General features: G+C 31.3%; 5 protein-coding genes across 6 annotated transcripts; 2 read left to right on the forward strand and 3 right to left on the reverse strand.

The window, feature by feature from the left end:
* Positions 1–11,984: 11,984 nt before the first annotated feature.
* LOC146946266 (uncharacterized) lies at positions 11,985–16,556 on the reverse strand. Of its 2 annotated transcripts, XM_085744411.1 has the most exons (6): positions 15,852–16,556; positions 14,341–14,438; positions 13,760–13,784; positions 13,503–13,623; positions 13,278–13,412; positions 11,985–12,302 (listed from the first exon to the last, which is right to left on the reverse strand). In XM_085744411.1, the coding sequence occupies exons 1-6, from the start codon at positions 16,177–16,179 to the stop codon at positions 12,098–12,100; spliced, it is 912 nt and encodes a 303-aa protein (XP_085600537.1). In that variant the 5' UTR covers positions 16,180–16,556; the 3' UTR covers positions 11,985–12,097. The 2 variants fall into 2 exon arrangements, with proteins under 2 accessions (XP_085600537.1, XP_085600536.1); XM_085744410.1 differs by having other exon boundaries at positions 13,278–13,623; positions 15,852–16,287.
* Positions 16,557–39,387: 22,831 nt separating this feature from the next.
* On the forward strand, positions 39,388–43,651 carry LOC146946267 (protein TIFY 3B-like). Its single transcript, XM_085744414.1, has 5 exons — positions 39,388–39,676; positions 42,471–42,576; positions 42,675–42,867; positions 42,988–43,045; positions 43,136–43,651. Exons 1-5 carry the CDS (start codon positions 39,552–39,554, stop codon positions 43,281–43,283), a joined length of 630 nt encoding a protein of 209 aa, XP_085600540.1. The 5' UTR covers positions 39,388–39,551; the 3' UTR covers positions 43,284–43,651.
* Positions 43,652–44,185: 534 nt separating this feature from the next.
* Positions 44,186–48,128, reverse strand: LOC146946268 (large ribosomal subunit protein uL18c-like). The gene is made up of 3 exons (XM_085744415.1): positions 47,822–48,128; positions 45,351–45,512; positions 44,186–44,481 (listed from the first exon to the last, which is right to left on the reverse strand). The coding sequence occupies exons 1-3, from the start codon at positions 47,999–48,001 to the stop codon at positions 44,332–44,334; spliced, it is 492 nt and encodes a 163-aa protein (XP_085600541.1). The 5' UTR covers positions 48,002–48,128; the 3' UTR covers positions 44,186–44,331.
* Positions 48,129–51,362: 3,234 nt separating this feature from the next.
* Positions 51,363–52,069, reverse strand: LOC146946269 (uncharacterized). The gene is made up of 2 exons (XM_085744412.1): positions 51,902–52,069; positions 51,363–51,753 (listed from the first exon to the last, which is right to left on the reverse strand). The coding sequence occupies exons 1-2, from the start codon at positions 51,996–51,998 to the stop codon at positions 51,626–51,628; spliced, it is 225 nt and encodes a 74-aa protein (XP_085600538.1). The 5' UTR covers positions 51,999–52,069; the 3' UTR covers positions 51,363–51,625.
* A 10,580-nt stretch (positions 52,070–62,649) lies between these two features.
* On the forward strand, positions 62,650–66,303 carry LOC146946270 (protein FAR1-RELATED SEQUENCE 5-like). Its single transcript, XM_085744413.1, has 3 exons — positions 62,650–62,864; positions 63,596–65,957; positions 66,050–66,303. The coding sequence occupies exon 2, from the start codon at positions 63,599–63,601 to the stop codon at positions 65,951–65,953; it is 2,355 nt and encodes a 784-aa protein (XP_085600539.1). The 5' UTR covers positions 62,650–62,864; positions 63,596–63,598; the 3' UTR covers positions 65,954–65,957; positions 66,050–66,303.
* The last annotated feature ends 5,786 nt before the right edge of the window (positions 66,304–72,089 follow it).

Consider the following 72,089-nt stretch of genomic DNA (forward strand, 5'->3'; position numbering starts at 1 on the left):
GCAGTCTATTTTAAATATCTCTTTATTATCTCAAATAATAAAATATATCTCCATAAATCATCTTTATTCTTTATATCGATGGTGTACGTATTTTTCAAAAAAAAAAAAAATCGATGGTACATATAAATTTAATTTCTTATTTTTAATCGATCTCTATTGTTAGTAAAATTAAACATGTTTTACTATAAAAAGTAACTCGCTTTTATAAACTATGTGTGCCTTGCACAGCTATAAAGATATTAATTTTGAAGTCCCGCAAACTTAGTTCAGTTGGTGAGGATAATGTATATATATGTAAGATTTGAAAGTCGAATCCGGACACCAAAAAAAAAAAATTATTAATCTTGAACGGATCGCATAGGATCTACACATTTACGACAAATATTTTCTTCAAGAGTTTTGATGTTGTCACATTTTGATGCTTAAATTTGAACTCGACGTCACAAGTTAAATTAGAAAAGACTTCTAATATTATGGATAACGTAAGTTTTCGAATAAAATCTTACACATTCATCTTATAAGAAAACATACAATTGATGTGTTAACTTAGTGGTAAGAGCTTAGTTTTGTAACCTTCAAGTATAGAACTCAGATTTCCTCAAAAACTGCTAAAATGACCATGAATAAGTTTTATCTCGATGATACATATGAATTGATTTCTTATTTAAATACATTTTTGTTAGCAAAATTTTATACGTTTTACTATAACAAGGAACATTTATGAAAAAAAGAATTATAAAAAAGGAAATTGGTTTTATAAACTATCTGTGTCTTGCACAACTATAAGGATATTAATCTTGCTTGAGCCTGTCGAGTAGAATCTACATTGCAGTAAAAAAATTCTCTTGGGTTTTGTTGTTGTTACATTTTTAATGCGTAATTTTGAACTCGATGCCACTAGTTAAACTGTAAGAGACTTTTAACCTTTCATCCAAAACATCATGGATAAAGTATTTTTTTTTAATAAAACCTCACAAAATCATCTTATAAAGAAACATACACCTGAGGTGTTAGTTTAGTGTGATACGAGTTTAAAATTGTAAACTCAAGATACATAGTTCAAATTTCCTAAAAAACGGTTTGTAAAATGACAATTATTGTCCATTCAATTATTAAAAAAATAGTTAACCATTAAGTAATTGGCCACTTTTTATATATGCAAATGTTAGTGGATAATTTGTAGGAGGTAATAATATTATTCACATGAATCAAACTTTGACATGGATAGAACTCTTTTAGTGCACAGCTCATACCACTGAGCTCATTGGTCTTTTAAAGATTAATTAGATGTCATTGAAAGATAATTGCTATCAAGAAAGTTCTTTAACATTAAAGTTTGGTATCACGTCATTGTGATATTTCAAAAATCAATTACCATGTGGCTATTATTGTTAGTGTACAAAATATTACTATCGCTGAAAATGAAAGATACAAATACAGTTAGTGATATTTCAAAATAAAATAAAATACAATTAGTGCTGATTATGTAATTATAAGTAGAGTAATGATATATGTACAATCATTTGTGACAACTTTGATGACAACTTTCATTTCCTCTTTTCTCATTGGTCCAAAACAATAGAGAGAGAAGAGAGAGAGAGAGAGAGAGAGAGAGAGAGAGAGAGAGAGAGAGAGAGAGAGAGAGAGAGAATAAGAATATAACGTGAGTATGAGAAAGAAAGTTGTAATAAAATGGTAGGACAAATACCATTTCTCTTATAAGAAACTATCTGCTTTTTAAAAACTCAATAGGGTGTTATTTTTGTTTATAAGAAACTATATATATTTTTTAAATAGTCTGGTAGCTAGACTCACACAATATAAGTGTGTGGAAGTAGGAAATCCGAAGTTTAAACTCTAATTCCTGCATGCCGATATCTATGAAGTTTATCAACCGAGTTGCACTTACAAACAAGATTTAAGAAACTAACTTTTAATAAAAATATAGTTGTACAAATGATTAATGTGTGACAATGGTGTTTAAAGGATAGAGTTGGGGTTAGGGTTGGAAGGTCTATTCATATATGAGCCATTGCCAGAATTGCTATACAAATCTATGGTGCAGATTCTTTTGAAACTCCAAAGTCAGAGGGATGTTGCTACTTCGAAATCAAATTTAAGAGGGTTGCAAGTTGAGACATGACATGTGAGTCATCATATGAAAATAGGCAAGTTTCACATCTAGTTCACGATAATCGTTGAAATTTTAATAACGATTTATGTAGGTCTTTAAATTGAAGCTCACAAACCTAGTGACCTAATTGATGTCAGATTGGTAAAGAAAATACAGTTAACAACTTCAAAAATCAATTACTTCAGTATTATTATTATTTTTTGTCAAAATGGCACCAGCAATCTTAGTAATTTTTTTAAGCAAAATGTAATAAAATTAAAATAATATGGAATACAAGATTGGGTGGCGAAGGAAGGACTTGTCTCGGTACCCAGTCAACCAAATACTAACGGATACGGATTATATATATAGAAGTTAGCATAAGGGATTTAGAAGTCCTAGCTCAACTGGTAAATGCCGAAATTGCAAGGCTAGACGACGTGACTCAGGTTTGAACCCAGGTTTAATTTCAGTGGTTTACCACTTCATCTAAAACAAAAAAAGAAGTTAGCATAAGGGTAGAATAAAAAAAAGAGTAACAACCCTACATGGATGCCCGTTCTGATAAGGAAGATGTGTGGTCTTGGACCCTCAGCCCTGATGGGCGGTATTCGGTGAAGTCTGCTTATTCTTACCTCTTAAAGGGGTTGCCGGCCGGGGGGGCGCCAGAGGGAGTTATCCTGCAGGCAGTTTCTCGGGTCTGGAAGTCGTGGGCACCGTTGAAAGTGGTGGCTTTCTCCTGGCAACTTTTGCTAGATAGGATTCCTACTAGGCTCAATTTGGTTAGGCGTGTTGTCCCGCTCCCGGAGGGGGGTGTGGGGTGTGCGTTCTGTGATGCGTCGTCGGAGTCGACGATGCATTTGTTTGTGTCGTGTCCTGTTATCCTTCCGGTGTGGTATCAGGTGGCTAGGTGGTTGGGTTGGGAGTTTGTGACCCCTGTTCGTATGGCCCAGCAGTTCCTGTCTTTTACGGGATTAGGTGGGGGGAAGAGAGTTAGGTTAGGTTTGCTTCTGGTTTGGCATGCTGTTATTTGGACCATCTGGACGTCCCGGAATGACCTAGTGTTTTCTGGTGGCACTCTTCGTGTGGAGCCTGTGGTGGATAAAGCACTCTTAGCTTGGAAGTGGTTCCTGGCTAGGTGCCCTGGTAGTTCCTGCACTTTTCATGAGTGGGAGGTGTAGCCCGTCCTTTGTTGGCATCGGTAGGGTTTTGTGGTGGTGGTTTTCCTGGGGGTGCGGGGGGGGGGGGGGGGGGGGGGGGGGGGGGGGGGGGGGGTTGGGTGGGGGTTTTCCTGCCTTATCCTTTCCGTCCTGGTTACCTGTGTTTTTTCTTTGTGCTCTTTGTTTTTTGCACGTTGTTTTTTCTATTCTTTTTGTCTTGGTGGTTAGTAGGTTGGGGGCTTGATGTGTTTTTTTTCTGGTGTTGGTTTTGTTTTTCCTTTTTTCGGCCTTCTATTGAGGTCTTTATGGTGTATCTTGTATTGTACCTTTTTCTCCCCTTTTTATCTATATATATATTTTGCCATTCAAAAAAAAAAAACAAAACCCAAAACAAACACAATTCAGTGCAATTCGACGAATCCACGTATGAGTGCCAAATCGAATTGTAAAAAAAGTAGAGGGAGTCAGTGTTTAGCAATCTTAGTAATGAGGAAGAAGGAAACTGTAAATTTATACTTCTAAACAGCAATCTACCTAACAGTGAGAACTATCTCACTATGAACTCATTTGTCAAAATCACGATTCAAATCGCAAAATCTAAGATTTTGCGACTTTACTCAAATTCATTCATCCAAATCCATTATAGAATCCAAAAACAGGCAAAATCCTAGTACAATGGCATCAAAATGGCATAAAATCATGAATTCTTTGCATAATCGCATGTTTTTACAAGATTTTGAAGGATCTAAGAACTTTTTTATGCGAGTCAATTTGACATGGTTGGTCCATTCACCCGGTTTGTACATTGACCTAGTTCCATAAATTAACTCAACAACGTTTTTTTTATTCAGTCTTTCACCGCTAGAGTGCCGCTTCACCGTACAATCCCATTCAAAATGGACCAAACCTAACTAGATTCATTCCTTCCATTTTGTCTTCAACCATCATCGTTTCCTTTGATTCCATCTTCAATCATCATCGCGAAGCTTCCTCAAGTCTTTTGTCTTCAATCATCATTGTTTGCCTTGAAACTTAAGAGCGGCTTCCTCACTTAGGATCAAGTATTTTGAGAGGCATCTATGATTTGCCTCTAAGTATTTTGTGCAGATTATTTAACATTATTATGAATACTAAAGAATATTTGACATCTAGGTTTTGAGTCATTTATTTGAGTCGTTATATGCAATTTATAACATATATTTAACATTATTTTGGTTTTTGTTGAATCTATTTTTGAGTGTGATTTTACGATTTTCAATTTTGTTATCTCATATCGATTCTATAAAAGTAGACGAGTAAATCATTGCAATTTTAAGATTTTCGATTTTGCTAGTTTCTTTCAATGTAAAATAAAATCGTAATTTTGACAACCATGTCGAAGAGCACCAATATTGGCTCTTTAGACAATTGTCATTTACCGTCCCCGTGAGTTTAGCTCAGTTGGTAGGGACATTGCATAATTTATGCAGGGATCGGGGTTCGAACCCCAGACACCCCACTTCTCCACATTTAATTGTGTGAGCTCTAACCACTAGACAACTGTCATTTACCCGTTAAAGGAAGTCGTTCTAAAACAAAGAACACAAAGGTATAGCTTAATTTTCAAGTGTCGGTGGTCACTGTGTATGTCACTCTCCTATGTGACCAAATTTAGAGTGTATTCTTTCATTGAAATTCATTCGCAGTCACCAATTAACAGTGACATCAATGTTGATCACTCACATCGTGTATCATATCATATTTTCTATCATCAGAAAATAAAATAAAAAAGAATGTTTTTTTTTAAAGAAATTATGATTTTTGTACAATCATTTTACGACAATTTTTGAACAATTTTCTTTCTCATATGCATATGACGTTGTTATCCTCTCTTTTACTTTTTCTCTCTCAATTATTTTTAACTATAAGAAGAGAGAAAAATTTCTATCATCAGAAAATAAAATAAAAAAGAATGTTTTTTTTTTAAAGAAATTATGATTTTTGTACAATCATTTTACGACAATTTTTGAACAATTTTCTTTCTCATATGCATATGACGTTGTTATCCTCTCTTTTACTTTTTCTCTCTCAATTATTTTTAACTATAAGAAGAGAGAAAAATAAGATGGTCATCAAAATTGTTATTAAATGGATGTACGAATATCATTGCTCTTTTTTTATTAACACTAGATAGGTGACCCATATGCTTGCTAGTGAGTAGTCACTTGCGAATGTTCATTGTTTTTAGACAAAAGTATCTACTATAGGGGACCTGGATTCCCTGCTGTAGCTGCAACACGCTGTTTCACGCTGTGGTAAATCTCAGCCATAAAACATTGATCTAACGGCTCAGATTTGTTCTACTAGTTTTCACACAGTTTGATCTCAACCACTTATTTATGATCGGACGGCTCACACGCCTTACAGCATCCTGCTGTTACAGCAGGAAATCTGCTTCCTACTATAGGTTGTCTTTTGCATAATTTTCGGAATCCAATCATGGAATGAGGCTTAGCTTATACGATAAAAAAAAAGACTCGTTTGATTACATTTTTTTCCTTCTCAAGAGTCTTTTTTTTTTAACAAGACAAAATGAGATTTATATTACCACTAGTTATTCATCTCGTACAAGACGTGCAAAAGAAAATCACCAAAAAAGAATACAAAGTGAAGTCACTGATGCATAAATAACAAACACCGAAGTAAGGAAACAGAAAAACAAGAAGATTACAGGCCGACACCCATGCAAGACAAAGGGTGCTGCCACCAGTCATGATAGATAAATTTTGAGGAGCTGCAACCATCTAATGAAACACTCGGTTGTTCTTTTCCTTCCAAATAATCCAGACACAAGCCAACCAGATTATCGGAAAGAACATGTAAGAGGAACGCGGTAACCCAGCCATCTGGCCAAACTGAAGAAAGTGATTCCTACTCCCAGCTAGAGCGACAAAGGATAAACGAAGCCACTGCAAATCTGCGAACAACACGCTGCCAAAAGTATCGCAGCTGAAAAGGAGGTGGTCCGTGGTCTCCAAAGAGCCGCACCCACCCACATACATGTTGTCACTGATGTGAAGAATTTGACGCCGAACTAGATTATCTTTGGTCGGAAGCCTATTGCGAAAAAGTCTCTAAGTGAATAATGAAACCTTTAGCGGAATTTGCTTATGCCAAACATCAAGAGATAAACTTTTCTCAAGAGTCTATAACTTATTTTTTAACGTATAATTTATTTAGATATGCTAATTCAATTAACTTTAATTTAAAGTTTATCATTTTTTTCTCTGTATTTTTTTTACTAGGGTGAGAACTATTAGTCGTCACATTAGTGATTGAATACATGGATGGCATAATGAAGAAAAATTGTACTTAATTGTTATTTTTGTTAGAACTATATTATTCGTAACATAAAGCTTTTTCCCGCTAAAAATTATTTTGTGAGAACTGTTATTCCTAACATAAAGCTAATTCAACACTAGATTTCATTTATTTTTTTTACAAAGTCTATGGGTCATGCTCTTTGTCATACAAACTCACATTTTGTGTTGTGATGATTTATTTTCTATAGAACCACGTGACATAGTGGCATAACAAATATCAAATTCATGCGTTGAAAGTTACAATCCCATTTTTCTATTTTTGATCCATAGGTTCATAATCACAAAGTCGTTGTGCACAGAGGTGTTAAAATCGACAAATAGAATTACACTTTTGGTTCAAAGTTTTGTCCCAATGATTTCTCATATGATTTGAAATGGTTTTTTTATTGTACATAGGTGTTGTTTGAGGTTTTTTTTACTGAAAATAATTTAGCTACAAGAATTGATATTGATCTTTAAAAAAAAAGAATTAATATTAATGTTGTACTATGATTAAAAAACATGGTTGATTAATTTTTTTTATTAAAAAAAACTTATGTATTATGATTTGTCTTGGAACCAACCCAATCTTGTTTTGATATTGTCTCGTCTTTATTGAACACAAACCACATTGAATTTAAGGTTGAGTTCGGTTCTAACAATTGTTCCGAACTAATGTTAGGTTCAGGCCACATATAACCTGATCTAAAAATAGGGGTGTTCATGGGTTGGTTCAACCCAGAAAATCCGGTCAAACCCACCCAAAAAACTCAAAAAAATGGGTTGGGTTAGGTAATTGAGTGGGTATGGTTTCTAAAAATGGAAAACCCATAAAAATAAATGAGTTTCGGGTAAAACCAGACCCAAACCCAAAAAATTCACTTACCCAATAATGTTAATGTTAATATTTTTTATATTTATTTTCATAGGGTAGAAGAAAGTTATATTTCTAAAACATACATATTGTACCCTATATATTGAAAATCAAAACATACTAGAGTTACAAATTAATATGTTGCACTTTTTGGTTATTTTGATACTAATACAATTTTATGTCATGCAACTTTAGTTTGTTGCAAGTATTTTATGATTTGATATTATATGATGCATAAAATTAGAGTAAAATAGTGAATCTTTGCATCAATGGCAACAGGTGCGTTCAAAGCATCAACATATGACAAACATTTCAGGTTCATGTATTAGAACTTGCACATCGCAGAACAGTAATAACAATGAGACCATGTGGAGAAAACCAGCTTTGGGTGAGGTTAAGTGCAACGTGGATGCGGCAATTTTTAAGGATCAAAGGTGTTACGGTATAGGAATGTGTCTAAGGGATGCTAATGGTGAGTATATAGCAGCAAAAACATCTTGGTTTCAAGGCATTCCACAACCACAAGAAGCAGAAGCATGCGGTCTAAAAGAGGCGATAATTTGGCTAAGGAATCGAGGATTAATGGCGGTGTCTATAGAACTTGATTGTAAGCAAGTTGTCGACGACATCTCCAACAAAATTGGTACCAATTCCGAATTATGAGCCATTCTAAATTATTGTAAAGCTTCACTCTCTAGTTTACCAAACTTTAAGATAAGTTTCATCCGGCGACAAGCAAACAATGTGGCCCATTTGTTAGCAAGGGCTTCATTGTCTTATGCTAGTCCCCATTATCATGATCATATGTCATCTTGTATTGAGTACGATATTATGAATGAAATGAGTTAATTTGGTTACTGTCAAAAAAAAAATTAGAGTAAAATAAGTTAAACATTTTTTTTAAGAAAATTAAAAAGTAGAGTACTATTTTAAAACAAAATTATAAGGAATTGTCATTTAATGTTAAAAAAATAGAAAAATTAGTTGTGTAACCAATTACCCAATCCAACCCAACCCAAAAATTAGTGGGTTTGCCCAAACCCATCCAATAGTATAACAATGATTATTTTACCTCACTCAAACTGAAGTACCCTTAGTTTGATTTTGGGTTTGACCAAACTTAATCCAAACTCATCCACGAACACCCTTATCTAAAAGGCTTAATTGCACTTTTGGCCCCCTATCTTTTCAAAACTTGCGGTTACAGCCCCCTAACTAATTTAAATACAAAACAGCCCCCTAAGCATTGAATCTTTGGCAGTTTTGGCCCTCAACACTGATGTGGCACCCTAAATGAGGTGCCACGTGTCATTTTTTTTAATTTTTTTTTTGCCTTGGGGGCCAAAACTGTCAAAGATTCAATACTTAGGGGACTGTTTTGTATTTAAATTAGTTAGGGGGCTGTAACCGCAAGTTTTAGAAAGATAGGGGGCCAAAAGTGCAATTAAGCCTATCTAAAAACACAAGAACTGATTTTATGAGGACTAAAAAATACATGGAAGACTTTGAAACATTATGAAGTATTTGAGGTTGTTAAGTTGGAGCTGTCTTTTTCATCCCAACGAACTAATGAAGATCATAAAAGAAAAAGAAGATGAATGTGTGTATGCATGTTTCTTTGAGACTTTGACTACAAGAGAGACAATAAAGCCGAAAGAGACTTTTTTAGATGGGACGATGCTGCCAAGACAAAAGCGCGTTTAGGATTTTGCTCTCATGTATGTAGTTGCCGGTCGTTTTACACGTCAACGTTTTTTCGAAAAGAATTTATTGAAATAATTTCAAACAATACATTTTTTTTTTTTTGTGAAATTTCAAACAATACATACCCAACTATAACTTTTCTTTCTCCTTTCAAAAAAATCTATAAGTATAATATTTCTGTAAAAAAAAACTATAACTATTCTTTCTCCTTTCAAAAAAATCTATAAGTATAATATTTCTGTAAAAAAAAACTATAACTATAATATCAACCTCTAAAAAAATATATAATATCGTCTTTTAACGAGTTTGATAATACAAATATTTTAGAAGTTACCCACTTTAAGAGTTTAGAAATTTTTGTTTTTTAGGTGATTTTGTTCAAAAAATATTTTGAAAATTTGGATTGGAGGAATAAAAATTTATTTATTAGTTCAATTTATTATTAATATAGGGGAAAAAATCGAAAGAAAAAGTAAAAATTGAACTACATTTGAAAAAAAATAGAATGGAACTAATATAATATATGATATAGAGCGCAAATATTTGTATTTTTTATTGAGAAACGATATTTCTATAACTACTCTCTCCCTCTCTCTCTCTCTCTCTCTCTCCCTCCCTCTCTCTCTCTCTCTCTCTCTCCCTCCCTCCCTCCCAAAAGAATAGAAAAAAATATGTGACTTCAAGAGCAAGAGCTTAATTAAGTGTTCCATCTTGTACCATTTGTTATAATGGTAGGTACGTGTTCAAATCCAAATGAATCATCATCATCCTAAAAAGGAAATATCAAACCGAATCAAAATAAAATCACAAATAGATAAAATAAAAAAAAACTTTTTGACACCCGATCAAAAAAACTAAAAACACATAAAACCAAATATTATTTGATGCGTTTGAATGTGGTTTTTTATAAAAACTGAACGGATTGGATTACATTTTGGATCACTTATTCAAAATCGAAACAAAGCGCATAAGTAAAATTTAATACTTGTTTATTTTTGTATTAGTGTATTATATTCCATTATCTATCATTTGTTAGTTTTTAATTTTTTTTAAAATATTACTTATCAATAGTTTTAATCTATATTTTTAATACATATGTTTGAAACATAATCAATCATTTTTATTCCGTAAAATTAATTTCTAATATTTTTTATTTTATATTTTCTATCAAACCTATTAATATTAATGTGTTTGTGTAATATTAATAGAAACAATCATGTAAAAAAATATATTAAGAGAAACAAGTACAATTGTATTTTAGATATCCAACAATCAACTGCATTTGATTGTATGAGATCCCATCAGTTTATTTTTAAGTGTTATTCAAACCACAATTGTATTTTATTTTTTATTTTTTTTTGATAACAACCACAATTGTATTTTAGATATCCAAAAATCAATCCAAATAAAATTGAATTTGATTGTATCAGATCTGATCAGTTTAAGTGTTATTTAAACTGAATCAAATCACACGTAATTTTTATTTTGAATCATTTAATGTTTTCCCTCAAAACCAATCAAACTGCCCCCTGAAGAGTATGTTCATTAATCGTATTCATGATTGCAATTGAACTTGTTCCCGGGTAATTTTTTTTTTCCTTCACATTTCCTTAAAGAAATATGTGTAGTCATGTTCATGGATACAAATCACCGACAATGTTGAATAGTCTGAGCTTTGTACTGTGGAAAAAAACGTTGAGAAAAAATGTGGAGTAATTTAGAGCCTCCAAAATTTGAAATTTTCGGTTAAAGTGACATTTTCGTTGTCTTTTTCATTAACCCTAGTTTATCTATAATTGATTTGTCAAACTTTAATTAATGAGAGTGACTAGTGTACATGATATTAACTTAAAGTTAAAACTGGAAAATAAATAAATAAGGTGGATAGATAGTTCAATTGGTTTGGATTAAAAGTTAAGTGTTCCCAAAAAAAGAATTAAAAGTTAAATGGAGTCCTATATTGACATTCAGATGAAGGAAAAAATTAATATAATAACTAATTGTTAACAATTCCCTACAAAAACAATTACTAACATTTATTATTAAAAAAAATTCTTAAAACATAAAATAAAAGTGAGTTTGAATATTTTTATTTGGAAAAAAAAATACATTTAAAAACAGAGGAAGTAGGATGTTGCAAAAAAAGATCCTGCTTGATACACATTTTTTTCCAAGGTAGGATACGTGTAACATTTCATGAATAAGGAACAAAATTATATACGTTGGTACATTAATCAAATTAATGGACGTATCTTAAAATGTGGCTACCCTGACCTCATTTGCACGTCTTCGACTAAACTCAACACGAAAATTTGCAAATTGAGAAGCAAAATTACGTTCACAAGCTAATATTACATATCCAAATTCTATAACATCCTTTCTAGGTTAGTTGAAGACGTCCACTACTTATCAAGTTAGTCTCTAAGTCAATCTATAACAGATACAACATTGAGTAAAAACGGTATCCTTAGCATCATTTTCGCTTTCTATTATGCTTTCTTCCTCTTCGCCCACCTTCTTCTCCGGCCGAAGAGATATTACTATCAGTGTGGCTTGTCTGTGAGTAGCCGGTCTCAACATTGTCAACCCTTCTTCTATTCTAAGCACACCATTCATCTCAACACCTTAATTTGTGAAGAGTATTACAAATAGTTTCTGTGCATAGTACATCTAAATTTGTCTAATGCTGTGTTTGGAATAGCGGTGGAAAGCCACCAAACCCACGTTCACACTGATGCTAGAATTTCCAGCTTTGAAAAAATCATGTTAAATTGGCGCTAGGACGCGAGAAATTTGATTTAAACGCCCATCCAAACGGAAGCTAAGAGTATTAAAACAGTTCAGTTTGTACATCTAAAAAAGTGCTTTTTCGCATAATCCATGATGTTGCAGGATTTTTAGTAAACTATAAAGTTATTAATGACATTAATTCTTGTTCAACTTCTTCCCAGTTCTCAACTTTGTGCACAAGAGGATGTTGATAAGCAAACTCAGTCTTGCTCCAAGGATATGAATTTTCATAATCGAAGAGTAGGACTCTAATTCCGGCTTCAGCACACTCCATTGCATATCTTGGGTTATCATCAATAAGAACCTTAGCATTTAAAGACCTGGCATCGTATAAAGAATCTATAAACAATAAATCATTGGAAGCATTAAGCTTGCATCAACATTGAAAGAAAAAAAGGAAGGAAAAAAAAGACTTGGATCTGTCTATCTAGAGTGAATTCGGATTCCCTGCAGCCAAGGGATCGAACATATACACATTCGAGACATTGGTGTTCGTCCCATCTTGTTCAGACAATCCAAAAAAAAAAAATACAGATTTTAATGTATATTTTGTAACTCAAAATACCGAGATTGAATCTGGATCGTTCAATCCTGATTGAACAGCCACCACTGTACCGTTCGATATGTACCCTGACAACTAGTGACTGCAGGGGAGCCGGGTCCATAGTTCAAAATAATAATAGACACATGCATGGTTATCAAATTGAGATTTAAATTGTGCATGAAAGACCTATTTTTCGAATCATGAATTGAATCTTATTACAGTGAAGTGTAAGATACATTACGAATAAAAATACGGCATTTTTATGTAAAAACAAGCAACACAGACAACCTATAAGCTAATCTATATCATCAACTAATCTCAAAATAATTCAAGATTCGAGTCATAAATCAAATGATAAAAAAGTGGTTGTCTATACAAAAGTTGACATAAAAAAAAGTGGCTGACTACACTAAATTTAGAAAGTGATTCATTAAAATAAATTGGGATTGAAGATGAGATTCATGTCCAATTATACATATACTAAATCTACGTATCGATCAGGTTCAGTTTTATATCGAATCAAAATACGACTCGCATCACGGACACTTCTCGGATTAGAGGTGTCCTGGTATCCGACACCGACATATATAATTACACTAAATTATGTGATTTTCTCAAATTATTAGTGGTGTCAGTGTCCGTGTCGTGTCCGGTGTCTGTGTCCGTATCCGTGCTTCATAGGTGACATGTTTTATTTAGGGAATAAAAATATAGGAGAAATGAAGGTGGATCATAGGACTAAGTGGCATACCTACAAATCTCTGACTTTGGTCTTGACACTCCATCAAGAGCAAAGTGGTTTCCAAAGTGCATCTCATCAAACAATCCTGAAAAGTTATTCTCTATCCACTCAATTGTATGGTCCTTGATTGCATTCTGCCGAGATCTGACCATAAACATATACAAACAAACAACTATTAGTTGATGAATCGCAGACCCTGATACACATTGAAGTAAAATCAGTGGCAAAACGTACGTTACAATTGATAGGTCACAAAATCTTGATAATTTCTGCAGGGCCATTTGAGCACCTGGGATAGGTTGGATCCCTGACTTGAAATATGGTGTCTCAAAAAACTCATGAACACGACTATTAGCTGCACAATAAGATATTGATTTCGAATCAGTCCAATTATTGTTATGCAGCATGAATAAATTTTATCAGGCATAATGAACGAAAATGGTGAAAAATAATTCATAAAATGAAACAACAGAACGGCTGTATGCATTTACCTTCATCTCGTGAACAGTTCCATATCTGTAAGGGAAATGAAGGGTTCATCAGAGTCTCATCTACAAACATAATTAAAATTCTATGCAATACACAAACTAAATGAGTTTTTAAAGGTTTAGACCAATGCAAGATAATGAATAAAATGGCTTGAGAGAAGAGGTACACAAATTTCTAAACACCAAGAAAACGTCGAAAGAACAGAACTACGAGATAATAAAAATCCATGTTTTTATATATGTAAGCAGAGTTCTCTACAGCATTAGAAAAAAGTGCAGAAGGTAGTTCCCTCTTCATAATATGCAGGGAAAGAAATGCATGAACCATAAGGTGAATTTCAATCCTCCAATCCAAGCTAATAAACCGTGATTATCATAGGTAGATTGAGCTTACAATTACATTATCAAGGGTTAAGACCTAAGAATGTTAAATAACCTCAAATAAACCAAATATCAATATGCATGTGGTATTATGGTTAATGCAAAATTTCCAATTTCCAGATAACTATCATGGAGTCAAAAAAAAAAAAGAAGCAAACTATCACGAAAATATAGATTTGTTGAAGCAGGTAACCAGGTGATACCTTGAAGAACTCGTACACATGATACTCAGAAATCGAATAATTTGATGAGTATCGATCTGCTATGAACTTGTTCAGAGCTGACACGAAGTTTCCTAATACTGCATATAAAAAAAGGAGATGAAACAAATGCACATCAGGGGGAGAATAAAAGTGCAGAATCCTAGAATTCAGTTCACATTCTAAGAAATGTAAAGAACCATATGAGTTTCATGTTTAACAAAAGAAAGAGAACTAATGCTTCAACTAACACAATGGCCGAGTACAACCAGTTCCAGATTGCGGCTGACAGACCATGGAGGAAAGCCAAAATCCACCATTTTAAGCCATCATATCCGCCATGGTGCCACCATCCTTCACAAATTGGCCATGACGGTTGTCAAAAAATCTGCCATCGCATTGCCACGGCGGATTTTTTGCAACATTAAACTCTTTGCAACACTAAACTCAATGAAATATACGTCTAACAACATGAAGCATTGGCCAAAATTCCAGAATAATCTGACTAATTCACGTACTCAGTGAGGGAGACATTTTTTACTTTAGTTTCTTAATCTTGAACCGTGTTACAGATAGGAAATATTCGCCACCGTTTAATAGTCACTAATCTCAGCCTGGGAATTTGTTGGGCACACAGGATGGGTTTTCTCCTCTCAACCGGGTTTTCTCCATAGGCAAGAGCCAAGGATCAAAGCCCAGACCACGTGCTTAAGGTGTCTAAGTCCTTTCACTCAAACCAACCACATGTTGATATCTTTTGAAAGCATTCTATAACCACAACAACCATGTCATATCCCACTGAGTGGGTAGGTTACATGGATCAAAGGAGGCATAATGCTCTATCATATACCGTATACCTTAGTTGTATCCTATGAAGCACAGGTACGGACACGGACGCCGAACACAACACGCCAATGCCGCTAATAATTTGAGTAAATCATATAATTCATTGTAATTATACGTGTCGGTGTTGGACACAACACGCGTCTGACACCAGGACACGCCTAATCCGAAGAGTGTTTGTGCTTCGTAGGTTGTATCCAACTCATTAATCTTTATATCTTTCTTAATAGTTTATCTTATAGTTTTTCAAGGTCTTCGCCTCTAGTGATTTGACTACCTTCCATCTGCTCTAATCTCCTTACTACAGAATCTCCAAGTCTTTTTCCTATATGCCCAAATCACCTAAGTCTAGTTTACACCACCTTTTTTTTCTATAGATGCTACCCCAATTATCTCTCTAATGTTGTCATGTCTAATCACATCATGTCTAGTCTTGCCACACATCCAACACAACATCCTCATCTACTTTTAATTTATTTTCGCGTTAGTTCTTGACAGCCCAACACCCCGTCAACATTGCCGGTTTTACAGATGTCGGATAAAATTTCAAAAGCATTCTATAATACAATGAAAAATTAAAAGGTGAAAAAAAAATGCAGCACAGAAATACCATCACCATGCAAGAATAAAGGATTAACATTTAACATAGGGATACATAAATAAATACAAACCTTCATCAACATCAACAGCAACTACAAGCTTATGAGAAAATTTCTGATCAGGGTAACAAAAAGATCTATTGTGACTTCCACCTTGTGATCTATGCTCAACAATAGTAGCATCACATTTTCCATCAATGACAGGAATACCCTTCTCTAAACCCTTTGTATTTCCCTTCAAAAAAACTCTTTTGGTATTACCATTTCCATTATCAAAACAGGATTTAAGATTGAACCTAACAACTCTGTTAACCTCGGAATAAGAAGAAGAAACAAAAGGGTATTTGCAAAAAGTTCTTGTGAAATGAGAACTTGGATCAGAGTTTAACAAATGAGCCATGAATGAGAATGATTATGCAGAATTTGGAGAAACAAAAAGATTGAACATGATAATTATTTTCAAAGAAAGAAAAAACCTTTTAATTGAGTAGAACAATGCAATGGTTCATAAAGAAGAAATTTTTAGCATACACTATTATGAGGCGACAAAAGGGTATTTTTGGAAGACAACCTTAAACGACAAAATCTAGAATAGGAATGTTTGGTTAGAATAGTAATTTAGAATATAAAAAACAAAACTTGGTATACTTGAGATCTTAAAAATAAAGACCATAGGAGAAATTGACGGAAAATCTCAGGAAAGGATTTGATCAGCTTAAGAAGAATTTTTAGAAGATGTCCTAAAGTTCAAAAGAGAATATGCATTTGTTTTTGGTTGGAATATGCATTCTTTGTTTATTTTTTTTATTAAATTACTTTTATTTTGTTTCAGTTTTTTTTATTAAATTAATTTTGTAAATAAGGTGGATGATTCCATTGGGTTTTTAAATTTGTATTGGACTTTTAATAGATCTATTGTGTTTTTTTTTTAATAATAATAGATCTTGTCCATATTTTTCAACCTCCAAAATCGTGGATTCTTTGGGTAGAAAATGGTCAATTTTATTTCTATTTCTTTCTCTGGAGTCTCATCATCTCTTTGTACTCCTTCAATTTTCCTTTGTCCTTTTTCTTCAATGTTGGTGTAATGAACTTTGAAAGACAGATGAGATTGAGAGAAAGTTTGGGTTAGAGTTTGGAGAAATAAGTAAGACGAGGAAAAAAAAAACATTTAACTGGAGGACTATTGAATTCTTAATGGTCTTTCATGACTAAAAGAAATAAAAAGGAATGTTTTGCTCTACTAAGGGCACTATCTCAAAACACTATAGTTACTTAAATGTTTGATTGGTTTATGTGCTTATCTTTTTGTTATTTGTAAATAAACATGTTGAGTCAATATGCTCGCCCAGTTGGGGATCATACGCTACCAATGTGACTATGATCTGTTGATGTGTTTTGCTTTCAAAATAATTGAAAGGCTTAATGAATATATGTTGTTGTACATGCTGATTATGACTATATTAATGAACAAGCATTTCATTGAAATTACATATGCTTTTGAGATATGTAAATTGTTGCATTAAACATATATGGGGAATCGTATACTCATGCATTTCATAGTTACGTGGCCGCAAGAGAGGAGTCATAAGGTGCACAACGGAGAGGGCATAGGGTGCGTATTCCATATTGGAACCACCTTATGACGTGGATCTTTGAGTCTGATTGATGAGTAAGATACTCGTCACCTTAGTTGCGCTGCCACAACCCCCTGTAGAGCGGTAATAATTTAAGAATAATTTGCATGCGATGACCAGCGATAGGCGTCACACTCATCTAGAGTCTACATTTTTAGGCTAAATGTGCATTGTTATGATTTATATGTAGAAATTTTATTTTAATGTCGTTTACCATGCCTACAAATGGATGTTGTATTTCTGTAATTAAGTTACTTTTAGATCGTGACCCTCTACATTAATTCGTGGATCGGGCTCTCCCCCACATCCAAATAGGGAGACGTCAAATGGGAATGGCAGAGGCTTTGGATGAGTAGTAGTCTGGCAGTCAGGCAAGATGCCACCAGTTGGTCTGATCGCCAAGTTATTCCATTTAGTGTTAAGGATCGTCTTAGACCTTTGCTTGTAAAGTATTTGATGGGATGATTTAGGCAGATGCACCAAATCGTACCAAGTAATACGGTAGTAAGTTAATCGTCTCCATATGGATTTTCGTTCAACTCGGTAATTAGCGGAATCTACTTTAAAAGCAAATCAAAGAAAATATTTGAAGTGGTTGCAGGGATTTAATTGTCCTACCCAATGCAGGATTAAGTTTGGCAGATGCAGATGTTTAACGACGATTAGGGAATCTTTGAATCTCCCCTTCGTCTTTGTTGGAAATTAAGTTTAGAAATCATTCGTTTATAACTTGCCTTATGTTAGATTTAAGAAAGTAGAATATAAGCTAGTGATGAATCAATGAACGTTTATTTTAATCCCCACAATTCACCCGTACAAATTGCTGGGTTCAATAAAGATGAGTTATAGCCCTAAATTCATACTTAGATTCAATTATATTAGAAACTGAACGATTCACAACTGTCTTGTTTGATTGGAGGCAAGCATTGTCAATCCTAATATTGCTCCATCTAGGATTTTGATAAAAGTGGACATATACAAAGTAAATTAGACTTAAGATTATGAACTAAATAAAAACTTTATTAAAGGAATCCAACAAATAAGAAGGGGTTCATCGTGGAACCTTAACAAAAGATGTTTAGTTTCTCGTGGAAACCGAAATCATTACAAAACAATAGAAAAACATACCTAGAGAGAACAAGATGAGGATAGAGATCATCTGCCTTGAAGCTCCATGTGCTTGACCCTTGCCTTGTACCTCTTGTTGGAACAAAATTGGTTTTGTACAATGCCTCTAAAATTTTGATGATAACAAAGTATTCAAGAAGAATTGGATATGCTAATATTTGTTCAAGTATGTAAGACCATAAATTAAAATTCGATAAGGTATGAACATGTATAAGAGCATCAAAAGTACAAGAGAAGTTAGAATACTTGGTAGAAGATCTGAAGAAAGGTCAACCTGAAGTCAACATGCTGAATCAAAAGAGAATAGGTCACCCAGAAGCTAGTGAAGACCAGAATCTGAGTAATCCAGACTCTGAGGGACACAGAAGCCTAGTCAGCTTTGTCTTCTTCTAAGAAGTTATACAGTTTGTCTTCTTCTGAATCACATGCTTAGTCAAATTCAAGGACAAAATGAATGATAAGTAAATCTCAATTCATTAAAAATAGGGAAAATTACAATAACCTCCCCTAAGGTTTGGTTAAATGACACATACCTCCCCTCTAGTTTCAATAATACAACAATCTCCTCTCAATCTAACTCTGTTAATTATCTGTTTAATCCATAAAAGAAAGCCTCACAAACTAGCAATAGGGTAGAGCGTGGACATCCTTGCTGATGGAAATTACAATCTTGAAACTGATGGAATGCATTAGCGCTTCTGGAACCAATTAAGCCTAACATTATTAATCAAAATTCTTCATCGATGGCAACAAGCAGTTGTGTAGTGGCAGTGTATTCCCCTTCAACATGTTTTTGGTTTATACTGATTAATCTTAACACTAGAAAACTATTATATATTTACCTTCCCTCAAAATACATATACCTTCCTATATTTTTCCTTGTCCTAGAATTCATTATCATTTTCTCTTTAAATTCTGCTAATCAACATCAACTTTCACACTAAATATATCAAATTTGAAGTCCATCTAACCCCTTTTTTCCAAACACTCCGGAGGCTCACTTAAAGAGAGTTACGTAAATAATTAACTGGTTCTATGGGATGAGGATATCTTCATAGGAAAATTTATTGAATGGCCAAAGATGGAGAAAACTTCAATTTCATGTTTGTTTGTATTTTAACTGAGAGATAACAGTGTCAAAAGAGAAGGAAGGTATTTGTTTATTCATTGTGAATTTAAGGGAGGACATTGTCTATTTTAAAAATAAAGGGGGTGTCCATGTCATTTAAAGAAAACTCAGGGGAGGTGAATGTATTTTTCCCTTAAAAATAATTTGAAAAAATTTTCAAACACAAGTACAAAATAAACAAGATGCTTCATACTTTCAATCCTTTTTTTATACTTTATAGTTACCACGCACTCCCTCCCGATGAAATATAAACACCAATAAAGTTAAAAGGAATTATGAAATCAAACACATTTGGTCCATACTTAGCATCAAATGCACTTGACTTTTAATTATTATTTTTGGCTTTTATTCCATTGTAGAGGGAGTATCATAATCAAAGACAAAATTATTGCAATAGTCCTTGTCAATAAAATATACAGAAAAATGATTTAAAAAGTCAAATGCAATATGTTTAAACTTCATACCAAATACATTTTACTTTTTGAATAGTTTTTACTTATATTTTTAATCTATGTTATATAACCTTATATAAAAATTGTTTTATAATGAATATGAAAAATAAAGAAGTCAAAAAATGTATTCATAATAATTAATATGTTCACATTGTCATAAATACATTCACATTCAACTAATCACATAGTAGTCATATATAAATACCCTACTAGTAATAAACTTCTTATGAAATAGTTTCATGGTTGTAGTAGTTCAATAATGGTTAAGGCTTACATGGCTTTCACAATTTTATCTCAATACTGTTTTCCTCTTCCCACACCTTTGTTTTACCTATTTAAAAAACCACCTTCAATAACGCTATTTAGATACCCTCTAATCAGATCGACGAAGTACCAAGTCGGTGCCAGCATGTCTTAGGTAATTTTTTATTTACTTAAATTGCATATTATAATATATGTCAAATTTGTATTACTTGTGTGGTGTGGTTTATCGTAGTTTATGTTTGCATTTAGTTATTCATAGCTTACATGAACAATTTCTCTCTATCTAATGATTTGTGTATAACTTCATAAACATATTCATCAACCATGTGCATTTGAGAAATGAAAATTTCTCATCTCATTTGAGATTTTGCTCATTCACACTTCAAAAATACACCAATACCCCCAACAACAGTTAACTGCCGCTCGCTAAATGAACTAAAGACTGTTAATTACAGCTACATTACAAAAATTGAAAGAAAAAAAACCTCCACCGAAGGTTAAATGTCATTGGAGCCAATATTGTAATACATGTGATAGTCAAAGACACACGTGCACATTCAACTCAGCTCACAAACACTGATACCACGAGACACAAACTCAGAGAGGAACAAGACCAAAATTTGAAGGAACATAGTTTGTCTATTAATACTACGTATTGAATACGCTTGTGTGTTAGAGTGATTCAAACCTTTTTAATTCTATGATTAATTTTTTTTTTTAGATTTATATATTTATGTTCTGCACAGGAAGCTAGCAGAGGTTGGAAGATTCATAAGCATGCAAGGAGAAATATGAAGAAGAAAGTAAAATTTTCAACAACATCAATATTAATCATGATCAAAATAATTTTGATAAGAATTTTTGGTTTGTTACTGAACTTGAAGAGCTTTATCAAGGTGGTGGTGAGAATAACAATAATCAAGTTGTGACTGAAAAGCCAAATGAGGTACAAAAGAAAATGGATCATCATGAAGAGGATTCAAGAATCGACGACGTATTGGTTTCAAAGAAAAGTGAATAAAAATGGATAATTTTGGTATTACAGTATTGACTTTAGCGGCACTTAATTGCCTACCTTAGGAGGTTTTTTTATAACATTTATTTAAAATAAAAATCAATGCATTTAAAATTATTATTCCATACATGTAAAGGATCTTATATTTTGGATTGTATTTTTGTAAAGAGGACAAGAGGAGCAAATTTAACTAAATAAATACGAGTTTCTCAAACATGAATGGTATCTATAAGAAACATGATGGAAATCAAGTTCATGGAATAATTATTAATTTTCCAATCTTCAATCAATCGAGCTTGGTTGTCATCTCTCCTATGGAGCTTCAATTCATAGACAGTTATGATAGCATTTGACGGAAATTCAACATTATACCATCATTCAACATTATTTCACTATATGCATAAGTACAAAAGATCTGTGTAGATTTTTTCAATATGTAATATATCTAAATGTACCATTTTGGTGGTTTTGTAATATTTTAAGAGAAGTTTATAAGTAGAGTTTGAAAAGAATTTTTTGGAAGGCTTCATATTTATAAGAATGAACTGCTAAATATATGAGTTCTCTACTTTATGTGATCATTTAGTTTTCATGTATGCATTGCTCGATATAACATTTTGCCTGTGTTAAATTTTTGAAAAAACTTATGTTTTTTTTTTATTATGGTTCCTAAATTAATACTGCCATGTTTTCGCGATATAAAATGAAAAACACGTAAAACATAAAGCAATCCTATTTGATACTAAATGTAGATTGACATAACTTCTCATGTCAACTTATTATACAACACAAGACATTACAAGAAAAAAGTAGCCGGAAATTCAATCATGCCAAAATTTCAAAAGTTATGAACTATATTTTTAGAAGAAAAAAAATTAGGAACCAAACTCGTGAATATACAACAATAGTAGAACAAAAGTGCATTTCAAAAAAAAAACTAATTAAAACTGTTAGATATGATAAGAACAAATTTAAATTTAAATTGTAAGATGAATTATAATGTTTAATAAGTTTACTTTAATCCAAATCTATAACATCCATAAATCATGAATACTTTACACTTTGAGAGAAAAAAAAGCTTGAGTAAGATTGAAAATAGTGATCTAACTACTACACCCAAAATATATAAAAAAGAAACAAGTACAAAAAGAGAAGGGGGACAATCAAAACCTTCTATAACGATAAAAACAAAACAAAAGAGGGGACAAAAGTCAAACCCAAAAAACATAAAAGAACAACAAAATTAAAAACAAATATTAAAAGGAAAAAGAAAAGAAAAAAAACCTACAGAAAGACTATGAATCAATCTGGCAACCTACCCCTAGAGCGGGTATTATGAACCTGGAAACCTTTTTGTATATATTTTTTTCTTGGTCTTAGACACCACCACAATGAATGACTCTTCCATAGCAACATAATGGTTCTTCAAATAATTGATAGTTGTCTCTCTTTCTTCATCATTAGTATAAACCTGAGGCCCACTATCTCTGTTATCTTTGTCATTCCAAGCATGCAGTTGCTGAATCGCCAAGGCATGAGCAACATTAGGATTTGTAACATCATCATAGACAATGACTTCATAAGAAGTTTTACCACACCAAGATGGAGTCTCATGAATATAGTCCAAATATGTCACTGCTTCACACCAGGGACCAACTATACACATATTAGGAGGAATTTGTTGGTCCACTCTTTATTTCTAAGTCACACATATATCCTAAACATCTTTAATCTATGTTGGCTGCATAGGAACAATTCCACCAGAAATGTGAAAGATATATTCCTCAAGATTTATAACATATCCAACAAACACATTAGTTGTTACCTCGTCGGGCAGTGTAATAACCTCAATAATAGGATCAATAACCATCGTAACATCCCAGACGACTTTAAGTATTACTGACTAACCCCATAAACCAATCCGAGTCTTTTCACTTATCCCAAAATTGCTTCAAGTCAAGCACGCTTAACTGTGGAGTTCTTATGGAATGAGCTACCGAAAAGAATTATTTCTGGTAGCTCATTTCATACGAACTCCACAGTTAAATGATGGTCGGATTAGGCAAGTGTACCAAATTGTTTACCAAGAAATAAAGTGATATGTAGAGTATCATATTCAGAAGGATTGTCGTTTCAACCAAACAATTCGTGTTACTTATTTGGGAACAACATAAAATAAAAGAGATAAGGGTTTAAAGTTTTGCAAAGTTAATATGTTTGTAATAGAGCAAAGTTTACCTGTTTTGATTGCAAAACGTTAGTGCGATTAGTTTCGAATCCTCTCTATTTAGTTATTGGAATTATTTAACAGTCAAATCTCATTTATGTTATTTATCGTTATCTATCTCAGTGATGAGTTCGGGGGGTTTTACTACCTATCAACTATCAAGTTGCATATTCTGGTCACACAGTGATTAGTAGTGATTAGTACATGTGGGGTCTTACTCTCTCAGAGATATGGATTCATTTTTTATATTTGAGTTTGTAATTCTATTCTTCTCGAAATATTGCAATTTGAGGAATGCTAGCAACACACATTTTAACACACACTTTTTAGCACACTCTCTTTGATTGGTTAAAATTCACTTGGGTCCCTGATGACAGGTCATCTTACGTTATTCTTAGCATGTTTTCAGTCATTTTTAGTAAGATTTAGCAGCAAAAAGGATGAGTATTAGAACGATTGCCTATTATTTCGGAACTTTTGTAATGTTTTTTATATTTGAGTCTGTAATGGTAGTTTTCCCGAAACATAGCAAGTTTAGGGGGTTTTTGAGGTGATTCACGAAGAAATCATGCAAGAGGCCAATAATGAAGATTCAAGAGGCCTCAGGAGACTTTACATAGGGAGGAATTATGTTCCCAAGTTCCGAGGCAAGTTATTGGAAGACGAAGACATAAAAACGACAAAAATCAGAGAAACTGGGCCCAAGAAGGGAATGCCATGCGCCTAGGACTTGGCAAGGAGCTATATACGCCTATGGCATATAGCATGCACCTAGGGCATGTACAAAATTGCATTATATGCGCCTAGGGCATGCTATATGCGCCCTAAGCATTTCAAATGTAAGGGGCGCAAGCATAATTTTATTCGTTTGTTTGGGTTTAACCCGCGTTTTTAGCCCAATCCCAGTTATAAATCTCCACTTTAAATACTAGTCTTCCTCATTCAGAATTTCTCGTTCAGAACTGTGGCAGTTCAAGAGGAAGGCAACTTTGGAGCTTTGGGAGAATCTATCTTCTCCTTGATTTTCTAGGGTATGTTTTAATCTTTAGTAATTTGTTTTTAGTTACCATGTGTAACTAAATCTTTTTAGGTTAGAGTTCTAACATGAACCTCTGTTTATTTTTGTTGGATATTTATTTAATATAATATGTCGTTTGTTTTATTTATACTTTGGTTTACTATTAAGTTCCTGATGAGTGATTTATTTCAAAGGAGCTTAACCCTAGATTAGGTACTTAGGTTGTGACAGGACCTAACATTGCTACTACTATCTTGTTGCTTATATCTTGATATTTATAGCATTATACTAGTAACTATTCATCTAGGAAGTTAGTGATTATTAACTAGCGAAAGATACCGAAAGAGAATTAACACTAGTTATAGGTACTTAGGAGGTGACATTACTAAGACTGAGTGGTGCTCTACCGAACCTAGGATGTATTTGGTTAGTAATTAGGAAAACAAGCGTCTCCGGAGAATAAACCTTTATCGAACCATTCTCTTGAAACTCTTAGTAAGGTAGACGAGATAGGGCTGCCCGTTTATATAACTACTAGAAGCGTAGAGAGGGTGTGTGTTTTATCTTGGTTTTCGGGTGTCAAACATTGATTACGTTTGAACCTTTCTAACCGGTGATATCTTATTTTTTCTTGGGAAGGGAAAAAGTAAGCAAAACCCTTGAGAATCGAGGTCCGGGAGTTGTTTTCGCTATGGGAAGGTGTTAGGCACCCATAACGACTATAGTAACCTATAGGAACCGTCTTTAATTTCTACGCGCGCGCTTTATTTTTAAATGCTATTTTGAAATGATATTTACACCTAAGAGTTTCTAAGTGAAGAATTGGAGGGAGAAGAATGTGTTTGAATTTTTATTTTAGTCGAATTGAAGGAATTTTGTTCCTTGCCTACGTACCCGTTTAAGGGATCAAATCCACCGTAGTTCTCTTCCAAAAAATGTTTTTGTTTTTGTTGGTTGATTTTAAGTTTGAAAATTGGAATTTGAAGAATAGAAAGAGGCCTCAAGGGCATAAGATTTAGAAAAGGTGAGGTGAAATTAGTTATTTGTAAAAAGGGTCTAAGTATGGTTATTTTTCATTGAAATTTGATTAAGAAAATAAAAGGAAAATTCAATGGGGTTTTGACCCCAAGGTTTATTATGAAAAATGTTTGAGTGATATTGTTCACATCTTTTGGAAAATTGATTTTTCTAAGTATAAAGCCTAAACATTCATCTAAACATACAATCCTAAACATACATCTAAACACGCATATTCTAGCTATATACCTAAAGTGAGGTGTGTGCATGTGTCGGTGCTTGTGTCGGTGTACATTATTAGAGTCCATTGTCCTTTACATCATACCCTAGATACATTCTATGGCCTCTTTGCCAAGAAAATGAAAGTAAAAATATTACAAAACTCCTAAGTGTTTACATTCTAACTTTGGTACAAATTAAATTTGCAAGAAAGAAATAGAGATGAATATGGAATGAAATGGAGATGCTTATGAAATGATGAAACATGAAATGAAAAGGTTAGTAGCATAAGGCAATATCAAAGGAAATAAAGCAAGGGGAACACTAGAACATAGAGGGTAGGAAATGAGTGCAAACATGGCTAAAATTTGTTCATAGAATGCAAGAACCATATGACCTATAATTCTCACATTCCAATACATTTTCAAGGGTTTAGAATCAAGTCTTGGAATGGGAACTAAGGCAACATGATTTACTTGGCATTTTAAAACAAATTTTAAGCATATTTACATTATTTAACTACACAATTAACTTGTAAGCTAAGTAACTAATCAAGATTCATACTCATGCATTAATATCAACACAAACAGCAGCTAAAACTCCCTCAAATCAAGTGGCATAGGTCACAAGTGTTCATCAAGCAATTGGGATTGAAATCAAGCAAAGTTTCATTCGTTTTTAGCAAAAAAAAAATGGCAAAAATAGCAAGAAAATTAACACCTTATTTTTTTTAACCAATTTTAACATGTGAAAATTATCACAAAATGCTGCAAAACTATCAATAAACCTACATGAATTTTTAGGAATTTTTTGAGGGTTTTTGGACTAAAAAATGCAAAACAATTACTAATTCTAACAAAAATGAGGAAGAAAAAAGCCTCAAATACTTCTCTCAAGTTTTAGCACAAAAAGTTGTCACAAAAATGTTAGAAAAAATGTCAAGAACACATAGGAAAAGATTTAGAAATTTTTGTGGAGAAATTGGACTGGTAAGGGTGTAAATAGCAAAAAACAACAAGGAACATGCAGGATAGGGGGGTGCACATAGTAAATCAGGCATACAGGCATGGAACGTTGGGCTTAAGGACGGGTCCGGGTGAAACCATGGGTTGACCCATGGGTGAACCGGTTCGTTGGCCTATATAAGGCCTTGAACCGGTCCATCACCCATTTCCCTTCTCTACTTCTCTCTCTAAGACAAGAACTAGAGAGAGAGAGTCTGCAAATGACTCTCTCTTCTCCGACGAGACCTTCCTCCTCCGACGTGGTGGCCCACGGTGGCGCCGCCGCGTCGGAGCTTCAACCTTCTCCGATCTGAGAACTAGATACATCTTCTTACAGCTCTTTCTCTCCTCTTTACGATTTTGAAATCGTTTTCTTGAAAACAGACTCAGATCGGAGTAGATCTAGGATTGAATCATTCGGTTCTTATGTTTTCAAATTTCGTGAAACGAAACCCTAACATGCTCTATTTTCTTCTCTGATTATGGAATTGAACTCGTATTTGAAAAACAAACGGTGAATCTCCATGATTTTTCAAATTAGGGTTTCGTTTCGAATTTTTTTGGATTTCTTCGAAGTTTTCACTTCGATTCACCGTTTATTTTCAATCTTGAGTCTTCGATGATGATTTAAAGTGTAAACGAGAGGATTCTTGTGAATATACCTGGATTCAGTGGAGATTCGAACGGAAATCCTCGAGAAAGTTTCTGATCCTTCTTCTTCTCACTCTTTTCGTCCCTGTGATCGTGTGAATCCACTGGATTTGCACTTGAATTGCAGGGATTAGTTCGATGATGAAGGTTCTCGCGAAGAACTTCTGAGAACTTTGAAACAAAATCCCGTTCGAAATGACTTTTTGTTGCGTGATTACTGGATTGAGACTTGTGTTACGAAATTGATGAGAACTTGTAGTGATTTGGTGTGGATTTTGCTCTGGTTTGGTACGAATTTGGATATTCTGGACGGTTAGGGTTTTGAGATGATGAACTTGTTCATCATTGTTCTTGAGCTTTTTAGAGTTTGTTACGGTTTTGATTTGTTTTGAGTGGAGAGAGAAATTGTGAAGTGTTTGTGATGAGTTGTTGCAATCTGAGTGGCATGGCAATGATTGGAGCCTTTTATAGGCTGCCAAGTGTACCACTGGACCAATTGCAACCTGACACCTGTATCTGGGCTTGTTTGGCTCGGCCTTGGACTATTTTTGGACTTTAGGACCTTCTTGCAATTTTGAGAAATAAAAGGACCATTCTGCAATAAAAAAAACTAAAAACAAGACCTGGCACTAATGAGGACTATTCTGTAATTGTTAAAAAAGAGGACTAAGAAGAAAAAAGATAATAAAAGGGACTAAAATGCAAATGTTAGAATTTGAAGGACTAAAGTGCAAAAAAAATAAAAAATAAAATTGAATTAAAAATTGGTAAAATTGACTAAACGTAAAGTGAAACAATTAAAATTGACAAAACGGACTAAAACGAACCAATGGCTTAAATGAGGTACTTTAAAGTAACCTCTCTCTGCCGAAATTTCGTGTGAAATGACCAAAATGCCCCTGGGGCTAAAACGACTGAAAATGACTCAGATACAAATTTTAAAGTGGATTTTTAACAAGAAATTGAAACAAAAGTTTATCTAAACCAACTTGAAAGATTCAGAGGCAATTTTTAAGATTTGAACAGAGTCTTGACACTTGAAAAGACTAAAATACCCCCGGGGGCAAAACTGACTCAAAATGACTTCCAATGCAATTTTAAAATGGACTTTAACATAGAATTGAAATGAAGACTTATTCAAACTATTTAAAAGGACTCAAACAAAATTTTGAAAGACTGAGAGACATTTGACATAGGAAATGACTAAAATACCCTTGCATGTGAATTTTGCAAACAATTTTGAAATAAAATGCAGAGAAAAATGCAATTGATCAGAGATAGTTCAAATAACTTGAAATGCAAGAAAAGAAGAAATAAGTATTTTTAGGTCCAAAATTAGGGTATGACAGCGTGATATGAGTGTCCTAATATTCATAGATGGGCTGAACTAATGGAAAATTGACCTTCATTGCCTTGAGAAAAACTAGAATGCCAATTTAAGTTTATGTTTCAATTACATTTGAATTAACAAGACCCCGCATTTAAGGATCACCATACGATCAGCGGGTGCATTTATCCATTGGAGGGATAGACCTAGATCAACCGAGATAGTATAGTCCTAGCACGTAAGAATCACCGTGCGATTAGCAGGTGCAACTTGACAACCGACTAGGTTAAAACTTCTCAACGACCTTATCACTTGTATAGTTTACCTAAGATAAATAAACGCGACATAACTGTCACTTAATATGCAACCATATAAACAGGGGAGATTCGAGGAATCCTAACCGCTGTTTACTTTATAGTTACCACACACTCCCTCTCGATGTAATACAAGCACCAATAAAGTTAAAAGTAACGATGAAATCAAACACATTTGGTCCATACTTAGCATCAAATGCATTTGAATTTTTAATTAGATTTTTGTACTTTTATTTAATTGTAGAGGGAATATCATCATCAAAGAAAAAATTATTGCAGTAGTCCTTGTCAATAATATATAGAGAAAAAAGAATATAATTTGTTTAAATTTCAGACCAAATATATTTCACTTTTTGCATCGTTTTTCCTAATATTTTTAATCTTTGTTATATAACCTTGTATAAAAATTGTTATATAATGAATATAATAAATAAAGGAATCAAAAAATTTAATCAAAATAATTAATATGTTCACACTATCATAAGTACATTCACATTCAACTAATCACATAATAGTCATATATAAATATCCTACTAATATTGAGCTTCTTGTGAAATAGTTTTATTGTTTTAGCAATTTAATAATGGTTAAGGCTTACATGACTTTCACAATTTTATATCAATATAGTATACCTCTTCCCACACCTTTGTTTTACCTATTGAAAAAACCACCTTCAATAACGCTATTTGAATATCCTCTAATCAAATCAACGAAGTACCAAGTCACTGCCACCATGTCTTGGGTAATTTTTTCTTTACCTAAATTGCATATTGTAATATATGTCAAGTTATTATTACTTGTTTTTGTATTGTTTATATTTGCATTTTGTTATTATTACTTGTTTTTGTGTTTTATTGTAGGTTATGTTTGCATTTTGTTATCCATAACTTACATGAACAATTTTTCTCTATCTAATGATTGATGTATAACTTCAAAAACATTCTTAAATCATGTGCATCTGAGAAATGTTGATTTAGATCAACAGATTTATGTTTACATAGGTCCTTAAATGATTTATTCCTTTAACATAATTGTAGGTAATCAATTTTGAGCCTTTAATATACAATTTTTCACATTTTGTTTATTTAATCGACGTTAATGTGATTTGTAGGTCTTAGTTTGCAATTTTTATTTGTTGATATGACTCTTGTGCATGTATAAAAAGTGAAAATTCGTGAAAGAAAATATTATTTAGTTTTATTTAATTTCAACCATAGAGAATAATAGAAAAAGAAGACAACTTAATTCACGATCCAAAAACAAAATTTATTTTTTTGGATGTGGTCATCATATTTTTTAAAATATTTATTTAAAATTAAATTTTATGCATTTGAAATGGTTATTCGATACATGTAAAGAATATAATATGCTGGATGGTATTTTTGTAATGAGAACCAGAGGAGCAAATTTAACTCAACAAATACGAATATCTCAAACAAGAATGATGTCTATAAGGAACATGAAAAAGTGATGTTCATGGAATAGTTAGTTATTTCATAGTCTTCAATCCATCAAACTTGGTTGTCATCGCTTCCATTGAGCTTCAATTCATAAACATTTATGATAACATGTGACGGAAATTCAACATTATACCATCATCAACAACTTCTATTATGACATTTGGTCTTCGTCAGGGCCGTTTCGATAAAATCGGAGGCCATGTTCAAATATTAAAAATGGGCACCTATGAAAAAACAAGATTTTTTAGGCAATAGTAATCATCTATTTAAGTTGTAAATAACATAAAAAATAGTCATTCTTATTAAGTAAAAGTAATTTTGTATGGGAGAAACTAACTAACTTGTGTTGAACTAGCATTCCTCTTGTTTTAATATTAAAGATTGGGTTCATAATAAAAAGAAATGCTAAAAACTTAAAAAGAATCATCACTTTTTTTTTTGAATAATAAAAAAAGAAGGCTTAAATGCTCAATTGGTCCCTTAACTTGATTTCAAGTATCGGTTTGGTCTCATAAGTAATAAAAGGTCCATTTACGTCCTTTAACTTTATTTAAAGTATCAGTTTGATCCTTTCTGTTAATTTAATTCAAAAAAATGCTAAGTTTCGGGACCAAACTAATACTAATTAAATAAATCCAGGGACCAAAATTTAACGTTTTTTTAATTAAATTAACAGAAGGGACCAAACCATAACTTTAAATAAAGTTAAGGGATCTAAACGGACCTTTTATTACTTATGGGACCAAACCGATACTTGAAATCAATTTAAGGGACTAATTGAGCATTTAAGTCTAAAAAGAATCACACTTAATTTAGTGTGAAATGAATCTTAAGTATATTGGTTGTTGTTGCTTAAAAAAGGTGTCTTTGCTATCTAAATAGTGACAAACTAGTACTAATATCGGAAAAAATAGTAGCAAATTAGTACTAACATGCATGATTAAACTTGAAACAATAAAAAAAATACTAATTATATAACGTATTTAATTTGCGTTGTTTATGGAAATAGATCAAAAAAAATTCAAGATATATAATAGTTTTCTACATTCATAAATAACTCTGAAGTGCATATTGAATTGTAATGGCCTATTAGTTGTGTATGTAATTGAAACCTTTATATGTAATTGGAAGGTTTCATATTTTCAAGAATAGACTGTTAAATATACGAGTTCTCTACTTTATGTGATTGTTCAGTTGCCATGTATGCTCTACTTGATATAACATTTTACCTTGGTGTTAAATTTTGAAAAAACTTATGTTTATTTCTTATGGTTCCTAAATTAATTACTACCCATGATTTTCTCAATATAGAATAAAAACCACGTAAAACATAAAACAATCCAATTTATTACAAAATGTACATTGACACATCATTCACTGACTTGACATGTAAACTCATTATTCAACACAAGACATCAAAAAAAAGGAAGTAGCAGAGAATTCAATAATGCCAAAATTTTAAAAAGTTTAAAATAATGAACTATATTGTTGGAAATAAAAATTTAGGAATCAAACTTGTGAATCTACGAAAATAGTAGATCAAAAGTGCATTTCACAATAAAAGATCTAAAATTGTTAGATATGATTTTAATTTTTAATAAGTTTACTTTGATCCAAATCTATAACATCGGTAGGTTATGAATACTTTACACTTTGAGAGAAATAAAAAGCTTAAGTAAGCTTTAAAATCAAAACAACTTTTAATTTCTGGTGAATCTTTTTTGGAGTTTTTTAAATGATTAATAATAAGGATCGAATCATCGATATTCTTACCACTTAAACAATATTAACTTACCAACTTCAACCACAAAATCAACTTTATATCCGTTGTCAAAATATTTATGCAATGATTTTTGGCATACAATTGCAAAATATATATTTTATTCAATATAGAATTATATTGTAAAAATTAAATGGAAATTTTTTCAATAATTTTACAATGTTTTGTCTACTATTTTTTTTTTGTAAAGTACTCTAGTGGCTAAAAAATTCCCTTTTTAAGGTGAATAAGTGAGGTGTTTGGATTTGTATCCTTACTCTTGCATATATTATGCAAATCTCACTACCAACTGAACGAACTCATGGTGACTATTTTGTCACATGATTTCTTCTACATTTATTTCTCATTTTTTATAGACTTAATTTATTTTACATTTATATAATAATTTTAACTATTATTATTATTATTATTATTATTATTATTATTATTATTATTATTATTATTATTATTATTATTATTATTATTATTATTATTATTTCATTCTACATGTTTTTCTCTTTGCATTAAACATGTTAGGGTATTATTATTGAAAGAACTATAGTTAACAAGTATTTGAACTTTGTAAATGACAAATAAATAAGAACAACAATTTTTCAAATAAGTAACATGTGAAAAGAAATACATTGAGTAGTTTCTTTTCTATCTTCTTGAATGATTGTATAGTTTTTCCCCGAAACATCCCTCCACTTTAGGTAATCCAATTTAAAACATGTCGTCAACCGTTCAAAATGAGGGTTAAATTTTATCTATATAAGAATAATGTTAAAATCTGTAGTTAAAAATTTGTTACTGTCTATGAAATGTTCATTGTAAAAAAAGAATATTAATTTTATATTTCAAAAGCATATATATATATATATATATACACACACACGCACACACACACATATCCTGACCCTTGGACCAACATTAACGAATTAGATTAAATTTATACACCCTCGGGTCACTAATATAAGCAAAAATTCACTTTTTAGATACATTCAATTAATGATGTATGTGACATATAATAAAGACTACATACATCATTTAATTGAATGTACCTAAAAAGTGGATTTTTGCTTATATTAGTGACCGGAGGGTGTAGGTGGTTTGGTGGAGGTACCAACCTAAACCAAATTAGGCTCAGAAAATGCTAATCTAACCAATTTTGGGTTACTGTATTACCATTGTTTGAAGTATGCTCTTCTGTCCTCCATAATTGCTCACAAATCCTAGAAAACAACGTTTCATAATTATCTAGTGAAACGTTTATTGAACAGAAAAATGAAAGTTCGAAGATATAAACCGAAAAACTCGTATTTTATTTTCCTCTAACAAAAATTTATTTTCCATTAAATTTTATAAACAAAACGGCCTCATTTACACTAAAAAGCTCATAGATTAACCTTGTCTTAAACCTCACTTTTTATTGAAAGTTATTAGTCGATCTAGTTAAAAACACTTATGATGATACCAATGAAATAGTTAGTGGCATTTAGTTAAGAAAAATGATAGGGTTAAATATGTTTTTGGTCCCTATAAATATACTAACTTTTCATTTTAGTCCCTCTAAAATTTTCCTTCAACTTTTAGTCCCTATAAAATTTTCAATCACTACTTTTGGTCTCTATTTTAAAGTAAACTCATATGTAGAATTCATATTTTTGAATAAAATTTTGCAGAAAAATTCATAATATTATAAGAATCTCTCCCAAAAAAATTTAGAATTTTTTAACAAAACATGAATTTAATATGAATTTTTATATTTTTGATGGTTAAAAATTCATATTAAATTTATGTTTTGTTAAAAAATTCTAATTTTTTTTTGGGAAATATTTTTACAATATTCTACACATTTCTGTACAATTTCATTAAAAAATACAAAAATTAACTTTAAAATAGGGATCAAAAGTAGTGATTGAAAATTTTATAGGAACTAAAAGTTGAAGGAAAATTTTAGAGGGACTAAAACGAAAAGTTGGTATATTTATAGGGACCAAAAACATATTTAACCCAAAATGATATTTATACGGTTATCTTGTGCAACTTTTTTTTCTTTCTAATACTCACATTTAGTGGCATTAGTTAATACTCACATTATAGTTTCTGTGTCAATATTTACTACTTTCTTTATAAATTTATGATTGTCTTAAAAGTTATCATATAAATAATCGTTCAAATAACACACTTGTTTAGTCAACCATAAAAGATGAGATAGGATGTGGTTTCAAACATAATTTGACACCTGGTGTTAATCAATCTATTATATTATGTTAATTTATATTAATTAATTATATTAATTAATTTAATTAATTAATATAGTAAGAACAAGCTAGTACCCAGTTTGAAAAGTCATAGTGGGCACATAGTTGTAACATCTATTATATTATATAGAAACAAGTATCTACCAAAATTACTTAACTACCCATACCTACTTTTCTTCCAAATTTTTTCCTTTACAACTTTAAGGTTATTTTTGTCAAATCCACTATCAAAATCCACTTTACTAATCCACTTTACTAAAACCCCTTTCCCACTATCAAAATCAACTTTACTAAAACCCCTTTCCCACTATCAAAACTCATTTTTTCACCTTTCTTTATTTAATAATAAACTTTTCTCTCTCATCTTTCTTTATTTATAATAATAATATTTTCTCTCTCATTTTTATTTATTTAATAATAAACTTTTCTCTCAACTTTATTTTTTAATAATAAACTTTTCTCTCTCAATCTCACTCTCCTCTCTTATCTTTTTCTTACCAACTTTCTTCATTTTTCATTTTCTATTTTCATTTTCAACTCTCTCAATCTCACTCTCCTCTCTTATCTTTTTCTTACCAACTTTCTTCATTTTTCATTTTCTCTTTTCATTTTCAACACCATTTTCTCTACTAATTTTCAATTTGGTTTCACTAACAAGTTTTTTTTATAGGAAACTAACAAGTGTTGTTGTTATAGCATATTACACTTTTGTATTTTACGATAACACTATTATATAATACGTTAATTATGTTTTTTCACGGCACACATATTAATATTTTACACACTCAAACATATCACTAAAAAACCCGTTGGAGTGTACAGTTTTAACACGAGACCCATTTTAATAAATAAATTGGTTTATTTTTATTTATTAATCATACTTCAATTTTTTATTTTGTTTTTTTTAAATGTATCACTAAAATTACTTAATGTTTTCCCACTATTAAAATTCACTTTACTAAAACTCATTTTCTCACCTTTCTTTATTTAATAATAAACTTTTCTCTCTCATATTTCTTTATTTATAATAATAATCTTTTCTCTCTCATTTTTATTTATTTAATAATAAATTTTTCTCTCAACTTTATTTTTTAATAATAAACTTCTCTCTCTCAATCTCACTCCCCTCTCTTATCTTTTTGTTACCAACTTTCTTCATTTTTCATTTTCTCTCTTCATTTTCAACTCCATTTTCTCAACTAATTTTCAATTTGGTTTCACTAACAAGTTTTTTTAGAGGAAACTAACAAGTGTTGTTGTTATAACAGATTACACTTTTGTATTTTACGATAATACTATTATATAATACGTTAATTATGTTTTTGCACGGGACACATATTAATATTTTTCACACTCAAACATATTAATAAATAAAATCTATGATTATTTTTATTTATTAGGTTTTTTCATATCGTCAATACTAAAACAAGAACAATATTGTAATATACTATGATTAATCATACTTCAATTTTTTCTGTTGTTTTTTTTAAATGTATCACTAAAAAATCCGTTGGAGTGTACAATTATATCACGAGACCCATTTTAATAAAAAAAAAATGGGTTTATTTTTATTTATTAGGTTTTTTCATATCGTCAATACTAAAACAAGAACAATATTATAATATACTATGATTAATCACACTCAAACATATTAATAAATAAAATCTATGATTATTTTTATTTATTATGTTTTTTCATATCGTCAATACTAAAACAAGAACACTATTATAATATACTATTATTAATCACACTTCAATTTTTTCTGTTTTTTTTAAATGTATCACTAAAAAACCCGTTGGAGTGTACAATTGTAACACGAGACCCATTTTAGTAACTACAACGAGTTATCAGTTTTAATTTGTATTTTTTTATATCTTTAATTAAACACAGCGATTTCCTAAGTTTTATTAATATATTAATAATATATATCTAATTCAATTTTTTCTGTTGTTTTTTTTAAATGTATCACTAAAAAACCCGTTGGAGTGTACATAGTGATCAATTTTAATTAGTATTTTTTTATATCTCTAATTAAACATAGCGATTTCCTAAGTTTTATTAATATATTAATAATATATGTGGATGTATGGACTATATATTAATAAAAATATATATGAGTATATGTTTGTTTTATGGGAATATATTAATATATTTTTATTTCTAAAATTTAATGGGAATTATATATTGATAAAATACAAATGAGTATATAGACTATATATTAACAAAAATATATCTCATTATATGTTTTTTAAGACAATTTGTTAATATATATTTATTTATGAAATATATTTTCATTTATTAACTTTTTTAATATCGTCAATACTAAAACAAAAGCAATATTACAATATACTATGATTAATCATACTTCAATTTTATCCGTTGTTTTTTTATGAAAATGTATCACTAAAAAAATCATTGGAGTGTACAATTGACGGGACCTATTTTAGTAACTACAACGAGTGATCGGTTTTAATTAGTGATTTTTTAATATCTCTATTTTTTTAATATCTTACCTTTATTTTTTAATAATAAACTTTTCTCTCCCAATCTTACTCTCCTCTCTTATCTTTTTCTTACCAACTTTTTTTCATTTTTCATTATCTCTCTTCTTTTTCAATTCCATTTTCTCTACTAATTTTCAATTCGGTTTTACTAACAAGTTTATTTTTATAGAGGAAACTAACAAGTGTTGTTGTTATAGCAGAATATGATTTTGTATTTACGATAACACTATTATATAATACGTTAATTATATTTTTCACGGGACACATATTAATATTTTTCACACTCAAACATATTAGTAAATAAAATTTATGATTATTTTTATATATTAGCTTTTTTTATATCATCAATACTAAAACAATAACAATATTATAATATACTATGATTAATCATACTTCAATTTTTTCTGTTTTTTTTAAATGTATCACTAAAAAATCCATTGGAGTGTACAATTGTAACACGAGACCCATTTTAGTAACTACAACAAGGGATCAGTTTTAATTATTAATTTTTTTAATATCTCTAATTAAACATCGCGATTTCCTAAGTGTTATTAATATATTAATAATATATATGTGGTTGTATGGACTATATATTAATAAAAATATATATAAGTATATGTTTGTTTTATGGGAATATATTAATATATTCTTATTTCTGAAATTTAATGGGAACTATATATTGATAAAATACAAATGAGTATATGAACTATATATTAACAAAAATACATCTCACTATATATTTTTTTATCTCAATATGTTAGTATATATTTATTTATGAAATATATGTTCATTTATTAGCTTTTTTAATATCTCAATACTAAAACAAGAACAATAATACAATATATTATGATTAATCATACTTCAATTTTTTCCGTTGTTTTTTTATGAAAATGTATCAGTAAAAAAATCATTTTGAGTGTACAATTGTAACACGGGATCCAATTTAGTAACTACAACGAGTAATCGGTTTTAATTAGTATTTTTTAATATCTCTATTTAAACACCACGACTGCCTAAGTTTTATTAATATATTCAAAAAATATAAGTGGGTGTATGAACTATATATTAATAAAAATATATATATGTGAGTATATGTTTGTTTTACGGGAATATATTAGTATATTCTTATTTCAGAAATCTAATGGGAACTATATATTGATAAATATATATGAGTCTATGAACTATATATTAATAAAAATATATCTCCCTATATGTTTTTATACGGGAATATGTTAGTATATGTTTATTTGTGAAATGTATTTTCATTTTTTTAATATTGTCAATACTAAAACAAACAAAAAAAATTATAATATACTATGATTAATCATAGTTCAATTTTTTCTGTTGTTTTTTTTATAAAAAATGTATCAATAAAAACCCGTTGGAGTGTACAATTGTAACATAGGACCCATTTTAATAACTATAATGAGCGATCAGTTTTAATTAGTATTTTTTAATATCGCTATTTAAACACCGCCACTGCCTAAGTTTTATTAATATATTAATAAAGTATATGTGGGTGTATGGACTATATATTAATAAAAATATATATGAGTATATGTTTTTTTTTTAAAGATATATGAGTATATGTTTGTTTTACGGGAATATATTAATATATTCTTATTTCTGAAATCTAATGAGAACTATATATTGATAAAATGTATATGAGTGTATGAACTATATATTAACAAAAATATATCTCACTATTTTTTTTACTTGAATATGTTAGCATATGTTTTTATATGAAATATATTTTACGATAACAATATTATATAATACATTAATTATGATTTTTCACGGGATGCTTATTAATATTTTTCACACTAAAACATATTAGTAAATAAAAACTATGATTATTTTTATTTATTAGCTTTTTTAATATCGTCAATACTAAAATTTAATATATATTTGTTCATATTAAAATTTAATTATTTTATAATTTTTCATTACTACCGATCAATATATACATTATTATGTTTTAAATACTTTACATATTTTCACCATGGACAAAAAAATCACTTTGACAAGCGCAACAGAGATGCGACACGCGGCGGAGCCGCGGCCATACAGCGCGGCGAAGCCGCGCTACCCGTGCTGTAGCACGGGTATCTCGACTAGTTTGTAGTTAGAAACAAACAAGATTTAAACAAAGAAGCAACATAAATAATAGACAAAAATAGAAAAAGCATTAAAAACACATGTTGCTTAAAGTAACCGGCAATGATTATGGTTGGTCATTACAATATTCCAAAAAAAGGAATCAAAACAGCTTTCAAAAACCATTGAAACTCAAAAAACTTTGTAAAATTTTTGGTCAAATCTGTTCCCTTAAATAATTCTCTTCTTTCAGTTTTGGTGATCTATTTGTAGGGTTCTTCAAAAAATGGATGGTGTTACTGTTAAGGTTGAGCCAGAGAAGTTTACTGTTCTAGAATCTTCTCCTATTGCTGTTGATGGTGCTAGTTCCAACATGGTTGAGGGGTCAATGATGAATTCTTCAGCAAACAAGTAAGTGTTTGATATTTTCACCAAGAAAGCATGTTTTCTATTACTGTTGTTTTATGTGTTTCACTTTTTATGTTTATACAACATATGTTCCTTCAAGACCCTTTTTTTTGTTTCCAATTTTTGATGAATAATTACTCACTAGCTTGGTTATTTTAATTTTGGTTGAGTTTTTTTTTTTATTCCATAAAAACATTAGATGAACAATGAACTAAGGTGTTTCTTTTCCAATTTTTGTACCTTAAATGGTATCAATTTGTATGAGATGAGTTCAAATATACCTGTAACCTTTAGTTATTTGAGTTAAAATTGTTCTGATGAGTTGATGGAACTTGTTAATTATAATGATCTTCTGAACTGATGCCATTTGACTCTACGAAAAAACGAAATTTTCGGTTAAATTGTTTATCCTATGGCCTTGTTTAGTGGTTTCTCCTAAAGTTTTCTTTGATCTACTTTTCTTACTGGAGCCTTTAATGAAATTCTTTCAACGTGATCAAACCACCTCAACGATTGGTGTTTGTTTCGTATATATATTTTTTTCGAGTTTGTGTTTGAGCATGGCTCATAGTCATTGATAAGTGGGAACGCTCGTAGTATTTAAGTAGATCATAGCATTTAAACAAAGTTTTGTACTCTGTAACCCTAATTCATTGCATAATATAACGGTACTACAACCACTTGACTGTTAGAGATGTACGCGCAATTGGCCGAGCTCCATAATTAATCGTTGAGTTCTTCTGTGTTTATCTCAGAATTCTGATCTCAACTATACTTGTTACTTCTTTGGTGGAACCTTTCTACGGTACAATCAGATGATAGAGTATCATTGTTCTTATCTTAGTAGTTAAGAGTTGTTAAGGGATAGAATAAAGGGAAAAGAAGAGTAGTTAAGAGTTTTTTTTTTTTTTCTTTTTTTTTTTTGAGAAGGCAAAAGAAAGCAATAAAATTCAAGAGAGGGCTTGAACCCTTATACAGCCATAAAACAGAAATTACACAAGATAAAAACAGAACTTAAGCTAGAGTTTGAATTCCAATTGTGATTGTACTATTAGCTTGTTGCAACCTATTCTTCTTTTACCTGCTGAAACCCTTTTACACTGGAGCAAAAGAAGACATTCCCTAGACAACTAAGGTTCAAATTTTTGGTTTTGAAATACCCCTTTTGGAACGGGTGATGATGCCCTCTGAATCCGCTAAATCCCCTTTTTCTGCCTCTGAGTTAAGAGTAGTTAAGAGTTGTTACTTGTTAGAGTAGTTAGTTAGCTGTTTGGTTAGGTAGAGAATACAATGATAGAGATGATCATTGAATATTGTTTCTTTTGTGAATAAAGTCATGACTCTATTGTGAAAGGGAAACCCTTGAAGAAAAGACTCCTAATCTTTTCGATTTTCATATAAAATTCTTCTTTCTTTTCAATTCAACTCTTGGATTACTAACAATATCATAGGCCTTTTCTAAATCGATGAAGACAATGTGTAAGTGTTCCTGTATTGTTTTGCATCTTTTCATTGAACCATGTATCCTTCACGGTTGACCTTTCTGTCATAAGAGAAATTAATGCTGTTATATGCAAGTCAAATTTTTCGAACATTCTCTCAAATTACGCTTTTCATATTGTAAAATTAGATGAGCACCACCAACGTGCCGTGGCAGCTGCCGTAGGCCACAACACCTATTATATCTGACATAGACCACATCACCATGTTTATATGGTGGATTGTTGGCTTGCCGCCATAATCTGCAATCTACAGATAGATAACGCTGGATATTTTGTTTTTTTTTTGGCTTTTCTGGTTAACACTAAAAATCAAATACACGATTTTTCTGAATTCTGAACCTTGGACTTAATACCTTTTCATTTCGCCAACTTTTTAAATAACTAAGATCATTGCTTGGCAAATATGATAGGGACATTTTCCGTCAAATTGAATATAAAGGAACTATAGTACAAACTCATCATCTTGATTCAGAAATGAACACAATTTTTTATTTGATTGAACAACAAAAGCATAGGAAATCATTGGGATTTAACCTCTGCTATCAAATAAATCTACTGAAGATGTGTTTGAGCATACCTCCCTGTTCTGTATGAAATCATTGGAAGTCTCACATGTAAAGATATGTCATTGTTTTTCATGGCCAGCATAATTTTACTTTGCTGTTTGTAGACAAACTTTAACACAAAAACTTTTAAGGCATAAGTTGATGAAATCCATGTGTGTAACCAAATTGAACTGGGACAAAAGTTTATGATGATAATCCACTCTAATGACTTATTCTATTACATATGTTTCAGCGAGATTGGGAGGCTTCTTCGTGCATATTGCGGAGAATTGCAGTCAAATACTGTTGATGTGGCCTTAACCACGGTCGTGTTGCGGTTTCAGCAACACAAAAACTGTTATGTCACGGCCGCATCACAAACCTTTATTTTAAACTCATAGCCATTATGAGTGTTAAGACTTACCTAGAATGCAACAATATCTAGTTCCTTAGCTACTTGAATTCAAGGCCATTCGCTGGTTAATCACATTTTCGTTCTATCTGATTGTTGTTAGTTTATGTTTATGCGTTTGTCTTTTGAATATAATTAACCGAATTGAAATATTTTATGCCACATTTTCTATGAGCTTCCACCAATATCAGGCTTATCTATGCTTTTGTATTTGTTTGAATGGTTTTTTTTATTGTTGTTTTTTTCGTTATTTTTATTATTATCATTATTACTATATATTATTATCATTATTACTATATTAGTCATCAAAAACTGATTACTGTATTATTCTCTTTTAGGTCAATGCCAGCATCTGGAATGAATCCAATGATTGCTAATACAACTCAGCTTACCATCTTCTATAATGGGAGTATTTGTATCTATGATGGAATTCCTGCAGAAAAGGTAGCCCTACGCTACACTGAGATGATTACTGAAACTTACAGCTCTATTTTCCATGTTGCGACACAATCAAAATCATATTAGACTCTATTTACTAACAGGTGCAAGAAATAATGCTCATTGCTGCTGCTGCTGCCAAGTCTAGTGAAACGAAGAAGATTGTGAAACAATCTCCCATTCCCGTTCCTTCACCTGTTCCTTCAAGGCCTTCTTCGCCACATGGAACTGCTGATAATATCACTTCACCGCAGGCACCTCCCTTTCCTGCAAAGAGTTCTATCTGCAGGCTGCAAGGTGTGAATTTTCCTATTAACTATGTCTTCAACTATTTAGTAACTGTTTGAACTTGAATAGACTCTTAATGTTACCATAATCTATATGTCTCGTGTGGTTTTTCTTGATATTTCTCTTCAGAATTTCCAATTGCACGCAGACATTCACTTCAAATGTTTCTTCAGAAGCGTCGAGACAGGTACTGTCTACCTCCCATGTTTCAAATTTTGTGTATGATTGTTATATAGTTCTAGTTTTCTTACATGCATAATTTATGTTTGTATTGCAGGTTGGGTAGTAAAGCTCCTTATCCTTCCTCGCCAAAAACAAAGGTAGCTGACAACATGGAGAACAACTTCGGTGCTGACAATTCGCCAGATTCGGTTTCAATGAAGGAACCAATGGAAGAATTTCAGCCAACTATATCTGCATCTTGAGCAGAATTCTAGTGTTTGGTTATACTTTATGTGTTCTTTCGGTAAGGGAGATAACGTGTATGCATGTAGAACTACAGAAACTAATGTAACTGTTATTTATTATTATGTTCTGAAGATGTATAACTACTGCTGAAGCTGAAATTGTAAGAAGTGTGACTTGGAAGTTGCATCTCTCTGGTCATGTCTAGAAAGAATGCTTTGTGCTTAGATCACACATTTTAAACTATTTTCATTGTATTTGACTGTTTGTACTATGTAGACAACTAAGTATCCAATGTGTTGATGTTCGATAATATACTTTTATGACATCTTTGCACTTCCTAAGCTTGATGTTATATTTGATCCCAAGAATGAAAGATACTTGAGTATTTTCAGTGTCAATTTTTTATTTTATTTTCATATTTTATGAGGGGGTCTTGACACAACGGTAAAACTCTTATGTGACCTTATATGACTAAAATGTCACTGGTTCAAGTTCTGGAAACAACTTATTATGTAAAAAAACAAGATAAGGTTGCGTACAATACATTAAATGGTCAGACCCTTTCCCAGATGATGCGTATGCGGAAGCTTTGTGCACCGGGCTCCCCTTTCAAGTTTTATATAATCGTTCAAAAGTTGTGTTAGGAGCCAATATCAGCTCCTTTGTGTTTCTTTTTCTTTTAATCAATAAAAGTTGGGCAAATAATCCCGTTTTCCTATTCTTTCGAAGATCAACCATTGATAAGAACCTAATGGGTTGTTTAATTCATGAATTTTTTTTAAAAATATATAAAGATATTTAATGAGAACTTGGAGAATAACCAAGCCACTTAAGTACTCTGTTGAACGTTTCATAAAATTCCATTTGCGTTTTAAGCATCCCATAATATGCAAGAACTCTTGTAAAAGGTGCAAACAACTAAACAACTACGAAATCTATAGATAAATATTAACTAGGAGCATTAATCATAAAAAAATTCACTTGAAAATGAGGAAATGTTGTTAAAAAAATTGTTTAAATCCTCGGCTTACAAATTTAAACATGAAATACAAAGAAATGCTGCTTTTAGAACTCGAGGCCATGTTCGCGAGCCGCATCAGCAATAGCTTTAACACGGCCATGGTATGGGTAACCACCTCTGTCAAAGGCTACCTTGGTGATCCCTCTTTCCAGACAGGATTTCGCAATGATCTCACCCACCCTCTTTGCTACTTCCTGAAGCAATACAGTTTGAAAGGATCAGGACCGTCATTTATTGAACGAAAAAAATGAATAGCAGATACAGCAAGCTTTAAGCAAGGGAAATTGAGGCATATCAACCATACTGACAAATGTCTTTCTAAACCTATACTCTTAGAACTTTCTACGATTTAATAATGAAATGAAAGTCTGGAATGAATATACAACTGTTCAAATACAAATATCGAATAGTTTTTGAAGATTATTTGCTTGGTTGAACTTATTGGTAGATTCAAGGGGTGTCTTTTTTAAGGAACCCTGTTGTAGAAATCCACAATATGGTAGCCACTGTGCTTTCGAGTCATTGCCTCATACATTGTGATCAATGAAAATGAAACACTAAAGTAATATATTAGTTATTACCATTGGAAGTGGAAAAGAACTTCAGGATGCAAAGGGTGCCATGCTTCTGTAAATAATATACTCAAGGAACCCAAAAGGTTCCTCCTTCTCCATGGTTTAATTTCTATAGTGTCAAGTTTAAAAATTCTATCCAAGAATAAACCTTTTGGCTAATAGGTAAAGAATTTACTCAGAGAGAGATGATAACAAAAATGAAGTGGTAATAGGTAATACATCTTTCTTTGAAATCTGGTGCATCCCTCGTGATCATGCCTGTGATCAGTGTTTAGTTTTATGCATTGTTATGGAATCATTATGACTTTTAATAAGTATTTAGGAAAACAGGAATTTTTATTATCAACAGGGAATAGGGGTAGAATAGCAGAAATATACACAACATTGAGTCCAATCTGGCAGAAGTTAAATTATAATCAGCGAAATGTAACAGCGTATCAGAAGTTAAATTATAATCAGAGAAACGTAACAGCGTATCAGGAACTTACAATTGTTGGACCAGAGGTGAAGTTCAACTCTTCAGCAATTGCCTTCTGCATTGTCGAAGCTGAAGCAAGTGTATGCATCTTTGTGTCGTCAATCACTTGGACAAAGAGATGCTTGTTGGATCGGAAAACTGACAATCTTGGTCTTTCGGGTGTTCCTTCAACCTGAAAAATCATAAAATGATATCAGAATAGAAAACCCACTGCATAATTCATCATATCAGATTTCCAATTTAACAAACATCATTTCAGCAACACACAGACTAGAGTATACAAACAACACTTGTGCATGGTTCATGAACCGAACCAAACCAAACTGAACCAAATTTTTGGTTCGGTTCAGTTCATAAAAATCATTTTCTTCAAAAGCCAAGTTTTTTTTTGTATTTCGGCCGGTTCAGAAAACTTATATCAGGCACTTTTGCAGCCATCCTAAAACTTGAAGTAATCTAAATGCCTGCTCCTCTATCTTCCTTTGTTACTTTCTTTTATTTCTTCTTTTCTTAAATCATTGAACAGTAACATATAAACTTCTCCACAGAAACTTACAAATTTACAAATATGTTAGTTAGTTGTGTCCTCATTTTCAATTAATCAAGTAATCCTGCTACTGGACAACCTTTTATGAACTTTCTCTCAATGAAATGGAGGATTATAAAGCACATTATTGACAATGCAACAAAATTAATTAATCACTGCATGTTCTGTAGCCAGAGAAGCAAAACCAAAATGTCCTGTCAAACATGATATCGGTAAAAACCCATATCTTTTATTATTATCAAGTAAATTGATCTTGCCTCAGATATTGCTTCAAGTAGAAGTGATAAAAAAAACAGCTTTAGTATTGAGTTGAGAAAACTAACACGAAGTTTTCCGTAAGAGTTGCTTTTGGAATAAAAACATTTAAACGTAATCACTTCGCTTCAAAATCAAGTTTATCAAACCCTCACTCAAACACACATTTCATCTTCTAAAAGTCGGATAAAATATAGATGTATATTTACAGGAGAGTGCAAGACTAACGAAGGCCAAATAACACAATTAACAAAAGCAACAATATACAATAATATTGGCAAACTCAAACAGAAAAACTGATGTTCTAACTAACACATAAGAGTATACCAAGTATTTGGATAGTAATTTTTCATTCCAATTTTACCCTTCAATTAAGTTATTATCAATTTGGGAAATAATTAAAATGGCGAGAAGGTGCTTCACGAAACTATCACGAACTGCTTGATTAACCAATCAAAACATTGACCCACCATGCTTTCCATTAAAATTAAGTATTAAACTGTTCTCTTTTTTATTTTTTATTTTTATTTTTTTGAAAACTTGGTATCCGATCCAATAATCGACTAATCCGAGGGGACCAATCCCACCGCCCACTTGCGGGGGCCCCGTTTAAAGCCAGAGCAAGCTCTGTATGGACTTAGCCCACCGAAATTGGCACCAGAGGGAATCGAACCTGAGACCTCTGGAGGAGCAAACTCCAAGATCCCAAGCCAACCACTAGGCCAACCCCAAATGGGTTCTGTTCTCTTTTTTATTAAAAAAGCAACACATCAGCATCGTGTATTTTCGCGAAGGCTTATTTAGTGTTGCTGTTACAATTTTGTTCATTCTTTACCCAATCAAGTAATGGTTTTTTTTAATCAGTGCATAACATTTTGTAAATTCCATAATTCTTTTGATCAAATGTAATTTCCTATATATCTAGTAACTTAGAATTGGAACAAAGGAAAGAAAATAAGCTGCTGAGAAAAGCATACAAGCGTGTCCGCTTTGTCATTGTACCTAATTGTGTATTCACTGGGGGGTCGGTAGCTCAATTATTTGCATTAATGGTTAAGAAGTTCGAGGTCCTAGTTCAAACCTTAACGAATGAGTAAATATTAACAGACAAATAGTCATTTTCGTCTTGAATTTGTAATAAGTAGCCACAATAGTCTCTCAATGTAGCGAAATTCCAAAATAATCCTTAACTGTGCGCTTCGTTACTCAAAATAGTGACCGTTAAAATGCTCCAAAATCAGACCAACAAAAACAACAACAATAAAAACCCTAATATGTTGTGACTATGTTGATGTCAGTATTAACAGAACATTTCAACGTCATTGACTATTTTGACTAACGGGGTGCACAATTACGGACTATTTTGGAAGTTCGCTACACTGACGGGACTATTGTGGCTAATCATTACATGTTGAGTGACGAAAATGACTATTTGCCAAAATATTAATCAAACTACTAAATACTAACATTTGTGATTCAAACAAAACAAAAAATATGGTATTCATTTTATCACATTTAACCAAAATTTAGCAGTAATAATTGTCTATTAAGCAAAGTAATAACCAATCAGCAAATTCTAGCAACAACAAATACAAACCATAATTTACAAACCCGCAAATTCAAGTGGTGGATAAAGTGAAAGAAAATTGAATTGTGAAAAGAATGATGAATGAGTTTACCTTCTTTCTGATACGAACATGGCGAGCAGTTCTGTCTTCTCTTCGAGTAGTGGCTTTGGCTTCAACCACAAAAGATAAAGAGGAAGAAGATGAATTGGGATTTGGCGTTGGAATTGTGAACGAAGAAGAGGAAGAAGGAAATGTGCAAGAATGAAGGAATGAGAGCGAAGAAGTTAACATTGTTAATTGTAATCGTTTTCCCACACTCCACCGTTTTCCCTATCTATCTGTCTGTCTATCTATTGATGATACCTTATCCTTCAACTATTACTCAGACTAATAAGACCTGTGCTGAACCTTTTCTTTTGGGTAATTTGTAACCCTGCGTGCTTTTAAAAGTTTTAACTTCATTTTTTGGTGATTTACCTTTGCTCAATTAAATAAATGAAAGGTTTAAATATAATTTTTTATGTTATTTCAGGGTCTACTTCTTTTGATTTCATTTATAATAAGTAAATTTTGAATCGTTAGATTCATCGAATAAATTATGTACATCGTCAATATCATAAACCGCATATATCATTTATTCAATGAATCTAACAATTCAAAATTTACGTATAAATGAGATCGGAGGGAGTAACTTGCATTAAAAAGACTAAATCGTATTTAAAAAAATTGAGATTAAATTTTTATTTGAAAGAAAAATCGAGATTAAATTGTTGATCAAATCATTTTATTTCTCTTTTATCATCAATTTAAGATTTTAATTATTCTATTTCTAAGTCCGGATATATATTCTCAATTTTAAAAAAGTTTATAGAATTTTCATACCAATGAATTTGATGTTTATTTTAGCTGGATATATATCTTGTTATTTTATTAAATTAATAAAATTATTTTTTTGGGAAGAAATTCAACTCATTTCATTATATAGTAAGTCATAGATACAAGGCGTAATATGGTTGTTTGTGTTAATTTATGAACAATTTCATTTGTTTGCTTCCGACTAAACTATATTCTTGGTAGTGAAAAGAACTGTTGAATAGTTGTTCTAGAATGAATAATATTAGTACCAAAATTATTATTATTATTATTATTATTACTTGCACCATAAAAAGCATCAACGTTGAGTCGATAGAAATGTCCATGTCATCAAATCATCGCAAATATGTGACTCATTGAAGTGTATGGCTTAGACCCAATGCTTCACCTACATCTACCGAACATAAAGGAGAAAGTCATATAGTTTTTGCTAGCACAAAACTGCCATCGGAATTTTGAATACACATTCTAATGCCTACCTTACTATAAAAGTGGAAAAAGAATGTGTCAATATTACATTTAAATCAACCTGGAGATAGGCCCTGCCATCATATGCCATGTGGGATGTCTCTGATGGTCTCGGTGCATATTCAATGTGCACTACAACCTAATCTCTATCATTTTGATCACCCCTCCAACTCAGATCATTGATTGTCGCTTGTGGGAAGATCGTTGTGTTAAGGATCAAATTGGTTGTCTCCGGATCAAATAGTTAAGAGATAAGGGACCTCTTCCATGTGTAGTACGATCCATCAATCGAGAGACAAGACTATTCTTATCGATTTGGAGTTTCTAGACTTGCTTACCAAACATAGCTGCATTAAAAGGATGTGAGGTCTTTAAAACCCATCGCTGCATTAGTACTCCACCATCTCCCTCACCAGAAACTATTCATCATTTTTACTATAACATTTATCAACGTTTTTGGAAGTAGAAACACAGTAATACTATAAGACAGTATAGTTTTTGGAACGCCGCAATTGTAACTGGTTGAATTGCGACGATATTAAAATAAATTTCTACTGATTCATCACATGTTTATGTTCTACTTTCTTAAATCCAAAGAGGCAAGTCATAAACTAATAATTAACCAAGTTAACTCCAACAAAGACGGAAGGAGGATTCAAGGATTCCCTAATTGTCGTTACATTTCTGAATCAACAAACCTAATCTTGCATTGGGAAGGACAATTAAAATCATGCAACCACTTTCAAATATCTTCTTTTATTTACTTTTTAAATAAATTCAAACTAATTACCGTGTTGAACGACAATCTATGTGGAGACGATAAATTACTACTTTATTACTTGATATGATTTGGTACACTTGCCTAATTTATACAATCAAAAACCGTACTAGAACTACGCCACTAATATGGTAATATGAACACTTGAATGGAAAAACTGTGGTATTATGACCACTCTTCAATGGTATTTGATCACTTAAATATGATGGTACCACCATCCTAACCTCTAACTTCTCCAACTATGGTACTGCAACCACCCAAATATGGTGCTACCATGGATCTAACCTCTAACATCTCCAACTACTGTATGACGACCACTCATATATAGTGCTACCACCATTCTATCTTGTCTAATGGCAGAAAGTATTGAAATAGACTATACTTTTAAGATCATTCTTAATTCTGAATGAGGATTCTTTTCTTGAAATGGACTATAATCTTAAAAATACTCTTTATTCTGAAGGGACATTAACTATCGAAGCAACTTTGCTCTTAAGATCATTCATAATTTCGAAGGGACATTATATTTCAAAAGGGACTATGGTCTTAAGAACACTCTTAATTTCAAAGGGACAGAAAAGAAATGGGAGAAGTGGCTTGAAAATGCATCGAGCAGAAAGAGGGAGAATATAGAAAGAGTTCTTGATAACTCAATTAAAATCTTTGTTGTTTGTTGTGACTTTTAAAATGAGTAAAGTCTTCTATTTATGAATATATTTGTAATTGAATTTAGCTAAAATTACGACAACAAATTGATCATTTTAAGTACTCTTGTGGATAAGATAAAAAAGAAATTAACCCACAAAAATAGATGAAATAAACTAATTAAATATGAATGAGGAAATATAGAAAACTCAATTAGAATCTCAATCTTATCACAACCAACATGAGTGTAATTTATCAAAGCAATATGCACGAATCAAAAAATAATTACTATTGTTTTTTAATCATTATCATGTATTTAAAAATAAATGCCACAATATAAACATATATGTATGTTCTATTCTATTCTTTTCTCAAAAAAATGTATGTTCTATTCTATGTGGGACATCTTATTTTTTTTATTCAAATAACACTAGCTTAAAATCTCACGACTTATGTTCTAACAGAAATTATTAACCAATTCTCTTTCATAAATGATAAACTTTTAAAACAAATTAACTTTCAATAAATTTTATATTACGACTAACTTTTTTAATTCCTATGATATCGTGTATATATATATATGTACGAAGATAATAACAAATTAGTTAATATTGTCGGTATGTAATGATGTACTGAATTCAACTTGGAATGGTATGTTTAACACCAGTTTGCAATTTTCTTAGTTTCTGGTTTTCATAGTTTGCCTGTACATGAGTTAATTTTTATATATGTATAAGATAAGAAAATAAAACAAAATAAACACAAATTTCACATCACAAATAATCAGAGTGTCATTATTTAACACCACATAAATTTTTTTGTCAATGTAAAAATTACTATGTACTTTGATGCAAATAATAAAAAGCAGAGAAAGGTAAAATCAGAGTGTGGATAGAGAAAAGAATCTACATTTCACAAATAATCTCACCATGATTTGCACATATCAATCATCATGTGGATTTCCTAATAATAACACCTTGAATCACTTGCAAAAATTACAAAGTGAATCTTCCACCACCACCATCATCAAAGAAGAAGGGGCACCACTATTAACCTACCAAAACCTAGCTAAACATTTCAATATTTTTTTCCTTTTTTTTACTTAATATATATACTTTTACTTTATGTTATTGATTGATGAAAAGGCTGTTTTATGAAGAAGTTATATTACAAGCTGTTGATTTGGACTTATCAAGTATAGACCACATAACATGAACATCTTCATAACCACATGCCATGACTTCACCATGTAGATCCATTCCACGATTCTCTTGTTCAGCTGAATCATAAAAATCAATTAATTAATTATCAATATATGAACACATGATAATACACATGAACATGATACTAATCAAGAATTAATCAATAATATGATGACCCATAAGAGCTATAGCTTAAGATAAGAGATAATTTTTATATGTTCATACCTATTTGAGATTTCTTATGTTCCCTTGGTGGTTGTTGGTTAAAGAAAGTGCAAGCTTTCTTGAATGGGGTTGCAATAGTCTTCTTCCATGAAGCCATATTATAAAGCCTTTGAATTTGATTTTGGATTTGGTGTTATAAGATAGTTCTCTTTGTAATAGTACTGTATTATTCTCTAGGCCTTATATATACTATGCCGAGGATGTCTAGGTGGGGTACTTATAATAATAATTTTTTGAATTACAATAAAAAATTACTCCCAATCAATGGGTCCAGTCCAACTTAATGGCTAGACTTCACAATATAACTAATCAAGATTTTTTTTTGTGGTGGACGGGGTTCAAATTATAGTTTTGCATATATTATACATTGTCCTTACCAATTAAAGATTTAAATCTTCAACAATGTACGTGAATAACATCGAGCAGTGTCTCGAATAAGATCTACCTAAAGTGGAGGAAATTAAACTCTCTTATTTATAAATAAGTATTACATAATTTCATAAATATTAAGAAGTTAATTTCATCATATTAATTATATATAAATAAAATTTATAATTATATTAAAATACCAAATACTACAATAATAATCACTTTAAATTTGTAGGGTATTTTTGAAATCATCTAAGAAAGAATATTTTTTAATGGTCATATTATAATTTTTTTTCCTTCTTATTTTTTTTTTGAAGGATTTTCCTTCTTATTATAAGGTCTTGTTTATAAAAAAAATTAATTGTATAGAATATGGTAGAGGAACACATAGAGAAAGAAACTAATAAATTAATCAAAAAAGAAAAAAATGAATAGAGGCAAGATCCGTGAGATGAGGTTATAAATGGAAGGAACATCACACCTTTTTTATTGAATTTCCTTATCTCATCAAACAAAGGTGGCATTTAGCCTGGGAAAGAAAACTTCTTTCCCACCATGGGAAAGTCCATTTTTCCAGCACAGCTGTCAGTTATAACTGACTATGTCCAAAAAAAAAAAAACTCAGTTTTGTTTTTTAATGTTATTTGTAATATTACTGCTGCACCTCCCATTTTTTCACAACAGCACAGAGTATATCTCACCCACTGTTAGTACTGCATTGAAACATCAATTCTTCTTCTTTAAACATTCAAGAACAATGCGACTTAACAAAACTCAGGAAGAAAAATAAAAGCTTAACATATCCGAAGTACTCTCCTACTTGTTCAATTGAAATTTCATTTTAAACATCAATTCTTCTTCCTTTTCTTTTGAGGATGCCATAGTGTTGTAAATATGGAATTGAAGAAAGAAAACAAAATTACAGGCGGTGGAAAATAGAAATTGCGAATCCAGTATCGAATATACCCACCTACCCCTTTCTCAAAAAATTGAAATTGGAAAAGAGATAATAAAGTCAATTGAAGGAACTACAAGGTAAATAAATAAATTAAAGGTTTAAATAAAATTGAAGTTGGGAGTTAATGGAGTCTTGAGGAAGATGGTTCGGTGATGGTGACGACGCCGGAGAGGGTGAGGCAGGCGGCGGAGAGGAGGAGAGGAGCGATCGGCTTGTCTGAGAAAAGCCTGAGGTTGGTGGTGGCTGGTGTGGATGGAGGATGCGGTGGTGGTGGGGTGAAATATAGTGGTCGTAAGTTCAGAGAGAGAGAGAGAGAAGAGGAGGAGGAAAGAAAATGTGTTATGGATGTGAGATTACCAAAATAGCCCTAATGCCAAAACAAATTTTTAAAGCCCATGAATTAATAAAAAAAAAAAATCAATAAAAGAAATGATAAATTATTGTTTAATCAATGGTGGGGTCGGTTTTTTTGTCCACCATGTAACCATCAAAAAGTTACTACAACAATTACCAAGTCATAGATCTAAGCCATTCAAATAAAAAACTATTAAATCAATGGTTGTGGTTAAACTTTCCCATGATGGGAAAAAACTTTCCTTTCCCATGCTAAATGCCACCTCAAACAAAAGGTATAGTCGACTGTACCAAAGCACATGCTGCACGCTCCCTCTCTCATACCTCTCTACACGTGAATTCTTTTTCCATTGGATTCTAATTCTATTATTATAGATAGTTTATGTTATTATTAATTTTTTATTAACACTTTAAATTAAATTAAACCCTTTTCTTTTTCTTTTTCTTTGCTATATAAGTTAGGCTGTATTGCTAAAAAAAATAATAAAAAATTAGGCTGTAGTCTTTTCGTGGAAGGTCCTCCATTATATACATAACCATTTTTTTAATTCCCAATCTTTTGTGGATAAATTTAAATTAGAGTAATGATATTTTGACATCCATTTGATGACAACTTTGTTGACAACCTTGTTTTTCTCACTTCTTATTGGTCAAAAACAATGGAGAGAGAAAAAGGAAGAGAGAGGATAACAACATCATGTGAGTATGAGAGAGAAAGTTGTCCAAAAGTTGTCAAAAAGTGGTTGTCAAAATATCATTTCTCTTTAAATTATATATACATTTTACTGTTTTTTTTATAAGGCAAGAAGTAGGTTAGACATTAAGAAGCGTCAGAAATTTTACTGATTAAAAAAAAGTGTTGGTAAAAATAAATATAGGTTAAACAACAATTTAGGTCCATATACGTGTGAGAAACTGTCATTATAATTACTGAATATATCAAAATTGCAAATACATTAATAATGTCTCTTTTATTTTGTTTTTATGTATGCTTCCACTATACTAATCATGTTTGCTAATTAATTTTATAATGAAATTAAAATGAATTTATTGCATTTCATCCATAATCAAAAGCTTTTTTGATAAACTATATATTATTAAGAAAAATAGAAAAATAACTTCATGTTCATTTTCCCCTTACTAACCCTCTAAGTTCCTAGTTTCATACACCACCTTTTTTCCTATTGACATTTTTTTACTTCTTTCTGTGGGTTGGAACATTGTATTATTTACACTTATATGCGGAGTAAAACTACAACTAGATAAAGGAAAAATGTGAAGTCTTGTGTCTTTCATGTTAGGTTATCTCCTTGGGGTCAACAATGATGGATATAATAGGTGACTTTTGTGAAGAGAGGAACCCCAATGCTGATCTGCAAAAATTATGAGCCCAATGTAATGAAAAAAGGAAAGTTATTATTGGACTAAGGGATTAGTTCCATATGTTATGGCATGTGATGCTCACATGCTTCAGTGGGGAATGGGAGAACATGGAGAACTTCACTATATGCAAACAACAGATAAATCAAACCATAGTGGGGTCTCAATGCAGTAACAAGGCATTTCATTTTCAGGCCCATCTTGTACCCAAACTTTGACGTAAAAATGCCCATATTTTAGCTTTGGAAATGAAGTCAATGGATTTATATTTCTTTAATATAAGCTATGTCAAACATACACAAGTAAAATGGTCTTACACTGTTGAAACGGGGAAATTAAATCATACAAGGTTTTAGTCATTTCTTAGAGTTATTTTAAAGTTCAAATAGAAGGGGGGAGCCTTGCCGCAATGGTAAGATTGTTGTTACGTGGCTGAAAAGTCACGGTTTCGAGTCTTGAAAACGAGTTAAGATCCTCTCTATCTAGTATTGTCTCCATTTCATCCATTTGAAGAGATAAAGATACAATGAAGTTTGAAATTTAGTGTTGTCTTCATTTCATCCATTTGAAGAGATAAAAATACAATGGAGTTTGAAAAAATATAGAAATAATTAATAGTGATGGGACTCACTTAGTGGAAAGACACATTATTTACTTTTTTGTATCTAAATCTCACCAAATGACATTCTCCATTTATTTTAAACAAATGGAGAGGATGCCAACTCGAAACGAGTTAAGATTCTTGAAAATAACCTCTTGTTGTGTAAAAAACTAGATAAGGTTGCATACAATACACCAAAAATAATGAGACTCCTTCCCGGACCCTACGTATGGGGGAACTTTAGTGCATCAGACTGCCTTTTTTATAGTTCAAGTAGCAAGTTTATTTGTATTTTAGGAGATTTTGTAAAGGATTTGATAAAAAAAATCATGAAAGGGCAAAAATGAGAAAACAACCTTAAAACCATCAAATTCATCCAAACCAGACAACTTTGTGACCGTGCTATGCTTTTTACTACTTTTATTATGTCAACTCCTAGGTTATAGTCGTTAAGGACGTTTTGATGAGAATAAATGAGACAATGAAAGAATAGCAGAATGTTCAGCCGCGAGCAACTTCGCGATATGCATTATAAGTTGCGCGTCGAATCTGAAGGGAATCTAGCAATAATTCATTAAACTCAAAAAACAAAATATATAACTGATCGGCTAACTTATATATAACTTTTTATTATAAAAGATTATAACGGTCACTTCCTCACAACATATTAATAATTGTTGATGAAACACGAATTCACTCGAGGTTCGGTTGATGTCTTTAACAAAGATTCTCTTGTGTTCAAGCAACTAACGGTGAGGGAGGAACTTTGTTTCTGAGTTGTGGGTTCCCTAACTAAGGTGTTAGTGGATTGTTTTTTTTTTTTTTAAATTTTTTATAGTTTTTGAGTTACACTAAGAAACTAGTCGAGATACCCGTGCTACAGCACGGGTAGCGCGGCTTCGCCGCGCTGTATGGCCGCGGCTCCGCCGCGTGTCGCGTCTCTGTTGCGCTTGTCAAAGTGATTTTTTTGTCCATGGTGAAAATATGTAAAGTATTTAAAACATAATAATGTATATATTGATCGGTAGTAATGAAAAATTATAAAATAATTAAATTTTAATATGAACAAATATATATTAAATTTTAGTATTGACGATATTAAAAAAGCTAATAAATAAAAATAATCATAGTTTTTATTTACTAATATGTTTTAGTGTGAAAAATATTAATAAGCATCCCGTGAAAAATCATAATTAATGTATTATATAATATTGTTATCGTAAAATATATTTCATATAAAAACATATGCTAACATATTCAAGTAAAAAAAATAGTGAGATATATTTTTGTTAATATATAGTTCATACACTCATATACATTTTATCAATATATAGTTCTCATTAGATTTCAGAAATAAGAATATATTAATATATTCCCGTAAAACAAACATATACTCATATATCTTTATAAAAAAAAACATATACTCATATATATTTTTATTAATATATAGTCCATACACCCACATATACTTTATTAATATATTAATAAAACTTAGGCAGTCGCGGTGTTTAAATAGCGATATTAAAAAATACTAATTAAAACTGATCGCTCATTATAGTTATTAAAATGGGTCCTATGTTACAATTGTACACTCCAACGGGTTTTTATTGATACATTTTTTATAAAAAAAACAACAGAAAAAATTGAACTATGATTAATCATAGTATATTATAATTTTTTTTGTTTGTTTTAGTATTGACAATATTAAAAAAATGAAAATACATTTCACAAATAAACATATACTAACATATTCCCGTATAAAAACATATAGGGAGATATATTTTTATTAATATATAGTTCATAGACTCATATATATTTATCAATATATAGTTCCCATTAGATTTCTGAAATAAGAATATACTAATATATTCCCGTAAAACAAACATATACTCACATATATATATTTTTATTAATATATAGTTCATACACCCACTTATATTTTTTGAATATATTAATAAAACTTAGGCAGTCGTGGTGTTTAAATAGAGATATTAAAAAATACTAATTAAAACCGATTACTCGTTGTAGTTACTAAAATGGATCCCGTGTTACAATTGTACACTCAAAATGATTTTTTTACTGATACATTTTCATAAAAAAACAACGGAAAAAATTGAAGTATGATTAATCATAATATATTGTATTATTGTTCTTGTTTTAGTATTGAGATATTAAAAAAGCTAATAAATGAACATATATTTCATAAATAAATATATACTAACATATTGAGATAAAAAAATATATAGTGAGATGTATTTTTGTTAATATATAGTTCATATACTCATTTGTATTTTATCAATATATAGTTCCCATTAAATTTCAGAAATAAGAATATATTAATATATTCCCATAAAACAAACATATACTTATATATATTTTTATTAATATATAGTCCATACAACCACATATATATTATTAATATATTAATAACACTTAGGAAATCGCGATGTTTAATTAGAGATATTAAAAAAATTAATAATTAAAACTGATCCCTTGTTGTAGTTACTAAAATGGGTCTCGTGTTACAATTGTACACTCCAATGGATTTTTTAGTGATACATTTAAAAAAAACAGAAAAAATTGAAGTATGATTAATCATAGTATATTATAATATTGTTATTGTTTTAGTATTGGTGATATAAAAAAAGCTAATATATAAAAATAATCATAAATTTTATTTACTAATATGTTTGAGTGTGAAAAATATTAATATGTGTCCCGTGAAAAATATAATTAACGTATTATATAATAGTGTTATCGTAAATACAAAATCATATTCTGCTATAACAACAACACTTGTTAGTTTCCTCTATAAAAATAAACTTGTTAGTAAAACCGAATTGAAAATTAGTAGAGAAAATGGAATTGAAAAAGAAGAGAGATAATGAAAAATGAAAAAAAGTTGGTAAGAAAAAGATAAGAGAGGAGAGTAAGATTGGGAGAGAAAAGTTTATTATTAAAAAAATAAAGGTAAGATATTAAAAAAATAGAGATATTAAAAAATCACTAATTAAAACCGATCACTCGTTGTAGTTACTAAAATAGGTCCCGTCAATTGTACACTCCAATGATTTTTTTAGTGATACATTTTCATAAAAAAACAACGGATAAAATTGAAGTATGATTAATCATAGTATATTGTAATATTGCTTTTGTTTTAGTATTGACGATATTAAAAAAGTTAATAAATGAAAATATATTTCATAAATAAATATATATTAACAAATTGTCTTAAAAAACATATAATGATATATATTTTTGTTAATATATAGTCTATATACTCATTTGTATTTTATCAATATATAATTCCCATTAAATTTTAGAAATAAAAATATATTAATATATTCCCATAAAACAAACATATACTCATATATATTTTTATTAATATATAGTCCATACATCCACATATATTATTAATATATTAATAAAACTTAGGAAATCGCTATGTTTAATTAGAGATATAAAAAAATACTAATTAAAATTGATCACTATGTACACTCCAACGGGTTTTTTAGTGATACATTTAAAAAAAACAACAGAAAAAATTGAATTAGATATATATTATTAATATATTAATAAAACTTAGGAAATCGCTGTGTTTAATTAAAGATATAAAAAAATACAAATTAAAACTGATAACTCGTTGTAGTTACTAAAATGGGTCTCGTGTTACAATTGTACACTCCAACGGGTTTTTTAGTGATACATTTAAAAAAAACAGAAAAAATTGAAGTGTGATTAATAATAGTATATTATAATAGTGTTCTTGTTTTAGTATTGACGATATGAAAAAACGTAATAAATAAAAATAATCATAGATTTTATTTATTAATATGTTTGAGTGTGATTAATCATAGTATATTATAATATTGTTATTGTTTTAGTATTGACGATATGAAAAAACCTAATAAATAAAAATAAACCCATTTTTTTTTATTAAAATGAGTCTCGTGATATAATTGTACACTCCAACGGATTTTTTAGTGATACATTTAAAAAAAACAACAGAAAAAATTGAAGTATGATTAATCATAGTATATTACAATATTGTTCTTGTTTTAGTATTGACGATATGAAAAAACCTAATAAATAAAAATAATCATAGATTTTATTTATTAATATGTTTGAGTGTGAAAAATATTAATATGTGTCCCGTGCAAAAACATAATTAACGTATTATATAATAGTATTATCGTAAAATACAAAAGTGTAATCTGCTATAACAACAACACTTGTTAGTTTCCTCTAAAAAAACTTGTTAGTGAAACCAAATTGAAAATTAGTTGAGAAAATGGAGTTGAAAATGAAGAGAGAAAATGAAAAATGAAGAAAGTTGGTAACAAAAAGATAAGAGAGGGGAGTGAGATTGAGAGAGAGAAGTTTATTATTAAAAAATAAAGTTGAGAGAAAAATTTATTATTAAATAAATAAAAATGAGAGAGAAAAGATTATTATTATAAATAAAGAAATATGAGAGAGAAAAGTTTATTATTAAATAAAGAAAGGTGAGAAAATGAGTTTTAGTAAAGTGAATTTTAATAGTGGGAAAACATTAAGTAATTTTAGTGATACATTTAAAAAAAACAAAATAAAAAATTGAAGTATGATTAATAAATAAAAATAAACCAATTTATTTATTAAAATGGGTCTCGTGTTAAAACTGTACACTCCAACGGGTTTTTTAGTGATATGTTTGAGTGTGTAAAATATTAATATGTGTGCCGTGAAAAAACATAATTAACGTATTATATAATAGTGTTATCGTAAAATACAAAAGTGTAATATGCTATAACAACAACACTTGTTAGTTTCCTATAAAAAAAACTTGTTAGTGAAACCAAATTGAAAATTAGTAGAGAAAATGGTGTTGAAAATGAAAAGAGAAAATGAAAAATGAAGAAAGTTGGTAAGAAAAAGATAAGAGAGGAGAGTGAGATTGAGAGAGTTGAAAATGAAAATAGAAAATGAAAAATGAAGAAAGTTGGTAAGAAAAAGATAAGAGAGGAGAGTGAGATTGAGAGAGAAAAGTTTATTATTAAAAAATAAAGTTGAGAGAAAAGTTTATTATTAAATAAATAAAAATGAGAGAGAAAATATTATTATTATAAATAAAGAAAGATGAGAGAGAAAAGTTTATTATTAAATAAAGAAAGGTGAAAAAATGAGTTTTGATAGTGGGAAAGGGGTTTTAATAAAGTTGATTTTGATAGTGGGAAAGGGGTTTTAGTAAAGTGGATTAGTAAAGTGGATTTTGATAGTGGATTTGACAAAAATAACCTTAAAGTTGTAAAGGAAAAAATTTGGAAGAAAAGTAGGTATGGGTAGTTAAGTAATTTTGGTAGATACTTGTTTCTATATAATATAATAGAGTAGGTATGGGTAGTTAAGTAATTTTGGTAGATACTTGTTTCTATATAATATAATAGATGAATAAAAAGATAAATAAAGGTATATGCTGATAAATAGATAAAATAATAAAATAATCTTTGTGTTTAGTTGAATGGGTCTAATTACATCATACAATCTAAGTAGTTATATGCAAAAGCTATAGCCAAACACCGTAGCCTACAAGCTCAACTAACTTCGAGGGTAGCGTGTGATTTTCCCTCATTGGGTGGACCATGGCACCCCACCTTCGACTTTGAGTCTTCCCCTTCATGAAATAATCCGATGACACATTCTTTTTCGTACATAACTCCACTATAAAGTGATTCCTTTCTCATCCTATTTGCGGTTAATGATGCTACAAACATGGAATGTGGATTTTGTGCATCGTTGTCTAGTCCCACTTAACTTTGACTTATTATGAGGTTCTTACGACCAACATCCTTAGACAGTGATCTTTAGAGCACATGTTAATACTTTTCTAAAACCAAGCCTTAATGAATTTATTTAGATTTGGTCATGTCACAATTTCATACATTCACATAAACAATATATCAATGGACATTGAATAAAATATTATACGAATATATCAATGGCCATTGGATAAATATTATATGAACATAAACAATATATCAATGGACATTGAATAAAATATTATACGAATATATCAATGGCCATTGGATAAATATTATATGAAATAGATTGCAAATTTGGTATTTTAGAGTTTAAATAAATGAAATTGTGCTTGTTCTGCAACGTTGGATGTACACTGATCAACGATTATCGATGTGTTGATTGCACGTGAATTAGTGACCGTAAAAATCTAATCCAAAATAAACATTAGTTATTTTGACCTAAAACGAAAGATATTACGTTCTATGTTTTAAAATGATGTTATAGATGCAAAGTACTTACTGCTGTTTAACAATATATAATTTTCGTTGGAGAGTTGTTGAGCTTGAGCATACAATCTTTTAACCATTTGTTGAGCATCCTCTGAGACCAAACCACACAATGGTCATATTTTTTTAAGTTACGAAGAAAAAATTACTTGCCTTATTTGTGGGAGTCTAAAACCCAATAAAGAATGTAATCTCAAGCCAGTGGAATATCCAAATATGGGATAATTAATCTATGGGTAAATACATTTTTTAAACCAAAGCTCGTACTCTAAGATGCATGTGGATTTTTAAGTACACTTGCAGAAACCCAATACAACAGTGAATCCCCCTTTGATCTAAAACTTCTAATAAACAAGTTAATCTTGCCATTTCCAATTTCGTGCTTAGACTTTTTTATTCCCTTACACATGCAATGTGACTGACAACTGAACATTGGTAATTATTGATTGAATGATTATTGTTTTATAAATGAAAATAATTCATTAGTTTAACAATGAATTCTCTTTGAAAAAGATAAAACAATGAAGTGAGATGATTGATGGATGGTATTCACATGTAGACAGACTGCATGTTCCGGAATTAAATGTTTGGTCGGTCTTTACTTTTTTTTTTCGTGAGAGAGGGTTACAAATCCCCTATGGTGAGCAAGTAGATTTTTACCGGCAATTACAAGTTCAGCAGGTTTATAATATATATTTTCCCATTTTTACTTTTATTTAATGAAAATTAAAATTAACACTTAAATCTTCATTACATACATCCTTACCTTTTGTCCAAAAACAACACTCACGTCACGTCCTTATCTTCTTCTCATTCAACAACCAAAATTGAGTTTTAAGAAAAAAAACATATATTAATTACAAAAATCAAGATCTGTTCCATCTTCTTACAAACAAATATGCAACACATTCCTTAAGAACAAATCTGTTCTGTTGTCTTTCCAATTGAGTTCAAGTGAAAGTAGCATCCTGAGATCCAAACCAAGCAAAGCTAAGGGACTCTTTGTGTTGTTAGGTACTTACCAAAATTAAGTTTTATTTTTATTTTTTTTATGTTCCTTCAAACTGAATTCTTCTGTTATTTATGTTTTTGTATTTGTGTTTTTGAAATTTAAGTATAAATTCATGATTTTTCACCATTATATTTGGCATTGATGGCCATATGTGTATGCGGTGCTTATTTATGTGTCAGATCTGTTCTTAGATGTAACTAGTACTAAGTGCAAATTTTTTTTGAAGATACTCAAAACAGCTTATATAATTTTAAACAGTTTTTTATTATTTTTCTTCCAATTCTCACCATTTAAAAAAAAATCTGTAACAAATAAAGACAAACTTCTAAATTTTTATCTCGTAAAAACACTGTAACAAAGAGACTTTGTGTTATGAGAACCCAGCTTATTGAATCTAAAAAAAATAAATTGATGCTAATTATTGGTGTTTAGTAAAGACAGATTTTGTTTTGCTGACTTGTGTGCAGATTCCTTCATCCATGTGACAGTTCACCGTGTATATATTGAAAATGTGGTATTGCAGTATTTTCAGAGACTATTTGTCTCCCACATTAATTAAAAAGAGATAATTTTATCTCTAAAACTCGTTTGTTTTCCCATTAACCTTTTTCATTCCTTTACCTACTGATGATATTATGGATGATGAGGAAGTAAATAAAAAGTGATTATTAGGTATTTACATTTGAAGCGAGGTTTCAAATTTATGATTGTTAAAATTATGCTTCTGTTGTAGGTTATGGAGGAGGTAACAGAAAGTTCAGCTGACAGTAATGACAATATTAACATCGAGGGAATGGACGAAGCTTCAGACGAAGGAGATAATATGGATGACAATGGGGCTAATGAGTGTGATGGAGATTTAGAAGCGAGTAGCGATTCATCCGAGTCTAATGGGAATGCTATAGTCATAAATGGCATCGGTGATATTTTAAAGATGGACATGAAAAACATTTCTGTAGATGTAGTTGAAAGGTTTGACTTTGCTGATTTAGATGTTGCATATAATTTCTACTCATGGTATGCAAGGATAAACGGATTTTCTGTTCGGAAGACCCAAGTTCTGAGGGACCGTTTGGGTAATGTTCTGCAGCAAACTTTTGTTTGTTCACGGGAAGGTTTTAGAGAGAACAGGGGATTGACCTTGGAGAGGCGGAAGCGAGAACCCAGAAATGATACCAGGTGTGGATGTTCTGCAAAATGTCGTGTCCACATAGACATTGTTTCGAAGCGTTGGTATGTGACCGTATTTGAATTTGCGCATAACCATGAGCTGTTGGATGGTTTGCTATGTGGTCTTTTACCGGCACATAGAAAGCTAACACCAACTGATTTGATTGAGATTGAAAAGTATAAGAATGTTGGTGTAAGACCATATCAAACGTATGGTGCAATGGCTAATTCATCAGGTGGTTTTCACAAGTTAGGTTTTGTGAAAAAGGATTTGTATAATCAATCAGGAAGACAAAGGAAATTAGTTTCATCTGACTCTTGCGGTGCACTGAAGTATCTTCATATGCTTCGTACAAAAGACCCTTTAATGTATGTTGCACATACTGTAGACAAAGATAAGAGGCTTGAACGTCTTTTTTGGTGTGATGGAGAAAGTCGTATGAATTATGAAATTTTTGGTGATGTATTGGCCTTTGATGCAACCTATAGGAAAAACAAATACAATTGCCCGTTTGTTATTTTCTCCGGTGTTAATCATCATAACCAAACTGTTGTCTTTGCGACAGGTTTAGTTACGAGAGAGACGGAAGAGACATATGTTTGGTTGTTGGACCAATTCGCGACTGCTATGAATGGTAAGGCTCCTTTATCCGTAATAACTGACGGTGATGTTGCTATGAAAAATGCCATAAAGAGTATATTTCCAAAAGCACATCATAGATTATGTGCTTGGCATCTTCTACGGAATGCATCATCGAATGTTGGGATTACTGATTTCATGTCATATCTTAAAAGATGCATGTTGGGTGATATGGAAGTGAATAAGTTTGAAGAACTATGGGAAGAGATGGTTGAAAAATTTGGTCTGCAAGACAACAATTGGATCAATGAGATGTATGCAAAAAAAAGAATGTGGGCGACTGCTCATATCAAAGGAGAATTTTTTGCAGGTATACGAACCACGTCTCGGTGTGAGGGTTTACATAGTCACATAGGCCAGTTTGTGCATTCAAGAATTAACTTGACTGATTTTGTCCAGCAATTTCATAGGTGCCTTACATATTTTCGATTTCGAGAGATTGAGTCCGACTATCATTCCAACTATGGTCAACCCGTATTGCAAACTAGTTTGCGATTCATTGAGAGATCAGCAACGAACCAGTTTACAAGGGAGATTTTCTTCCTTTTTCGTAATGCTTTGAAAAAATCTTTGATGTTGAGAATTATTGAAATTCAAGAGATGTCCATGGGTTCTATCTACAAAGTTTCAAAGTACTGTGGAAATGGAAGTGTCTGGCACGTTACACATTGTGAAACTCCTGTAGATTTCAAATGTTCGTGTCTTAGGATGGAGTCGTTTGGACTGCCTTGCGATCATATTATTGCTGTTTTGATGTATCTGGATTTTGATCACCTTCCAAAGAATCTAGTTTTACACAGGTGGACAAAGTTCGCTACAGATACAGTTCGAGCAAGATACACAAATGGTTCACACTATTGGGATTCTCAAATTGCTTCAAGGTATGCGGGAATTATTCAGTTGTCGAAGGATGTGGCTGAGAGGGTTTATCAAGATGTAGAAGAGTACAACCACATTGTAGATTTTCTTAGTGCTGAACTTTTGAGGTTGAAGAATAAAACAACAGCTGTTGGTATTGATGCTAGCACTGGGGTACAAAATGTAGTCGTCGACGAAAGTTTACTGGACCCTACTTGTGTGAGGACTAAAGGGTGTGGATCTAATCCAATTGCTACGCCTGGTGGAAGTAGGCGTCCTCAATCATGTAGTCAGTGTGGTGTGATAGGACACAATAAACGATCATGTCCTAAAGGAGTCAACAACGGTGAAAATGCATGCACTTCTAGTGCAACAATTTATGAAATTAATGAAGATGATGAAGAAGGAGATCTTGAGCTGTGATAAAGTAAGTTAAATAACATTGAAGCATGATTATGATTACAGTTAGTTTAATTTAGTTTGAACTTATTATCTTATGAATATTATTTACTGATGCAGATTGGAATGAGCTCGTAGTTGATGTTGGTTAAAACCTTATATGGAGCAACTGTCAAGACGGTGGACACCGGTGGGTTTATGGTTAATGTATTGTTTGTTTGTAGTCTGGAAAATCATTTGTAGTATGTCTACTTATGTACTTTTGTTGTGTTAGTGATGTAATGTGGATTCCCCTCACCAAAAAGACAATGTGTTACTTATATGTGCGTTGATGTGTTGTGGTTTAATGGTATCAATGACATTTTCTTATGAAATATTATGTTGTTTAGAATATTGAATGTGTTTTATGTGTTGGCATATCTATTTATGGATGCCTGTTGCGGCGCTTCTGTTATTAAATGATAGTTATTATGAATGGTGCTGGAGTCCTAGAGAGTGTCTGATTCGGTAAGAGTTTTGTTTCGGAAGTTTAGAGGTTGACGCTGGGGTATGCGGTGCGTGTTGTGTGCGGTTTGTGTGCTACAGTTTTGTATATGTTAGCCTCAGGTCTGCCTTCTGTTAGCAGTGGCTGTTTTTTCTGGTTTTTTCCTTCTACAGGCTTTCTGTTGTGTGCTGTAGGAGTTTTTTGTTGTTGTTAGTTGGGTTTCTGGTATTTCAGTGCCTGTTATTTTGTTCTTGTTCTGCTGCCGTTTCAGATTTAATACGCAACAGCTGTAGTGGTGGTCACATTGGGGCTTATGCTGTTGCTAATAGACAATCAAACAGAGGTAGAATATGTTATTTTTTTTGCAGATGTTTTACTTCAGGAAATGCTGCTTAGGAAGGTTATGCTATGTATGATGCTAGCTTGTGTCTTCTTGGAAGATTTGCTATTTGGAAGAATTGTGTCTCTAAATCTTTAATAATAGTACCATAATGTGTTTTTGTGGTAACAAATGCAATGCCACAATTAAATTCAGTTTATGTTTTCATTAGCTAGAGAACTTTTTCATAAGAGATTACTCTGTGTGAGTTTATGTTCTCATTAGCTAGAGAAGTTTTTCAAGAGATTACTCTTTGTGAACTTTAGTTTCAGCTTGATGAAATAAAATTTGAAGTTGTGGTTATTAGCTCTTTTGCTTATTCTTGAAGTTGATAAGCTATATTGAATGTTGATCCCTCATTTCAACATCTATAGAATAATATTTTATTCTGAAATGATGAATGTTTATTTTAAATTCTGTTAGTTTGAGTCGGTGAATGTTGTCAAAAATTCGATGGATATACTCAATATGCTGTTATGAAATTTTATTTGGACTGCATCAATAATATTTTCTACAGGACTGCATCAAATTGAAGTGACAGTGAGAGGATACATAATGAACAATGTAGTGAGAAACCATGATTTGTGAAGAAACATAATGAACAATGTAGTGAGAAACCATGATTTGTGAAGAATTGCTCTTTCAAACCAGAGCACGAGATATATTTAATAGTAAAGCAAAAAAAAAACTTTCCCGAAGCCACTGCACCAGTACCTCACAACCATGCTTAGAAAACACTACAAACAGTCCCTAGAAGGCAGAAAATAACACGCATAAAAAACATGAAGGCGGGCTCAATAATGCTTGGCAGCTGCACAAAACAAAGACCAACTCCAGAAAAATTGGAAGCTTAATGAACTGAGATACAATGACTAATCATTTCATATATCTTGATTATCAAATAATGGGTGTAAAATAATATTTTTGCTAGAATGATTATAGATTTGTATGGATTCTTTAATTTCAGGATACCAGTTGCAGTTAGTAAACATGTTACATAACATAAGCTGATTTCATATTGGCATGAACATGAAGTGACAACTATTAGAGACCGCACTGAAACATTAGACGAATAATGCAATTAATTAAGTTAATAGTTTAGTCATTACTGAAATTTATTCTATCAATTTCTTTGGAAAAAAAAAGAACTGGCAAAGTTAAAGATATGCTGTATTTCTGAAACTGTATTTGGTAGAATAGACATGCCGACCCTCTTGTGAAAACGCAAGATATTTAAAAATATGGTTCAGTTTGATAAGGTTTTACAGTACCATTACCATAACAGTTTCAAAACAGGGATCTGAAGATCTTATTTCTACTATACAAAGTACTTCTGAAGATCTTATTTCTACTTTACAAAGTGCTTCTGAAAGGATTAACAATTATGATGCTGAAAGATTTAGTACAAAAACGTACAATGTCCAACCTAAACCTCTATTCTCTGCTTTAGAATTGAGGTCACTTGCAATGACTTCAAGAAGGTCATTCCTGATGCACTATTTGCCTCTTCTACAACATGGGAACTTCCAGGTTATTGAAGTTTGAATATACGGAAGTAAGAAAACTAGAATCTACAAAAGTACTAGTTATTAAGCAATGACATATTCAATAATTCAAATGCTTATTCAGTTAAGAAAACCAAGCAAAACCCTACTGAGACATTAATCTACATCTCAAAACAATAATATCTACTTCAATTAATTCCCTTCTTACCCTTGCCTAAGAAACAATCATCAGAAATTGGAAGCTTTCTATTGTTCAATGTGTAAGCTGTTGTCATAAGAGATGATTTCATCATTGCAGGTGACCAATCTTTATGAACTGATTTAATCAACACGGCTACGCCGCTAACATGAGGACAAGACATTGAGGAACCAGAAACAATGTTGAATATGACTCTTCTTTTGTCACTTTTGATCATACTTGGAGTAGTTTTTGATGGCCATGCAGCTAAGATGTTAACAGCAGGTGCTGTTACATCTGGTTTGATAATATCTTGAGCTATTATCAAACCAGAGCCTCTAGAAGAAAATGCTGCCACTACTGGTGCAATGTTACCATACCTTGTTCCTAGATATGAAATTGAAGCTGTTGGTTTTTTAGTAGTGTTAAGGTAGATTCTAATAGCTTTACCTGCCGAAGCACCTAAGGAAGTAGCTGGCAAAATGTGAGGATCAGAAAGAAGCTCCTCACCTTGATTTGCGAAGTTGAGTAGTATCATTCCATATCCACCGGAATTTTTAACTTCCGCTCCTTTTTCAGTTCTACCATTGATTCGTCTTTCGCAAACAACTACTTTTCCTTAGGCGCAAAACAGAAAAACAGTAATATGTGAATAAAAATATTCAGCCAAAACCCAATAGCAGCTACACCAGAAACCCTGCAAAACAGTTCGAGCAAACAACACACAAGAAAAGCCAGCAACTTGGCTGCCACACCATCTGTTCAAGGCCAAAACAGAATGAATTTCAGCAGTAGCCAATATGCACCAAATATATGCGGAGAACTAAAAATGAAAACACCAAAACCAGCTGTTAAAAACACCCTCAAACCGGGACTGCTACAACCATTGCACATATTTGATTGACATAGTCTTTTTACAAACAGACAAACACACATTGTGTCCATTAAGTGAATTACAAACACACCTAATATTTTCTTCAAACATAAAGCATAATAGAATCTTTTCTTAGAGTAAGAACATACCATGTTCTAGTAGGAATTTAGCCAAAAAAAGAACATACCATGTTCCAAACATAGTAAGACCATTTGTTAAAATATATCCTTAATAGGATAACCTTAAAAATATGCTAAACTAGGACAACCACCAGACCTTTTAAAACATCACAAGTTACTTAATATACTACAGGGTTAACCTAAGTGGTTTCCATCCAAAATACACAAACTTCCTTCACTTGTTTGACTGAGCAGCAGTTCTTGCAGCCATTGCTTTGTTCCATAACTCAACAACATTGTACTCCAACATTTCCTTGTAATCGTTATGACCTACCAATAGCAAACGCATAGTTATTTTCATCCTAACTTTGTTTTCATCCATCTGCATGTGAAAGAGATTTGATATTAATCAAATGTATAAAAGGAATTAATAATATAACAGCTGCCATAGATACAAGTAAGTGTGTTTGATGTTCGCTTACCACACCGTGAATCTGGCTGTTGAAGTTATTCTGCATGTTAATCCATTCTGTTACCCACACTCCAGAATTATCACTACAATCATGTTAAAAGATGGTGATTAGATTTATTTATCCACTATTTAACCTCTTGGTAATAATGAAACACATTGTCATGTTATTCACCTGGTACCACAATATGGAACGCCACGGGGCTCAACAATGTTCCATATGCTCAAGTCAGGTATCACACAAAAAGGAACTTCATTCCCATACACCCTTAACACAAGTTCAGACAACTTTTCAGCCTGCAATATCATAGAAAAAAAGGCTGAAATGTGTAATTATTTTTATTTATTCAAAACTTCATATCCCATTCAGTTTAGGATATCTTACAATTTTGTGAATTGTCATCCGTCTACCACCCTTGTTTCCATCAGTGAGATTTGAATCCACATGATATATTCTCCTTTCCTCTATGTGGACCACCATAAGATACCAATGGCCTTCAAGCACTTCTTCAATAGGCACATAGATCTACACATAAATTAACATAATTACTTAATAAAGGATTATGATTAAAGACTAGTTTGATTGTTAGCAATTTATCTAAATTTCATTACCAAGTTCAGTTTATCAAATTTAGGCATCCAATCTTGAATGTAAGTACTCTCAAGTCCATCAACACTAGTTTCCTTTGCAACATCCATCTACCAAATAATGTCGTAGTTAGTTAGTGTCATCTCATAGTTACTTAGAGTGGTAATTCCAAGAAACCTGTCATGATATACTTACCGCAAATGATGGAGGAAAGTACCACACAGTTCGTGATGTAGCATTTTTTTGATTCCAAGTCGCTTTCAAAGTCATCGTGTGTATAACCTTGAAAACATATAAGATGTTACATTTGCTTGTTTAACAAGTAATTTAATTATTATATTTACAAAGAGATTATTTACCTTTTCATTCACCCTACCCTCAGGCATTAAGCATTGAAAATCAGTTCGCAATGCATAAAATGTTCCCAAACCAAACACCAAGTCACTGTTACATGTTTCAGACAAGTCAATAATAAATATTTTGTTAACTCCTTGCTGTCTAATTTTAAAAAACAAAGTAGTTTATATGTACCAAAACTAATTTATTGTGAGAAAGTACTTACAAATCATCAGATTTAACAGGTCGGAACATGTAAGCACAAACTTGAGCTTCTAGCAATGATAATTGCATATCAACTTTTGGCCTAAACTCACACATCATATACTACATTTTTCGGTAAATAAAAAGGTTTATCATTATTGAGGTTTAAATAGACTATAAAATAAGAAAAGGTTAAAATCAAAAAATAAGAATCTACCTTTGGAACTGTTGCACCTGTTACTTTAGGCTTTCTACAACTTCTCCCACAATAATTGATTTTCCAATATAATAAAAGTTCAATTCACTAAGATGTTATTTTTAATTTTCTACCAATTCTCCCACACAATCAGTTTTTTTTTTTATGAGAACACTGTTAACTATTTTCTAACAGTATTATTAACATTTTTTTTTGAAGAGATTAAATATTAACATGTTAATAACCTTATTATGTGATAAAAGCCGTCTAACACTGTTGAAACAAGTTTCCCTTCTCAAATCTGGCCCATTGAATTAAACAAGTTTCCCTTCTCAAATCTTGTAGAAGGTGTGTTTTACCAAGTTATAACTAAAAAGTAGTTAAATACACCTTAAGGTGTAGCTTACTAAAACACTCCCACATAACAACTAGTGGGTGTGTTCTAGCAAATCTCATATATATATATATATATATATATATATATATATATATATATATATATATATATATATATATATATATATATATATATATATATATATATTCTTTATCATTTAAAAACTGTAACAAACTAAATGATTATATTTATACTTATTTTTTTATTATCCCAATTTTACCCTTATACAACTATTTCTCTAATAAAGATTGTTGGTGTTATTGAAATAGATAATCATGTTTAATTTGGTTTGTTATAACTAGATGATTATGATCGGGCCTTTAGAAGATTTATTAGGAGATTGTGAATTTAAGAGTGATAATTATTCTAGATGATTATGTTCAGGGATTTAGAAGATTTATTAGAAGATTGTGAATTTAAGAGTGATAGG

The sequence above is a fragment of the Medicago sativa genome, chromosome 2, assembly GCF_051527215.1.
Source record: "Medicago sativa cultivar Bolivia chromosome 2, Bolivia_mono, whole genome shotgun sequence".
NCBI lineage: Eukaryota > Viridiplantae > Streptophyta > Magnoliopsida > Fabales > Fabaceae > Medicago > Medicago sativa.

Coding starts and splice junctions, on each gene's coding strand:
- LOC146946270 (XM_085744413.1), top strand. CDS start 63,599: ATGGAGGAGGTAACAGAAAGTTCAGCTGACAGTAATGACAATATTAAC.
- LOC146946268 (XM_085744415.1), bottom strand. CDS start 48,001: ATGTTAACTTCTTCGCTCTCATTCCTTCATTCTTGCACATTTCCTTCT. Junction 45,513..47,821: donor ATGTTCGTATCAGAAAGAAG/GTAAACTCATTC, acceptor ATGATTTTTCAG/GTTGAAGGAACACCCGAAAG. Junction 44,482..45,350: donor TCACCTCTGGTCCAACAATT/GTAAGTTCCTGA, acceptor GTATTGCTTCAG/GAAGTAGCAAAGAGGGTGGG.
- LOC146946269 (XM_085744412.1), bottom strand. CDS start 51,998: ATGGCTTCATGGAAGAAGACTATTGCAACCCCATTCAAGAAAGCTTGC. Junction 51,754..51,901: donor ACATAAGAAATCTCAAATAG/GTATGAACATAT, acceptor TTTATGATTCAG/CTGAACAAGAGAATCGTGGA.
- LOC146946267 (XM_085744414.1), top strand. CDS start 39,552: ATGGATGGTGTTACTGTTAAGGTTGAGCCAGAGAAGTTTACTGTTCTA. Junction 42,868..42,987: donor TTCTATCTGCAGGCTGCAAG/GTGTGAATTTTC, acceptor ATTTCTCTTCAG/AATTTCCAATTGCACGCAGA. Junction 43,046..43,135: donor CTTCAGAAGCGTCGAGACAG/GTACTGTCTACC, acceptor TTTGTATTGCAG/GTTGGGTAGTAAAGCTCCTT.
- LOC146946266 (XM_085744410.1), bottom strand. CDS start 16,179: ATGGCTCATTTGTTAAACTCTGATCCAAGTTCTCATTTCACAAGAACT. Junction 14,439..15,851: donor TGCTGTTGATGTTGATGAAG/GTTTGTATTTAT, acceptor TTTTATATGCAG/TATTAGGAAACTTCGTGTCA. Junction 13,785..14,340: donor ATGTGTACGAGTTCTTCAAG/GTATCACCTGGT, acceptor TTTCCCTTACAG/ATATGGAACTGTTCACGAGA.